The sequence below is a fragment of the Carassius auratus genome, chromosome 40, assembly GCF_003368295.1.
Source record: "Carassius auratus strain Wakin chromosome 40, ASM336829v1, whole genome shotgun sequence".
NCBI classification, from domain to species: Eukaryota; Metazoa; Chordata; class Actinopteri; order Cypriniformes; family Cyprinidae; genus Carassius; species Carassius auratus.
Genome location: NC_039282.1, coordinates 14,712,624 through 14,765,740, shown reverse-complemented (window position 1 = coordinate 14,765,740; position 53,117 = coordinate 14,712,624). Strand labels below are relative to the sequence as shown.

The 53,117-nt window shown below is 36.4% G+C and overlaps 2 protein-coding genes across 3 annotated transcripts; one reads left to right on the top strand and one right to left on the bottom strand.

Annotated features, from left to right (window-relative positions):
• Positions 1 to 4,163: 4,163 nt before the first annotated feature.
• On the bottom strand, positions 4,164 to 6,362 carry LOC113058937 (tumor necrosis factor-like). Its single transcript, XM_026227186.1, has 4 exons — positions 5,938 to 6,362; positions 5,773 to 5,827; positions 5,333 to 5,392; positions 4,164 to 4,873 (listed from the first exon to the last, which is right to left on the bottom strand). The coding sequence occupies exons 1-4, from the start codon at positions 6,115 to 6,117 to the stop codon at positions 4,440 to 4,442; spliced, it is 729 nt and encodes a 242-aa protein (XP_026082971.1). The 5' UTR covers positions 6,118 to 6,362; the 3' UTR covers positions 4,164 to 4,439.
• Positions 6,363 to 29,841: 23,479 nt separating this feature from the next.
• LOC113058670 (large proline-rich protein BAG6-like) lies at positions 29,842 to 51,972 on the top strand. Of its 2 annotated transcripts, none has more exons than XM_026226792.1 (25): positions 29,842 to 30,079; positions 30,572 to 30,670; positions 30,850 to 30,967; positions 31,204 to 31,448; positions 31,531 to 31,602; positions 35,158 to 35,280; positions 35,396 to 35,577; positions 38,391 to 38,520; positions 39,109 to 39,312; positions 39,531 to 39,750; positions 39,833 to 39,892; positions 40,223 to 40,542; positions 40,997 to 41,081; positions 41,353 to 41,663; positions 41,850 to 42,129; positions 42,224 to 42,393; positions 43,176 to 43,229; positions 43,860 to 43,962; positions 44,127 to 44,251; positions 44,643 to 44,777; positions 46,444 to 46,497; positions 47,993 to 48,157; positions 48,326 to 48,433; positions 49,668 to 49,814; positions 51,168 to 51,972. In XM_026226792.1, exons 2-25 carry the CDS (start codon positions 30,587 to 30,589, stop codon positions 51,261 to 51,263), a joined length of 3,591 nt encoding a protein of 1,196 aa, XP_026082577.1. In that variant the 5' UTR covers positions 29,842 to 30,079; positions 30,572 to 30,586; the 3' UTR covers positions 51,264 to 51,972. The 2 variants fall into 2 exon arrangements, with proteins under 2 accessions (XP_026082577.1, XP_026082578.1); XM_026226793.1 differs by having other exon boundaries at positions 29,845 to 30,079; positions 40,997 to 41,072.
• The last annotated feature ends 1,145 nt before the right edge of the window (positions 51,973 to 53,117 follow it).

Here is a 53,117-nt window from a genome sequence, read left to right as displayed (position 1 = left end):
TTTACAGTCATTTTAGGGTTTATGGTGTTTCTTTGTCATGGCCACAGTTGTAAAATTCAATATAATTATACACCGAAAAGGTCAGTTAGCAATTTAAGACACTAAATCATGTAAACATGCATACTGTTTATATCATATGACTTGACTTTTGAAAAAGTGAGTATTTAAGGTCAACATAAAATAAAAATTTGCCTTATCTGTGTTCTAAAATGCATGTTATTGCGAACAATTCATCGGTTTACATTGTGACCTCATTATGTTAAGTCAAAATGTAGAAAACTAGACCTTCTATTGAAAACGTCAGACTTTTCTGTGATCGCATATGCTGGACTTAGTCTAATCGATCAGAAACCACTACATAGAACTGTGTACCACCCTGCATTTCTTCCGTTTCGCTAATACATTGCTCTCGGATGTAATTGACAATACGGAGGAAAAAAGATCAGTTGCTACATCTGTTTTATTGCAACTTGAAACAGTTTGGCCTCAAGCACTTCCATTTGTAAATGTCTCATTGTAAGCTTTTTATATATACAAGCAAAAGAGGGACAAATGGGAATCAGGTTAGCTGATGAACATTGTCAGTTGAGCTTAACTTGTACTGAATCTGTAATATTCCTTTAAGAGCAAGGTCTAACTGCTGACTGAATGTTAGAGATTCTGGTTGAAGCAGGAGTGAAGACGAGCTGAGTTTCTTAAATCAGGTTTGTTCACTGCTATTATTGTGCCCATGCCCTTGACTTAAATTGGAGTTCTTCAAGGGGAACTTTTGCAATTGGACCTCTGTAAATCCCTTCAGATAAAGCGTCTTTTAAACACTGGGACAGGAGTGTTAAGGAAGGATTGTGTGGGTGCTGGAGCCAGACGCGGTCAAACATTTCTTTGAATTATTTTGTTGAGTGACAGCGAGGGAAGAAGAGCGCGTCTCCGTGCTTCGCTTAGCATTTGATGAGACTGTCACTTTAATGAGACAGACCTTGCTTTGCGCCAGCAGACGGTATCAGATGAATCGCTCTCTCTCTCTCATCCAGTTCACAAAGGAAATGAGACAAGGTTTTAGTTGCACCTGTGATTTACTTACTCCTAAAGGTGTTTGACCCGAGTCTGGTCGATACTCTATTTTCCTCGTATGCTTTCTCTCCTTTAATCCCTGCGGCCGTGTGCCAGGGTGCTTTAATGGCTGTTCTGTCCTTGTCTCACCCTCTCTGACTCCCTCTCTGACTGTTTTTACGACCGTAGTATTAGAAGTGAAGTGGAGTGCAATGGAAAAGAATGAAAGAAGAGTCTGTTTTAGTTTGGACCGTATTTGCATTCCTCTTATTAGCATACAGTCGCGATGCCAGATACTTTTGATTAGATCATAGCTAATGGCTTATTTGTTTGTCAAATCATCTGCGATGTTTGTGATTTGTGTGTTACGTCACAGTTTGAGTAAAAAAAAAAAAAGACAAGCACAGGCCTATAAACAGCTTCTGTAGCTTTTGCACTTTTGGGCCAAATCAAACAAACACTTCTCACATCATACATCACATCTATCTCGAAATTTATTAACATTTTTTACCATATATTGATATTGAGTAATGTTATGCCTTTAATGAATAACAGTAGACAAATGAGTGCTCTTTACACTTGTTTTCCTCCAGATTATACATTTCTTCCCCCAAATTCAAGACCATTACTTGGTCTGTGCAATATTTCTATTAATATATTTATTGTTTTTTCAAGCTAAAGTGTTCAATTTTTTTTTTATGGTTAAAAAACTATAATTTTGTGCCTCTTTCAAGGAACAGTAAACAAATAGTCTTCACAGTAGTTTATATGTGTTGTAAGGATGATACCACTCTTTTTGTAAAATTTTTAAATTATATTTATTACCATTCTGTAACATTTAAAATGAAATGTTATGCTTGGAGACTTTCTTAATTATATATCACCTCATAAACACTGTCATAGTGGCAGAAAATCTTAGAAACTATAAGCATATCTACATCTATAAAAAATTTTATTGACTCTCTCCTCTTGCATTTTTACAAAAAATTATTATCAAGTGTAGTCAATGCTTAAACTTTTGTACCAGTGGACAATATCTATGTATATTTAGAATTATTGCAATATTACAGTGGTTTAATATTTATTTAAATGAATTAAATTCAATTCAATTCAATTATATCCTATGGTAAGACAATCAAGTAATACTTGTTTACACAATAAAACAATATTTGGGGATTTTAACTTAAGTTGTGCATTGTTGCATGTTTCATTCTTGTATGAAAAGTACTCAAGTATAAACTAACTAACAAGTAGTGATTCTCAGTTGGATACTGGACAGCTAGGCATGGTACAGAACATCATTTCCTTCTATATATCAGCATTCTAGTAATGTAGCTCAGGGTGTGTGACTATCACTTGACACACGGTAGAGGTACAATCTGTGATTACTGAAACAGTGCCTTTTGAATGGATGGGAGAGGTTCTTTGTAAACATCTGAGTGGAGTCACTACTGACGTACACGGGAGGGTGGTTCTTATTCTGAGGCATTTATTTCTCTACTTACTCTGTGGTTGTAGCAGTAATGGATTTTCCTTCAATTTGTTTAACTGTCAGGTGTGTGCACTATACCACAAGGATTTTTTTTTGATACTTCACAGCATATAAAAGTAATGTAATTAATTCCCATGTAATTTTTCAACTGAAAAAAAACTGTACGTGTGTTAAGTTTTAGAAAGTTTCTCTAATTATGCAAACTTTGTGGATGTCAACATTCAATAAACTCATTACTTTGCACTGAGAATGCAGCCGGGATTGTTCATGATGCAGTTTAAGTCTCAAGATCTCATGAAAAAACAATAAAACAGTCTCAAGACAAAATAATGAAAATGCAAAAATATTCGATGAAGATGTTTCGTACTTATATTCGTAATTTTAAGTACTATACATTTCATATGCAAATATATATGTGTGCGTGTTTGATTATATTTATATATATATATATATATTTTTTTTTTTAAATAGATGTTGTATTTATGATAAACTGTATTTTACAAAATATTTTGTAAATATGTATTGTATTTGTATTTATTTTTATTCTTTTTATTTTTGTTTCTATATATATATATATATATATAAATATAAATATATAATATATACTGAATCTTACAAAAAATATGTGAATATATATGGTTCTTATATGTATTTTTATTAATTTTATTTATGTAAAGGTACAAAATAGAAGTACAAAATAATAATACAAAACATAATGTTTTGTATTTTATACATTCTTAAAAAAAATAATTTTAACTCTGCTTGTCTGTATGTTAAAAGATTTAGAAATGCATGCAATTTGTTCATAGAAGCTCATAAACACGGGACACCTCATTTAAATGCTTTATCGTGCTGTTGGGTTTTTAGAATTTGCTATTCACTGGAAAAGTGTGATTATGTCGATCCCTTTAGTCTACTAAACCCTCAATCTGGTGAAATTTCACGCAAGACTACACATTTTAGCTGTTAGCGCATCTAACCTGTTTAATTTTTGTTTTTAAAAAAATAGTTTCTGGTGATTCTGACCAAAATGTTGGAGTCTGTCCAGTTAGGGTTCTTTTAGATCAAAGCGCCCCTGGAATTCACAGTTACATTGTTGCACTAAATTGTGAGATCACCACCCTTCACAAATGTAACCAATGGAGTGATGCAATCCTGTTAATTCAGCACTCTATTTTTGTTTCGAATCACACCTGGGAGAAAGCAGTGTATGTTCACGAGAGAAACAAGCAGTGACCTCATTTCTGACAAATAAGAGGAAGTTAGACTTTAGGAAGATAAAGAACCACAGGTCATGTACAGCAATGCAGAAATCCCCCATTGTGTTCATATGACCTGTCACAAGCTGCTTCTTCTTTTTAATTTGGTGTTAGGAATGAGACTAGTACATTACATTGAGACTTCGTGTTTATTCACCGTCAAATGTCAGAATCACAGGATGAGTGTAAAACTCTTTCAGTACAATCATTTTCTAAATAATAGCATATACAATCATTAATAAATAGATAAATAAGACATATAAAATAAAATACATTAAATACGCTCAAAAGTCATAAATAAATATATACCACAAAAAACATTGTTATTTTTAAAACATCTACATTCCTTATTATTTCTTCAACGAAATACGTAAGATGATAAACATCATATTAGCTTAAAATAAATATCCGAGTTGTAGTGCCCTTGGTATAGCGCTCATGCCTAAGTACATAGTATTCAGCGCATAGCTCTCACTGCATCTGGTGTGTTTTAGAACTAAAATATAAGGTCACCATGCAATAAGGACTCAGCATTAGACAAACTACTGTAAAGCAAACGCCCTGAGAACATACTTTGGAAGTTTTAACATAAAACACTTGTCTTCATACTGTGCCACACAACTCATGTGGCTAATAAATCACAAAGCAAACACTCCAAAGAATGTTTTGGCATACTCTTCCTCGACGTTGGCCACGTAGGTGGTTTTGGTCGACAGCTTATCTCCCTCCATGAGCTTAAAGACGGCGCCGAGATAGATGGTGCTGTACGTGGTCCTGTCGTGCTCAAGTGATTGGCATATGGAGTGGGCCGAGTTCTGCAGAGGCTTCCACTGTTCCACCGCATCTGTATAACGCCAGATGCTGTGGCTAAGGAACTTCTGAGAGCCATCATTTTCATTCTTTTCATTGCACAGTATGGCATAGGACACTTGGCTGTACACAAAGTAAAGGCCGTCGGCGGGAATGTGAATCTTGTTGTCGACCAGCTTGAGGCCGCCCTGTTCGAACGACTGATCCACGCCGCTGACCCACTTCAGAGAATCAGGCTCTAGGCTGCTGTCATGCTCACCTGCTAACAGAGAAGAGAAATGTGTGAGAATGTGACCACAAACTCATTCTAACTGTGTTTACTAAAACTGTAGGTCATAAACTTGTAGAAATGGGCCTGTTTCCAATTTGGGTTCTTGGGTTAATGATCCCAGTGTTTATCATCGGTAGAACATGCGATTAAGTAATCAGGAAGTTTTCTGGAGTCTCCCCACATCTTGCCACCCACCGAAAGCCAAATATATCACTGTATTTGAATGACGGTTTATTACACTAGGAAATCTACATTAGCTAATGTTTAATGAACCATTCAGGCTTGTTACAAGTGGCAGGCCATTGAGCAGCTCTGCGCCAATAAATGCTTTTTTGAGAATCTGATAAGATGAACTTGGCTGAGAATACTAAACTCAGTCTTTTGAAATGACCTGCAATGAATATGAGCCTGGTGCACAGAGAAAAGTCAAAGGGACAGATTGAGACTCACCACGTAAATGAATGGCAGCTATTGTTCTCTCAGCGATCTGCTTTAGTATTTTTCCGTGCTCTGTGGAAAAGAGGATTGGAGTCAGTTTCAGATACCCATTTATGTGTAAAATAATTTTTTAAGCATGTATTTTACTTAAGGAAAAAAAAAACCACTCATGGCAATTCATAACTGTTTTACAATGTGGTGAATTGGTGGCTAATTTGTAATACATTTCAATTGCATTTTTTTAAAACGCATCTGCTTACTATCTACCCCTAGGTTTTGGGGTTAGGAGTAGACCTGCATGCTTATTTTTTTTTCCAAAAAAAAAAAAAAATGTATATTTTTTACAGTCTACAAAATAACCACCTCGTAAAACAGTTGCGTTTTCTCGTGCAGTTCAGAATCAGCTTTGAAAAGGGCTAACAGAGACTTGAAAGCTGGGAATGTTTTTTTACCTGGTGGTGTGTTGATCTCTTTTTCTGGTAAGAAGTTCCCTCTTTGGTTCTGTTTCTATAAAAAAGACATTGAAAATGTTGTTTATCAAAGGCTCATTTCAAATGAATTCACACTGTTATGTACTTGAATAATATTATCATCCCACACTAAAGTTTCAGTCTTACCGTCACATGCCAGGCGAAGAAAACAGCTGCCACGGCACAGAGGGTGACAAAAGCGATAGCAGCGACCGTCTTCCATATCCAGCTGCGGGAGGACTTCACTGGTGAAGGTGCCACCATTGTCTTATAAACTCCCCCTGCGCCGGCTTCCATATCTAATAACGTTGTTTCGTATTTCACCATGCTGTTAGTTCTCCGAGATGTGTTCCTTTTTGTGAGAGCTTTTGAACTGAAGTTGTCTACTCTCCATACAGTGTGCTTGGATATATATAATAAGATAGGGGAAACTCCGGTGATGTCAGTATGCAACCAGCTTGAGGAACAGAGGTAGGTTTGAAAAGGGAAAAACACCCTCAGCTCTCAAACACCGACTTTCCACCCACTAAGCTCCACACACAGCACTCACACATTCACACCCTCACACTCTGCAAGCCAAATAGTAGTATTACACATCCTCTTTACGCTTTACACTAAAATAATTATTACGCCTATAAAAATGAAGCTTTTGTTTTTTGTCTGTTTCACTTTATCGGATTTTTATTCATTTGATATTGCATTTATATTATACTCAACAGATCATTAGTTAACTCAGTGTACTTTTAAATTAGATTTGTATGTGTGTGTGTGTGTTCATAATTGAATTCTCATTATATTTTAAGCAAAATATGACTTTCATCAATGGCTTTTTTTAGTTAAGCATTCCTAAGTGTTTTAAAAAAAATTATTTAGGCTAAGTAAATGATTTGATGAGTATATTAGGATTTTCATAATCTCCTCTCTGATTTTGCAATAAAACCTGATAAACCAGCTCTGTGTGGTAATGTTAATATGCCACTGGCACTTTCAGTTTCAGGTTGGTGATGTAATACCAGCCCATCCGACTCACCTAACACACAGCTGGCTGACTTCCTGTTGGGAGACTCCACACCCTGAAATTCTTTTGGCCTTTTTAGACTTGTTTTTGTTTTCTCTCTCCTTTTCACTCTGTCTCTCTTTCTAACGTGATCTCACACTAACCTTCTAGGTGAAAAGCTACTTCATGTTTGTTATTGAGGATTATTTACGAATTTCTTTTTTATTTATTTAGCGGTCATAAAATCTTTCTGGTGCAAAATAAATGTCTGAAACGGGCTACTTTAACACTGTTGCCGGTGGTTGTTTTTCATGTCCGTAAGTTGAAGCGATTCCAATAGCATGATATTTATGCCCTGGAATGCTAATTTTAGTAGTGGAATCTCGCCAAAAAAAACAATTTTACCCCCACGGAATGCTATTTTTAAACGGGATTGGGTGTGGTTTTCTTGTGAAAACCTGGCAACCCTGTCTGAAACACAATCATTTTGCAATACAGAATTCTACGAATTCACATTAATTGTGGTGGTTTCTTAAAAACCCCATTAAATATGATGTGGGATTGTTTTGATTCTTTTTTAGCATGCCAAAACATTCCCTACAAAATCAAAATCAAAAGGGGAACAGAGTACAAAAGCAAAAAAAAAAATAAAAAAATGTTGGTTTGACAGACGTTATTGGAAGAGACCTGAACTGGATGATAACATCACTGAATCATCAGTAAAAATAACTTTGTTATTGTCATTCTTGCATTATCGTCACTTTTTCTGTCTGCACTGCAGCTGTTTTGACACAAACTGTGTTGTATAAAGTGGTTTACAAGTAAAGGTGACTTGACTTGTTGGAAGCCGTGTGTCAATTTGAAACAATAATCTATAATTTAGGCAATATAATATCTTATATCTATAATAAGAGGTCAGTATGGCTGAAAGCAAGTCGGTGTAAAGTTAATCACTAAACTTTTACGGTTACTTTTAGGCCTTTATAACATAAAAATTTTTTTTATGATCATTTATAAATAAGTGATGGAAACTAATATTGAATTCAGATTTAATTATTTGGGTTGTTCACAATATAATAAGCCTATTGTTCAGACTTATTCTGTGTTATGTAGCCTATTGCCTTTTTGTAAAGCCTACCCGTCTTGAGTTCCCCAAGTATATTTAGTGTTTTGAATTGACAACCACATTTTATATGTGACCCCTAAACTGAGATATTTTATAGACTATGAGAGAAAATCTAAAACATGGTTTGTGTTTTTTATCATATTTGAAAAATCATGCTTTTATGGGCAACATATGATATTGTGTGAATATGGTGCTCACATAGCCTACTTGAGAAGGAAATAAATAGCCTACATCAGTTTTATTCAGAGCACCCCCCCCCCCCCCCCCCCAAAAAAAAAAATTATGTAAATCAATTACTTTTCTTATTATTATAAAACACTACATAAAATGCACAAAAAATTAGTCCTTCTGTTGTTACTTTACATTTCACAATAATATTAGAATTAAACATAAAATGCTTTTCAAAACGCATACAATGCTAAAAAAAATTTTTTTTAAAAGGAGTGGTAATCAGAGGGCAGAAGTTATTCAGAAGATTGTGTTCAAGAGGTCAAGTTTGGACCGTATTTTTAATTTAGAGGCGTTAGCAACTCATGCATCAAATCTGATATGAGGGTTATACTACACAAAATATTCTGTGTGAATGAGTGCAATATTTGGAAATAAATCATTTGAAAATATGACCTCTTTACCAAAAATGTATTTGCATTATATAACATTTTCTTAATCCGCATTTTATTATTATTATTATTATCATTATTATTAATGATGTGTTAAACCAAAAACTATTTCAGTGCTGGTTCCATCTCTGTATACCTATGTATATTTTTATTATAGATCAGTGGTTCTAATGAATTACGTATATAGGGTGTTAATGCAGTTTATGTTGTTCATGTGGTTCTAAAATCGTCATCATCTGTGCATTATGTGCAGCAATACCATATAGGCCTATCTCATTTCCTTCTCTAGAATGGCTGTGAAAGGAAATGAAGTATGAGGCCACAGTAGTCTGGTATCGCTCCACCTCTTTTTTCCACTTCTGCACAAACTTCTGCCAAACCCTAAAGACAGTGTATTAACTCATTCCTCTCTTACTCACAGTATCGTATTTATTTGATCAGAGTGAGTCATCCCATTCATGCTGCTTTTTGTCATGTTTTGAAACGATTTCTACAATAATAGCAGGTATATGTGCAACATTGGAGGATTGCACCATGGTGCTCACCCACTCTTTCATGCAGTAATTCCTCATTCTGATGTTGCCTAATTAAGGAGATGCAATGGAAACTCTTTGCTCATCGTGTCTTCCACGATTTCGCTGAGGATTTGATTCCTTCTCTGGCCTTGTTTATGGTTTCTGTTGTGATGCATCGTGTCAAACGTGAAGTGATATTTACCAGGTCCTGTTTTAGGTGACATGACATTTACGTGTGATGATTTGGGTCTATATGTAGGCGCTGAAAGGTTGTTTCTGCATAAACGTAAAATACCTCTGACATTAATATTAGCATATGTGTTCACTGATAGCAGCAAATATCATTTCTGGAGTTTTCTGCTATGAAGAAGGTGTTGTAATCATGTAAATGACATCAGGGATTGGAGAAATGACCACTAGAAAATATTAGATAATAGTGTACTTGAAAAAGCAAATCTGTCATACATTCTTTCTTTCAGTGTAGGATGAATCTTGATACTTCTTCGAATGGTGACAGCACTAGAAATATGAATAAAACACCATAAAAGGTATTATAAAAATAGTCCATACAACTTGTGTGCTATATTTTAAGTCTTGTGAAGCTGTAATGTAACTAAAAAGGAGAAATGATAATATTTACCCACACTCGTGTCATTCCAAACCCACAAGTCTTTTGTTCATCTTCAAAACACAAATAAAAATTACGTTCATTATCCATGTCTTATGAAGAGACCATATAGTGTTTTTTTTTTTTTTACGAAAATCTTTCCTTATGAACCTCAAATCTTATTTTTTTACTAATTCAAACTTGAATTGTCACAACTGAAAATGAGATCCAATGGAGTGTGGCATTACTGACATAAAAACTTAAAATTATAATTCATATTATAATATAAGCGTAAGAGAATGAGATTAGAAGGCTGTGGCAATGATATGATCAAATAATTAATATGTCAGTCTGTTTCTCACACAAGCTACACCAGATAACTTAAGAAGTCTTACAATATTGCATACAAGTCACACTTTTACAATATTTTATGTAGCTTTTTTTTTTGTCATTTTGGAGCTTACCCACTTACCTCTTTCACTTTCATTATATTCTGGCAAGAAAAGTTGGAAAACACGACGGAAATTAAGGATTGTCCATTGAAATTTTTAGGTTAACTGTTATTTCAATAAACTTGACTGAAAAAAAAACTTTATTGTCTAAGCAGAGTAGCCACTAAATTGATCAACATTTACGTTTTTGTTTCACCATGAGTTGTTTTAGATTCGCTTACCAACATTTTGTGTTTCATGTTTGTTTACCAAAAAAAAAAGAAAAAAAGAAAGTCGTCTGAATTTTTAAATTGTCATAGTCATCAAACGGTTGTAGATTTTCATGCATTGCAAATCTGTGACTATAGCAGGTGCTCTCTGTAGAGAGTGCTATGTTCAAAGAGCACCTGTGATGCTACATCAAAGGCCAGGTCTTTGAGAGGGGGAAGTGTGGGAAAGCCCCATATTTTAGGTCACATTAATGTGGTGATTCAGTGGTATGGCTGTGTTGATAATTCTGTAAGGATTCCCTCCATGCTTTCCACAAATATTACCCTTCTCTCCATTTTCCTTTACCTTGTGTCCCACTAATGCTCCACGTCGGAAGGGATATGTGACGTAGAGCAGCCAGTTTCACAGCTCCTCTCTGCATCTAGGTTAACACTTTTACCACAAAGAAGAAGAAAAAAAGCACCTTTTCAGAGGAGGATGCACAGAAGAGCAGGAGTTTCTAAACAATAACTCTCCATGCCGCCTCATGCAGTTATCCCCTGGCACCTTGTTTGTGTTGCCATGTAACGCATAAGCTTGAAGAACATGCTTATTTAGCGAACATTAGCGTATTTGTCGATGTGTGTTATGAGTCCACCAGCTCAATAACTGTATCTCGGGAACAGTGAGGTTTTGAGTCAAAAGTCCAATTACACAAATGTGTTTTCTACAAGTGGTTTTGCGTGTTGTTTTTCAAATATCTAGTGTAAAGCCCTCAGTTCTGTGAAATGCATAAAATTCCAAAAGTATCTTTATAGGACAAGCTGTCATGTTTTTTTAAGGTGAGACACTGCAGGCAAAAACACTGTTTTTTTCAAGCACCTGTCACTTTTGAGATTTTGGGCTTTTTGGTTTTTCATAAAGTGCTTTTTCAAACTAGTGGAAGGAAAACATCCAAAAGACACTGTTAAGTGTTTCTTTTATAGCACTTTATCTGTTTGTATCAATAGATTTCAATTACATTACATATTTTTAAAGGCCGTTTTCTCAAAATGAGTTTTTTCTTCAACACTGAGCCATAAATCTCCACTTCAGTAGCACTTACACACACCAAACTTGACATTTTTATTCCTGTCTATATTCTGAAGGTTTTTACATAGGGATTTGTTCATATATATTTTCCTTGGTTATATTAAACATTTTATTCACCCCAAAATTGTGAAAATATATTGTTTTCTGGCTGTTCAAAGTATTTTCTGAATTATGGAGTGACAAAAAAAGATAACCAGAATTCCCTCTGTAAAAACATTTGACTCTAATATGTCAAAAAAAGTAAAAAATTTTTTGAAACTGACTTCATCTAGTGTTCAGATTTTTGTACTAGACATTTATGCAAATTAGCACATATTTCATTAAATAATGCCTCATTTGCATATTTAAACATAACATTTTTGAAAACTTGTAATACAAAAAATGTTTGCAATAATCAATGTAATCAATCAACTGGGTAAGTAAGGTGATAACTATTAGTTTTTATTTTTGCCCTATTCACCTGCAGTGTCTCGCCTTAAATGCTAGAAATGACCCCCCAATTTTTAATATTTTTAAGTTAACCCCAAAGTGAAAATTTGCTAAGAATACACTTACCATATATTAAGGTATATAATATTATATGGATATAATTAAATACATATTATTATATGGATACTCTTCAACGAATGGGTGCCGTCAAAATGAGAGTCAGATTAAAACATAACAAAAATCGTCAAAAAATGCACTCGAGTATGTCAGTTAACATCTTGTGCAGTGAAAAGCCTCATGTTTGTAAGAAACAAATCCATCATTAAGGCATTTTAGCTCATGTGTCACCTTTGGCCACCTTTGACATCACTTCCTCCAGTGCCCATCCCCCATTGTCCTCTCACATCAGAATCCACCAAATTATTTGCTTTGGACAAGGCATTAATTGATTGACTGGACTGGTGATGTGGATTATTTTGATGTTTTTTTCAGCTGTTTGAACTCTTATTTTGACGGCACCCATTAACTGCAGAGGATCCACTTGTGGTGAGCGAATGGTGCTAAATTGTGGCATATTTAATTATCACAAAATGTCAACGTGCATTTGATGCACTGTATATCTTTTTATTAGGCAATGTTGTTTTTTGAATTTTAGACTTTGTGTCTATACTGAAATTGACTTTCAAAAAGGAACCCACTCTGAAATATTCACTAGAGGGAAATGTGACAATGTATGTAGACACCTTTAAATAGCTAAATGCATGAGTTTATGCATCAGTGCAAAAACCCACAAGCTAACAGGAAATGGTTGACGGTGCACAAACAGACATTCACAAATAAAGGTTAAGTTCAATTGCTTTGCATATCACCAAAGAAATGTGCTGACCCACTTCTTCTAGTTCTACATGCCAACGTAAGTTTTTACTTAAAGGTAAAGTTTGCATTTTTATTTTCTGTTTATTTTTAAGTCAGACTAATCTGGTTTTAAGAACACAAAGAGGTTAATTTGTCCTATGTCATAAACATGCAGTTGTTTGGAAGGCGCTGGTTCATATCAGGACACAAGGAAAGTGTTGATTATGAAAGCAAGGATATGAAAAAAAAATCACATTATGCTTTAAATGATACTGATGAAACTGTGGATGACAGTCTCATGAAAGAAGAACAGAAAAAGCTACCCAAAAATATCATGTTTGTTTGAAAAAAGCACGATTTGCTTCCTCAAGTGATTTTCCACACTGTTAGACAACTAATACAAGAGAGAGGAAGTAAATGAACTAAGCCTCAAATTGTCAGACACTACACTGTAGTTAACATGACTAGAATTAAGATGAGATAAATATAAACCAAATCTCTCTCAAATGGTGCAATTGCTTTATTAATAGCAAAAAATTAGCATGAATCTGTGCAGTTTGCTTTATTCCATTACTATTATCCCATGTGGAGCACTGTTGTCATATGCTCTTTGTACATTATGCAACTCATGCCTACCTCACTGCAGTTTGTCAACCACAATACGGCATGATTTAAGATGCGAAGGTGAGGTGACATTTCAGCGTAGGCAGAGGAATAAACTAAAACATAGGATTTATAAATGTGGGGATTTCAAATTTGTGACTCATAGGACATGAAATTAGCTGTCTGCGTTACATGCGGTTACAGTTGGTTGATGAGGGCAAATTTTTGGAAATAAATTCAACTTCGTACAGTATACCCCATCGAGACTCAATACTTCAAATGTCAACATTGTTTCGATAGACAAACCAAAACTAGACTGTGTACTATATATTGACCTTGACATATTGTTCACTGTCTCTCTTGGGTAGTTTTGCAATGAGAGGAAGCTTCCTCCTGCCTTTGGACTTCTAGATTTGATGCGTTTGTACGCAATCGAAACAATGCTTGTATTTGTGGCTAAAGTGGGTTTAAGTTTCAGTGGTTTGCTTTCCGAAGGCCAACAGGAAGGCCACGTTTAGCTGGGGCTCTTATGATGACTGGCTCCCTCATGTGGCTGCCTGAAGTAAATGGGAACGGGCTACATGCTGAGTTGAGTTAAAGGTGCAATAGGAGATCTTGGAAAACGCTAATATTAGCCTTATAGCACTGAAAGCGAACATCTGGGAAGTGAGAGACGATAGGAGAGCTGACGAGTGTCAACAAAAAAAGTATGACAAGTAAACAAACAAAAACACATCTTGAGAGTCCAGAAGCATTCACTGCATGATGAAACAAATTGGAATGCAGTCAGAATGGCCTTATAGTTCAAGCAATGGAGAATAGGTTTTTATGTTTTTATATTCATTTCACAAGCAATGTACTTTTCTGAATATCAGCACATAAATATGTTGTTAATTTTATACAACAGTGTACAGTAACGCGGTGTTTCATTCTTTGAATGAATCTGTTTTTGAACGAATCATGTGAGCCAGTGATTCAGTCATTTGATTTGAATGATTCAATAAATCTTTTATTAAGATTAAAACAGGGATTTGCTGCCACCTACTGGCGGTTTTATTGTCATCTTTATTTATCCATGACGGACCAAAACCAGCCAAGGTGCCCAGCACAAAAAAAAAAAAAAAAAAAAAAACACACATTCAGCAAAATAATGTTTAATAAGCCGTATTGAACCAAATCCAGCCATTTCAGGCCTCAGAAGTAAAATAAAGCTTAAAAATAATAGTTAATTTTTCATTAAAAAAAATAAATAATAAACTTTTTTAGACACATTTTTTAAATCATTGTGTAAAATTAGCTCTGGGACATCACTGCAATACAATAAAACTAAATTTATTGGTCCTATGCCTTCCACAGAATGTATAAATACAGATAAATACATTTAAACCACTTAACTTAATGATAGCTATAGGGATGTGAAGAGACTTTCAGCTAGCATAACAAAACATTTTCTGAAGACAATCACCTATTGCACCTTTAAAATGAAGAATAGACTGTGAAATGCAGTGAACTGACTTTTATTTTGATATAGCTTACAGAAAGAATAACTGTAGTTCACAAATAAATTATTTTTTTTAAAATGTATTCATTTCAAAATGTTTGTGTCGACAACTGTTCATCATAATTTTTGCATTAAATTAAGAAATTCCAGAACAGTTTATAGAACATTAACAGCCCTTAAAAAAGAAATTAAATAAAAATAAAATATTATACACAAATAAGCAATAAACAATTTCGATTGGAATGTCTTCAAAAATATTTTAATATAATAAATCTTAAAACATTTCTCTAAAATGTCATATAAACTCTTTAAATTTTTAAACATAAAAAAATATCAAAATATTCTTTTTGAAACCCATAATGGGCTTGAGAACTAACCATACAAACATCTTTTACCAGTTACTTTGGTAAATATAAATACAGACAGTTTTAATCCTTTGGGAGAATCACTTGACATAAAACGAGGTGACAGACACTCAGAAATTGAAATGTGAGTCTTGTAATTCTATAAGGAGAAACAATCTGTTCATTTAAACCCTGATTGCACTTTGCACAAAAGTCAGACTTATTATTTGTTATTAAACAAGATAATTTCCCAGTAAGTATCACAATCATTTCCTGATATGCCGCTGATATGATTTATATTCAGGCTGATACTTTCTCCCTTGCTCAGCTTGACCAGATGGATCATTGTCAACGATCCTGGTCCATTGCCCTTGACCTCACTTAATCTTCTAGATTCTGTCACATTGCTTCTGTTTTTGATCAAAGTAACAGTCGGCACATCAACTGTTTGAGGAATCTGTTGGAAGTAGACCTGGACGTGGAAATAGTACAGCCCGCTGTCTCTAACTATGACAGTGCTGTTCTCCAGGGAGACTAAGTTGCTCTCACACGGTTTAGGGCATATCCAGTGCTTTTGATTGTCTGCAGGAAGAGAATAGAAATATTAGTGTGCATTCTAGAATGCATCTCCCAACATTCCCCAAATTTGAACACTTTACTCTGTGCTTTTAGAAGCAACAGAGTGCTTAAATTCATAAAAAGATCACATTTCATATTTCCTGTTGAAGAATAGGGTCATTTCAGAGGGATCAGCTGAATATGAAATCCCAAACCACTCTTACCAAATAGTATGCTATTCCAAATTCAGCATTAATTTATGTTACTATCAGATTTTGTCAGATTTTATTAGCTTTAAATAGCATTTGCTTTTTATTATGCAAGTAAGATAAAATTGATTTAATATATATATACGTGTGTGTGTGTGTGTGTGTGTGTATACTTGTTTTTCTATTCTGGTGGGGACTTAAACCTGAAAACACACGGACTCATGGGGACTCGTGTCAAGGTGGGGACCTAAATTGAGGTCCCCACGGGTAAACAAGCTAATAAATTACACAGAATGAAGTTCTAATCTAAAAATGCAGAAAGTTTCCTGTGAGGGTTAGGTTTAGGGTTAGGGTTGGTGTAGGGCGATAGAAAATACGGTCTGTACAGTATAAAAACCATTACGCCTATGGAGACTCCCCACAAGGATAGCTGACCAGACATGTGTGTGTGTGTGTGTGAGTAAAACCTTTAAAGTTTGGGGTCTGTAAGAAATATTATTACAATTGAAAATATCTGTTTTCTGTTTTAATATATTTTAAATGTTGTTTGTTTCTGTGATGGCAAAGCTGAATTTGATTAAGTGCCCCAAAAAATGTCATAAAATTTTACATTCGAATTGTAATTAATTTCCTAATATTATCAATGTTGAAAACTGTCTCCTGGCGGCTTTAAAGAATACAAAGTTCGAAAGAACAGTATTTTTATTTCTATTTTTTGTAATAAGTCTTGCACTCATTTTTGATAAATTTAATGTGAATATATATATTTTGAACGGTAGTGTATATACATGTGCAAATGTTCTCCTGCTATCTTGTTACATAATCAGTAAGAAATTCAAACATACCTGCAATTAAAATGTCAAATACAAGAGTATCAATAGCATTCATTCAGTTCACACCTTTAAGAAGTACTGTATAGTTCTTCTATCCACCTTTAATCACTCTTTTCATTTTCTTTCATAATTGTTCCATGTGTGGGGGTCAGAGCTGGCACTCATCCCACATATTATGAAACACACTTCACACAGGACGTGAAGCGAGGTCAGGGAACGAGGGACTTTTAAAGGAACGTTTCCACCTCCTTCCTCATACACGAGTCGTGCACATTTAGACTAGTTATATTTCCACTGATTCACAACGCCTCTGCAATAAACATTCAGTGTCACTTCAGAAGTATCTTTGTGGTCACTGAATCTGGTTCATCCTGCGAGTGAGCGCAGGCAACATTTACACGAATGAGACGAAAGAAGTACGACCTCCTACTTGATTGGAATGAAGGTGATCGGGCAGATAACATGAGCTAGCCTCACAGAAAACGACCAGGCTGAGCTTATTTACAGATGTGATGTACATATTTCAATGTGGTATACAAACTCAAGAGACTTTTAGATCACAAAAGATTCTTTAAAAGCAGAAAAACCGCATGCCAAACTTCCTCAGTGCAGCAAAGAAACCGAGTGACACAATGACACAACCAAAATTCCCGCTGTCTCTTGTTTTCATGATATTCAGAGAAGTGAGATACAGAAAAAGTGTGAAAGGGAAAGTTGTACAAAAGAGGATGAAGGGGGAAACAGCAAAGAGGAAACATGCAAGACTTCCACAGGGAGGAACATTTTGCTCACCTCTAATCAGACGGATATAGTCAATGACGGATGGACCATGCACGAAATCTGAAAGTGCAACCAAATCAGTTTGGTTACTTTTTTTAAAATAAAAACTTTTTTTTTTTTTTAAAGATACAAAATTCCCAGAATATAAATATTTCCAAACTGAAATATGATACATAAAAAAAAAATAGCTCAACATTTCTCACCTATTCGTTGTTCAGTTTTGCCATCGTTTTCTGCAAAAGAGTATTTAATTTTTACTTTCAGGACAAAAGTACACAATTTTCCATTAAATTGAAATTAAAATATGTGTGTGGGGGGGAAAAAGATTTGTAAAAGTTTAAAAATCAAACCTGTTGTATTTGACTCTTTGTTTCCAGTCACGTCTGACTAAATAATAATAAGAAAAAAAACATATTCATATGAAAATAAACAACTTTGAAATATCAGGTGAAGTATGCAATGTTAAAAATTCTTCTATCCCAACTTAATATGCAGAGGCAAATGTAAGTGAGCCATTAGTAGATTGGTTTCCTCCTGAAAGTGTGACTTTCAAAACATTGCTATATTTATTTGAGCAGCAAATCCACCAACATTTGACAAACCAAAACAAAACCTGTAAAAATGACACAATCTTGGAACTGTATACAATGTGTGCCATTACAAATAGTCCACGTCTATCCTAGTTTACAGCCTCGTTTTCATGTGTTAAATTAAAAATGGCATCCAAACTGATTAATGTCTATAGCATAGGGTTGGGTTGGGACCATCAGTTTGTCATAACATTGGCAGACGGGTTGAGAATATGCTTGAAAGCAGGCTACATTAAAGTGTTTCTATATGATATACTATGCTATCTCAAAGCAATGTGGAGGTCACCCTACCTTTTTGTGTAGATTTGCAAGATATACCGTCACTATCAAAAGAGCTGAACTCAACAGGCAGCACCAGCCAATCAGGAGGCGGAACCAGGGGTGACTTGAGCTGGTCATCTCCGTGACTAACTGAGACGGAGAAAAGGGAAACAAATCCATTGTGAAACCACAGATATATGTTTGCATTGAATCATGTGGATGAAACCAAAATAATAGCCTACTGACTTAAATGCATGGACTTGAAAGGAATGCAGAACTATCTATTTTCACAAACAGTATATTTTTATACAATATAATCACAAACCATAAATGAAGAAAAATAAAAACTAGTGAGGTGAGCAAATCAATTTTATTTATTTTACTTACAGGCCCCAGACCCATCTACTCTCTCTCCACATCGGTTGTGTGTGTATGGCTAAAAAAAGCAGCTTTATATTTGCCTCTCACTAAAGTGAGGTAAATTCCCATGTTGACCGCAAAGATACCCTGACCTCAAACCCAGGTGGGTAGAATTGAACATACTGACTGTTCAGTACTTTGAAGCTGGACATTTTTCTGCCAACTGAAAACACATTATCTTCTAAAGGAAGTATTTTTGTTCATTTAATTTACCACTGATCTGACCATTTTTTGTGAAGATATCGATTCGTTTTTCTAAAGAGATTCGCTGTGTGTTTGCTGCATGTCAGTAGAAAAGCATGTGTGCCAATTTCTAAAGAGTCTTCCAAAGAGTTCCCATTATTATTCCCATCATCTCTCTGAGAAACAAACAGCAATACAAAATGGCCCTACACTTACCGGATTACCAATGAACTCATCTAATCTAATGAAATACTATATAAAGAATCTAACCTGAATAAGAGACTCCTTGAAGCCTAGATGGCAAATGTGTTAAATTATATTAGCAAATATTTATGATTGGGGGATCTAAAGTGTCAAAACTCCTTATTGAAAACTGCATATTGATCAACATTTAATCTGAATAATCAGGAGTGCCACATCCCCCCATGTTGGTTATTGTCCTGAAAGTGTATATTACAGTACACTTGTCATAGATCCATGACTAAATGCAAATCCCTAATAGAATTATGCAATGAATTGTTCAATTAACATCTTCTATAAGGAATATAAAGAGTGAGAATTAAATGACAATATAATATGACCAGATCTCATCAATATTGAGAACTAGATTATGAGAGAGGTTGCTTTACTCACCTTAGTGTGTGCTGTAGTGTGAAATGTGACTATGGGACTGAATGAGCATCTAGACATGGTCTCTCCCTCAGGGTTTCCCCTTTTCAAGCTCTCATTTTCTAGCCCTGGACCTTCTCTCTCTCTCTCTCTCTCTCTCTCTCTCTCTCTCTCTCTCTCTCTCTCTCTCTCTGTGTGTGTGTGTGTGTGTGTTTGCTTTTTTCTCTCTTCCTCAGTTTCTTTCGCTGGTAGTGGCTGTGGTTGGAAACAAGAGAAGGTAGATTGCCTGAACATCACTGTACTAGAAATTAATTGGGTCTGAAGTTGCTGAAAGTGATTGGACTTAGGCTTTGGCTTCACTGAGTAAATATATAAACTACCCTTCTGCCTCTTTATTGTTACAGATACAGGGATTTCAGCTACAACACAACAAAGATGAAATTAAGATAAAAGGTCATAGAGATGTGGCTTCTGTTTAAACACATAAGTCAATCCTAAAAGCTGCCAATTTCTCTTCAGCTCAACCAAAAAGAGGAAAAGGTGGTTTGCCCAAGGGGAATACTAGGGGTCATGCTGTGTTTGTATAATGCGGTGATTCATCCAGGAGAGGAGGTAGTATTAATGTGTTTATACTGATAAGCAGGCAGTTATTGTTTTTTTTTTTTTCACTCTGATCCACAGCATTTCTTCTTTCCTTCTCTTGGATGTGTTAAACCCTGTGGGACATCCCCCATTCAGCTTGTACTTTCCTATGAAGACATGCATACCACATACTCCTACACAAGGGCACACACAAAGACAAACTCTTGTACTGTCTCTTGGGTTATCGTGACTGCAGTGAATAGCCATGGTGTTATCAATATATTAACAAAACACATTCCTTAAAATATATAAGGAGGAATCCTTCAGATGAAACCAAAACAATCAGTTTACAAAAACAACACTGCTACTAATAGGATTTTGAATGGGATGTTTGAAGCTGTTAATGGTCATTCACACCGAGGAAGATAAGTATAACTATACAAATTTAATAATCAATTTTAAATCCAATTTCAAGTTTATTTGTAAAGTGCATTTTACTATACAAATCATTGCAAAGCAACTTTACAGAAAATTAAGTTTCTACAATATTTAGTAGTAGCTTATCAGTGGACACTGTCAGTTTATGTGCATATGAAAGGAATTTTCTGAAAAGTTAAATGAATCATTCTAATTCAATTCAAGTTTATTTGTATAGCACTTTTCACATGCATATCGTTTGCAAAGCAGCTTTACAGAAAATGTACGTTTCTACATTATATTTAGCGTGAGTTCTGTGAATACAGTAAAGTCCACACCACAGCTATAACAATGATGACATAGTGGAATAATATCGTTTACAGGACTTCACCATTCCTGTATAATTTGAATTATTAAAACTTTATGATTATCATTATCAGGCATTGTGTACAACAATTGCTGGCTCTTTGATCAATCGCTTTGTTCCTCTTTTGCAAGCGTCTGCTAAACGCATAGATGTAAATGTAAATCAATATTATTATATTTCCCATCTGGTAACACTTTTCAATAACAGCACATTAATAAGCTAAGACCTCAGTTCAGGTTTAATAATAACTAATTTAAATATTACATTAGTATGATCATGAACAATTAAGGCATGTATTCATCAAGAACTAACCTTAACATGGATCAAATGAAATCATATGTGAAAACTTACCCAAAGTGTTAATTAATATTAACTAACAAATATGTTGTAATGTAGTCAAGGAGATCCTTATTCACAGATGTATTAATATGAACTAATATGAATTAAGGTTAGTTCTTGAGTAGTACGTCTTAACTTATCATTCATTCATATTAAAGTATATTCAATTTAGGTGTTGGTACATGATTATTCATGTACTGTTATTGTAAAGAGTTCCCTATCATCCTTTGTGTGAACGGGCCTTTAACTCTTTATTTATTATTCATCATTTATATACATTGTAGATTTCATATATAAACATACAAAAATCATGACATGTTTTGTTAGTAGCATTTTCATTCACCAGAGGTGTAAAGTATTTGAGGAAAATTTAATTTATTAGGCCTACTGTACTTGACTATCATTTTGGATACTCTGTTTTACTGAGTATCAAAGATATAAGCAACTTTTACTCTCCTTAGCAAGTAGTTGTGAATCGAGGTGTTTTATATATGACTGCAGCTGGGAATGAGACCAAATCCAGCATATCCAGTGCATACTTTTCAAAATGGCATCTAACCTGATTAATGTCTGTAGCATAGGGTTGGGTTGGGACCAATATTTTGGCATAACAATGGCAGACGGGTGAGAATTTGCTTGAAAACAGGCTACAGTACATCAAAGTGTTTCTATATGATATACTATGCTATCCATACTTTTTAATTCTACTAAACATTATTTTATTTATCCATTATACTGAAGAAACCTTTTTGAAGTTTTTCCTCTCTCTCTCTCTCTCTCTCTCTCTCTCTCTTTCTCAATTTTGAGGTGTTTTGAAGTGTTTTATTTTGGTTTTAGAAAAAAACGTGATTGCTCTCCTCTCTGTGCCTTGTCTTGGACTTTTATGTCACTTCCTCTCATTGTATTTGTAGTAAGTTTGTAGTCTGTTTGTTCATTGGTTCCCAGGAGTAGCTTGTTATCTTGTTATGCTTGTTAGCCCCCTGTATATAGCCCTAGTGCTTCTTTAGTTCCTTGTGAGTTGTAGAATTAAATGGTTGTCTGTTTGCCTGTCATTCTGTTATTTTTTCATTAAATATTTTTTCCTTGTGGTTTTTGGTGTGTTGTTTGTTCTAGTTTTCCCACACCTGCACACAGATTTTTGCCTCTACCTGTTTACCCAGCTTTTCCACAAGTAGACTATTGTTCAAAGAGACATGTCAGACAAATGTTCCACAAATGCCAACAGATATTCATGTGGCTCAGTGGTAGAGCATTGTGTTAGCAGTGCAAAAGGCTGTAGGTTCAATTCCCAAGGAAAACACACACACACACACACAAAACACTGTTAGTTGCTTTGGATTGAGACAACTGCTAAATTTAAATAGTGTATAGTGTATTAAAAATCTTTGAGTGTATAGTTAGTATAAGTAAAATGCTTAAGGCTTTTACTCAAGTTGTTTTGTAATTGGTGACTTGTAAATTGAAGTGTAGTAAATTTCACTGTAAGGTATCTGTACTTTTTAGTATTATTGTAAGGTACTCTTTACACCTCTGTCATTTACTGAACTGAAAGCGTAGCAAAATACTGACTATACATAGAACCACGTGTCATGTACTGTATTTAGGACAGATACAAAAGAGAAGAGTTTTGTGTAACCAGGATTCCTTTTCTAATTAAAGAAGGTGGGGACACTCTCCTTAATGAGAGGGAAACTCAAGCAGATGTTTTCTGCAGATAAGATCAGATGCTGAGATAAGAATAGAAGGTCAATAAACAATTGTAGGTGGAGACTCTTCGGTGGGAAACTCTCATGCTTGATTTTTTTTCACAGCAGTCTTTCTAGCATGATTCGCGAGAATCTTTCTGTTTTCATTTGTTGGGGAGGGGGGAAAGACCGATTTATATTAAGAGGCGTGTGTTTACAACAGATGAAGGAATCAGAAAGAAAGAGGGAAAGAGACATGAAGAAGAAAAGATTAAGATCAGACTTTGGGAACATCATATTCTCTTTAGTATTCCATCTGTGGAAGAAAAACCAGTGGGGTGACATTCTGTATGAGGTTAGCCATAGTGATTATGAAATGGCCTGTGCTTTCCCCAGCGCTGCGTTGTGCGCCTGGTATAAAAAGATCACTATAGATCCAAACCAAGATAAAACTGTGGGTATGAAAGTAAAACTGTCCAACTTACATTAGTAGACTGCTGTTACTTACTTCATCTGCAGCTACCTGTTTACATGGAACCCCATAAATTTACTGATTTGTTGCACGACCTTTTAAATATAAAAGTTCCTTATTAGCAAGTATGGTTCCATGAAGAACCTTTAGCATCCATGGAACCTTTACATTGCATAAGAAGTTCTTTATAGTGGAACACATTCTTTAGATGATGTAAATATGTTCTACACACTAAGAAAAACTATATTTTAAAAACTGTTCATTGAAAGGAACCAAGAATGGTTCTTCTATGGCATCACTGTGAAATCCCCATTTGAAATCTTTATTTTTAAGAGTGTGGAACTGCAATGAGGAATGTCACATTATAAAGACCCTTTTGGGACAGGGTCCTTTTGATGCCTTAATATTAGCAAGCATAACTCATCAGGTTTTCAAGCAAAGCATGTGAAAAGATCAGACTCCTTTTTAGCATGAACTTTTCTAAAAATATGCATTACATGGAATAAAAAGTCATGGAAAACCTATAAATATCAAGGAATTTTAATTATTTTTTATTTAATTCTAATTCTAATGTCCCAAGCCTGAAAAGGCAGGACAAACATCTATAAGTTTGCATATTAAAATAGATTTTTGTAGATTTATTTATTAAGTCTTAATGATAAAAAAATATATATGTGGAAAGGTCATAGAAATGGGATTCAAAATGTGGAGGAACAATTGGAATGACTACTGGAATTATTTGCATACTGTTTACTACAATTTTACCATATTGATATTCAGATTCAAAGGCACCCATGTTTGCTTGTTTGTGGACTACCACATTTACATTTTACAACATTTGTGATGAAGAATAAATTCATAATGTATTTTATTCTATTTTATTCTTTTACATTAAATTTCAAATATTTTTAAAATGCAGTCTGTTTGTGAATTCTCATTTATCACACTGCAGCACAATTGATATATATAGATCTGGACTCTGGAGATTTCTGCATCTGCCGGTGACCTGTGGGAGTGAGAAATTACTTCATAACTGTCAACTCACATTGTAATCTCTGTTAGAAAATGAAAGCCGCAATGTTTACACATGCAGTATCTTTGCATTTAGGCAGTTTATATTGTTTATACATTTTCATTTACCTTTATATTTACAACAAAAAAAATGTTTGTTTTACACACTAAGAAAAAAAATGGTCCTTTTAAGAACTGTTTACTGGAAAGTTCTTTGAGAAACCAACAAATTGTTCTTTTAAGAACAGTTTACTGGAAGATTCTTTGGGAAACCAAAAAATTGTTCTTTTGAGAACTGTTTACTGGAGGGTTCTTTGAGAAACCGAAAAATGGTTCTTCTATGACATCACTGAGAAAGCAAGAAACTTTCACTAAGCAGTGCCTTATCAGATGCAAATGGCGGATGGCATTAACTGTACTATGCATGGTCTTTTTTTCTTTTTTTTTATGCACCATACATATATATCGTGCTTGAATTTTTTTTTTGTAATCAGTTGACGCCTCTGCACTGTTCCACAGGGCCACTTCCCCTTCTCATGCTTCCAATTTGGCCCACCTTGGTTAATCTTTTTCCATTTTCCATTGCCCCCTCAGTGTACATATGTCAATAATTAATAAGATGCATCAATGTTTTTTGTTTTTATTTAAACGTTTTAATTTTTTAGATTGCTATTTCATTTTAAGACCACAAAAATAAAAACATTTTTGTTGCCTTTGCTATGTCAGCTGTGTTCATCTCAGTGTTGTCATTACAATGCTAAGTGTCCAAACTATGACCACATATTTCGTTCAAACGCAGCAGATTGTGTTATATGCGTATAAGAGAACTATTGACAATTGAGAGCAGAAATATTATGCATAACTGTCTCTTTCCAACCATCTAATAGATACATCAAATAAATGGAAATTGTGGTCTTTAACTGTTCCACAGACCACTGCTGGAAGGGAAATCAAGTGTACCCATGTCACGCTAATATAGATTATCTATATGCATAGTAGTATATGAATGTTAATTAAAACTGAAAGTGAATTACAAACCCGATTACAAAAAAGTTGGGACACTATACAAATTGTGAATAAAAACAGAATGCAATGTGGAAGTTTCAAATTTCAATATTTTATTCAGAATACAACATAGAAAATTTATAATTTTAAGTGAAAAATAATTTTATTTTACATTTCATGGCATCAACACATCTCAAAAAAGGGTCAAGGCCATGTTTACCACTGTGTGGCATCCCTCTTCTTTTTATAAAGGTCTGCAAACGTCTGGGGACTGATGAGACAAGTTGCTCAAGTTTAGGAATAGGAATGTTGTCCCATTCTTGTCTATACAGGCTTCTAGTTGCTCAACTGTCTTAAGTCTTCTTTGTCACATCTTCCTCTTTATGGTGCGCCAAATGTTTTCTATGGGTGAAAGATCTGGACTGCAGGCTGGCCATTTCAGTACCCAGATCCTTCTACGCAGCCATGATGTTGTAATTGATGCAGTATGTGGTCTGGCATTGTCATGTTGGAAAATGCAAGGTCTTCCCTGAAAGAGACAATGTCTGGATGGGAGCATATGTTGTTCTAGAACTTGGATATACCTTTCAGCATTGATAGTGCCTAGGGCTGTAGTACTCGAGTCCGGTCTTGGACTCGAGTCCGGACTCGAGACATTTTTTTGTCGTCTCGGACTTGTCTCAGACTCGTTGCATTTGCACTCGGACTTGTCTCGGACTTGGCCATTGGACTCGCCAAGTCTTCTAGTTGGTCTCGACCGAGTCCGGCAAAAAAATAAAATAAAAAATGTATCCTTAAAAACAAAACCACATTTGCATGATGTCGCGACTGAAAAGTTATGGAAAACGCTAGGCGCGCTGCTCTCCTTATTTCCAAATGAGTCTGTGGCCTGCGCTTGCCTCCAGTGGCGTCTGCTGTTGCTGGGCAACCATGACCCGCTCTCTGTGAAGACGCAGAAGTTTCAGCAAAGAATAAATGGATTTCCAGCGCTAAACATCCCTTGCAGTAGCTCTGCTAATATATTCGTTTAAAAAATGGCTATCCTTGTACAGCTATAATCATCTGTTTCTCCATCTTAGCTTTCAGTATTGTTCCGGGAAAGGATGTGCATGACCAACAGTGGACTTGCTGCGACCTCAAAAGTTTAGATGTTTCTAATTTAATTTTCTACCTGTTAGATTGTGTTTTATTTACGTCTACACCTAGATCGCCTCAAACGTCCCCTTTACAATAATGAAATACTAATTATTGTTGTACAGTATAGGGGTTGCAAGACTACTGATTTCTACTAGTCGATTTTTTAAATAAAAAAAGCTTGAGTTACTCGACTACTCGTGGTTCATGCTATTGTAAATGAAAACACATTAAAGTTTTTTTAATCAATAAACGCGTATTAATGTATAGCCTTATGCAACAATTACATATGTAAATTTTAAAAACTTTATAATTATGACATTACATATTTAAATTTTCATGTAACAGCCAGTATTTGTATCTGTAACAATCACAGAATTTTTCCTATCTGCATTCGGAACATCGTACAGTTACTTGATAAGACCGTTCAGTTATCAATGAACAAGTTTGTCGTGTTAAACTAAAATAATAATTAATTTCTAAAATAATATGTATCATGCAAGCAAAGAGATGTCATGAGTATGACAAACGTTTAGTGATCATTTGAACACGACTGAATCAAATCAAATGCGCACATTTTCATTATGCAGAACACTTTGAGCGAGTCTTAATGTTAATGAACTTCACTAAACAGATGTGTGTGTGCCGCGCAAACCAGCAAAAGGTAAAGACGCAAACGTGTAGGACAACTACACAATGTATCCGTATCTAAGCTGATTATTAGCCTACTCTTGAGAGAACTGATTTGTTTTTTGAGAGACTGAGACGCGCAACGCTGCTGTTTGATTGGTGAGCGCGCTTGGAGAGGCGACAACAATGCGGTGTTTGATTTGCGCTCTTTTCACTCATAAAGTTTACATTCATTCACTTCTGGCGCTGATTCCCTGGCTCACCTGTTATCTAGCAAACACCAGACTGTGTCAGCTTCAGCCGAGTATTCGGACAGAATTATTCCTTGTCAGTTATTCGTTTTTTAAGCCATTATCCGAGCCATTCCGTATTCGGCTTCAGGCACAGCCCTAATTATTACACACGTTTTATTTTTACATGCAGCATAGATAAAGTCATAAAGTAACAGCTCCACGCAGTATTGTAATTCTAAAATTCATGTCGTACTTGCAAACACTTTGTATGCATTATAGTTAATGCATGCTGGAGTACTCGATTGTTTCAGACAGCGCTCCACTAGTCTATGCAAGCACTAGTAAAGTATGACAAAAATTTCACTGTATTTATGTGCGCATGCCCAGTAGAGCCAAACGTATCCCTTCTAGCCTTGCTGAGCGCATTTGTCATATCCCGAGCTTTGCATGTGTGTGTGCACTGTGCCAAGTCATCAGTCATTTTAATTTTTGACCACAGACATAATGTCAGCAAAAGCCGTATTATTAAGTAAAATAAAATGAAAATAAAGTACATCAAAATAATTTGACCTTACAGCTCCAAACTCTGTTCTAGAGGGCCAGTGTCCTTTATAGTTTAGCTCCCAGGGTCGGACTGGGGGTAAAACAAGTTCTCATTACCAGGGCCCCAAAGGAAGAGAGGGCCCTTGAAAAGTATGAATCTGAAATATATTTTAATTTACCTGGATATTTTCATGGGTGGGGGGCATGGGGGCCCATCAGGACAGCCTAGGGCCCGGGATCTTGTGTAACGCCCCTGTTAGCTTTAACCCTAATTATACACACTTGAACCATCTAATCAAGCTCTTACTAGACCTAGAATCTTCCAGATAGGTGTGTTAAGGCCAGTTGGAGCTAAACTATAAAGGACGCTGGCCATCCAGGATCTAGTTTGGAGACCCCTGTCCTACAGAGTTGTTACTTTGCACATGCTTTTTGATCATTACAAATAATAATGTAAAATTATTTTCTTAGAATAGGAGATATGCTGTCTCTCGCATCACATACATTATCAGTAGTTAAGTATGTGTTCTTGAAGAGGACCCTTTTTTCTCTCATTTGGACTCGGACTTGACTTGGACTCGAAACTTTTGGACTTGGACTTGACTTGGACTCGACAAAGCTGGACTTGACTACAGCTCTAATAGTGCCTTTCCAGATGTGTAAGCTGCCAATGCCACACGCACTCATGCAACCCCATACCATCAGAGATGCAGGCTTCTGAACAGAGCGCTGATAACAGCTTGGGTTGTCCTTGTCCTCTTTAGTCCGGATGATATAGCGTCCCAGTTTTCCAAAAAGAACTTCAGATTTTGATTGGTCTGACCACAGAACAGTTTTCCACAGTCCATTTTAAATGAGCCTTGGCTCAGAAAAATGCCTGCGCTTCTGGATCATGTTTAGATATGGCTTCTTTTTTGACCTATAGAGTTTTATCCGGCAACGGCGAATGAAATGGTGGATTTTGTTCACCGACAATGTTTTCTGGAAGTATTCCTTAGCCCATGTTGTGATTTCCATTACAGTAGCATTCCTGTATGTGATGCAGTGCCGTCTAAGGGCCCGGAGATCACAGGCATCCAGTATGGTTTCCAGCCTTGACCCTTACACACAGAGATTGTTCCAGATTCTCTGAATCTTTGGATGATGTTATGCACTGTAGATGATGATAACTTCAAACTCTTTGCAATTTTTCTCAGAGAAACTCCTTTCTGATATTGCTCCACTATTTTTCGCCACAGCATTGGGGGAATTGGTGATCCTCTGCCCATCTTGACTTCTGAGAGACACTGCCACTCTGAGAGGCTCTTTTTATACCCAATCATGTTCCCAATTGACCTAATAAGTTGAAAATTGGTCCTCCAGCTGTTCCTTAAATGTACATTTAACTTTTCCGGCCTCTTAATGCTGCTACCTATCCCAACTTTTTGGAATTTGTAGCTCTAAATAAATCCAAAATGAGCCAATATTTGGCATGACATTTCAAAATGTCTCACTTTCAACATTTCATATGCTATCTATATTCTATTGTGAATAAAATATAAGTTTATGAGATTTGTAAATTATCATATTCCTTTTTTACTCACAATTTGTAAAGTGTCCCAACTTTTTTGCAGTCGAGTTTGTATTTTTGCGTAACCAAACGCAGAAATACAAAAGGTGAAATCCATTAAGAAGTTTGTGTTTTAATAGCTACATCTCACGATAGCATAGTCTAGCTCTAGGCCTTACTGTCTGTTTGTGTCTGTTTGTGTAAACGAGAGTGTAAAAATGCTATTCCACTAAAATTTTGTATAATTAATTTTAATACTGAATTAACTTATACCTCACATGCCAAACTGCTGATTTATTCATTTCAAACATGCACTTCTTTACAGCGGAGTTTATGAAAACCACGTGACGTCATCGCATACTTCCTCGAGCTTGTAGCGCAACACCGGCTAGCATGATAGCGCGAGGCTTTTAGCTTCGCTATATCAGTGAATTAAACGGTCGGTTTTACACAAACAAGCACAAATTACAGCCACACTGTTACTAAACTCAGAAAGTATATCGTATATGCAAAACAGCGAATTTCAACCAGGAATAACCGTGTCTCGAGGTAGGACAAACATAGGCGAGCTCACATGTTCGCACAGCTCGAGCGCACTTTAATTCGTCTCTTTACTACTAATTGTTTAGTTTATCACTGACAGTCAGGCGAAATGCGTGAATACGTAATGCATTTTTAGTAAATAGTCATATGCTATCTTTAAAACGCTACATAAACGCTTGTTTGATGGTTATTTAGCAGCAAATGACCGTTAGCAGGTTGTTTGTATCAGATGTCCTGGACTTGTTCTGTTGTTGTAGTTTAGAGTTAAATATCTTTTACTGTCTGAAAGCATATGTTTTCCTTGAATTTGCTTTAGTAAATCAAGAAACTTCTGGAAAGGTGGGGTGTGCATGACAGCTGGGTCTCAGTTGAGGCCTGTGTATAAGCTGACACAGCCTTACTTCTAGTTGACATGGTTTATTACTGGATTTCATGTGTTCCGTGGCAGGCAGCAGATTATTTATTTGTACTTTCTGCATGGTTATCATTGCTTTCTAGCGTACTACAGACAGTATGGAAGAACAACCAAACAATAACATAGAGGTGACTGTGAAAACCCTAGACTCCCAGAGTAGGAGTTACACAGTTCAGGCGCAGGTAAGCTGGAGTTTTCTTATTGTGCACATTGTCACATGTTCTTTATAATGATGAGTTAGCGTACTGCATTTGACCACAATTTAAGGCAAATGACAGGTCATGTGACCACATGGCAAAGATAGAAGTCTACTGTCTGCCAGTTGTCTTTTGAATTGACAGCTTCTTGTTTCGCTTCGTAGATGACGGTGAAAGAGTTCAAGGAGCACATATCACCTTCTGTTGGAATTCCTGTTGACAAACAAAGACTCATTTACCAGGGCAGAGTACTTCAAGATGAGAAAACCCTAGCAGAGTACAGTGAGTTGATTTGTATAAAATCAGCAGTTTCAAAATCCTTCGAGGGAACTTGTGTATATGATTCCATCGAAATTGTGACATTGTGTATATGATTCCATCGAAAGCAAGTTCAGTTGAATTACAAAGCAAAACGACATATTTATTTATGCATTTCAGCATGTGTTTTTGAATAACATCCCCTTTTTGCAGTCTTGTGACTTTTCTGTACTTGTCCCTGTTCATCCATCTCTGTCTAGATGTGGATGGAAAAGTAATTCACCTGGTAGAGCGGGCTCCACCACAGACCACCCAACAGGGCTCAGACTCGGGTGGCGTACCAGGGTCCTCTGGGGCGACACAGGGAGGAAATCAGAACCCAAACTCAACCAGTAGCTCTCAAGGGATCCCTCTTGGGCCTACGCATGACCGCAATGCCAATAGCTATGTTATGCTTGGTACTTTTAATGTTCCGGTAAACATAATGGATCCTCAGCAAATTCAGGTGGAGATTTTTTTTTTGACTTCGTGTAACTTGTATTGCTTGATTTTGGTACTTTTTTGCGTAATGTATTCGTTTTTCTTAGATGTCCATTCAGCAGATGATGACAGGCCTGGGAGACAGTGCAAGAAATCCACGTGTCAGTACCAGCACGGGGGTGAGGACCATTGTGATCTAAAAAGAGAGCCCTTTTGTAGTGGTGGCATTTGCATGCAAAATAAGCAAATTCATGTTTTTATTCAACAAGGATGCGATAAATTGATCAAATGTGAGGGTAAAAACGTGTAGAGTGTTACAGAGAGTTCTATTTCAGAGAAATGTTGTTCTTTGGAATTTTATGATGCCAGATATTCCTGAAAAAATAAATGCATCAAGATTTCCACAAAAAAATATTAAGTAGCAGAACAGTTTTCAATATTGATAATAATAATAAAAAATTTCTTGAGCAACAACCCAACATATAAGAATGATATCTGAGTGATCATGTGACGCTGAAGACTGGTGTGATGGACCCTTTTAACAAGACTGTGATGTCGCGTTTAATAGTCATCAGCATCGTAAATCATAGGAAGTTTTACATTTTTGTATTTTTATAACACTGTTCTTTTTATTATGTCACCTTTACATCAAATTACCAGAAATGAATTATGTTGAATTACCAACACTAATGCGAGGGTGTTTCTAATGCAGCGTCTTTGGGAGGGAAGGTAAATTTGACATTGTTCTCTCTTCTGACTGCCGTTATCAGTCTCTTTAAAAAAAAAAAAAAATTCCTTTTATTGAATGTCATGAAAACACTATCGTGGAGTTTTTCTTTTTTTATTTGTGCAAATGGGAATTAAAAAATATATTTGGGGTACTCTCCTGCTTCAAGTTAACCCAACTATGATGACTTCCTCTGCTGAGAAACCCAGAAATGTCAAAAAGGTCCATGATGCTGAATGTAGCTTTAGTATCAGAGAAATAAATAACGTGTTAAAATCTATTAAAATAAAATTATTTTAAATTGTAATGTGTCATAATATTGCTGTTTTTTATTTATTAAAAAAAAAAACCAGCCAACCTTGGCTAGCAGTTTTTTTTCTTCTTTTTAATAAAAAAAAAACCAGTATGCATATAAAAAACTGTATGCAAATGCATTAATTAATATATATATTTATATATATAAATATATATGTATTAATTAATTTATGCATTTAGCAGATGCTTTTATCCAAAGCGACTTATAGCACTTATTGAGCGACTTGTAGCTCAAGTGGTAAAGCATTGCATTAGCAAGCGAAAGGTTGGGGGTTTGAATCCCAGGTATCGCATGTTAGGAAAATGCAATGTAAGTGAATGCAATCTAAGTCGTTTTGGATAAAAGCATCTGCTAAATGCTTTAATTTAATCCCCGGGAATCGAACCCACAACCTTGTGCTGCTAATGCGATGCTCTACCACTTAAGCAGTATATATATATTAGGGGTGTAACGGTTCACAAAATTCACGGTTCGGTTCGATACGATTCACTGGTGTCACGGTTCGGTTCGGTACGGTTCGGTACGTTTTAGATACAGCAAAAAGAAAAAAATGGCAGATAAATTTCCTTGATTTTTAAAAAATGTTTTATTTATTAAAACTAACAAAGTAAGTTTTTTTTTTTTTTTACATTGAACAATGATGGAGCTATTCTTTATCCATCTTCTATGGTGTTTTCTTAGCAACATACAGTATAAAACAAAAACAGCTCCTTATAAAAAAATGAAAATGTTATATTGTTGTAGTAGTTATGAACAAATACAAAGATGTAACTTTTTATATGGAACTCTAGAACTCTATATTGAGTGTGTTTTTACTCAATTGGTTCTCTATAGGGCTTATGTTTTTTGGAACAAAGCAGGAATTACGGTCTGGCTGAAATGAGCTCGTGAAGGAATATTGTAACGGGGCTCAATTACGCATGTTCTTAAAACCTGCGTTTTACACTACACTACTGGTCTGTTAAACGCATTGGCCATTTTGCAACGAGCCTTCAGCGCGTACTGAGTGAGCGAGCGCCTGACTGAGTAGCAGCATAAACATAAACATATAAGTTGGTGTTTTTTTTTCTTCTTCGGGGAGTTGCCTGTTATGTCGTTTGGGTTATTGGGCTACCTTGTTGAACGCATATCATTATATTTCAAATTTTTTTTTTTTTCCAAATATAATTAATTAGTCCAACGAACCGTTCGGTACATAATGCGTACCGCGTACCGAACCGAAAGCCTCGTACCGAACGGTTCAATACGAATACGCGTATCGTTACACCCCTAATATATATATATTAGGGGTGTAACGGTTCACAAAATTCACGGTTCGGTTCGATACGATACACTGATGTCACGGTTTGGTTCGGTACGGTTCGGTACGTTTTAGATACAGCAAAATGTAAAAACATCTTAACTTTTCAGAATGCCGCAAGCGCACCGCGGGTCATGTGACAAGAACTAACCAACCAGCTTCATTCTTTCCAGTAACAATGTTGAAAGCTCAGCCAAGATGAAGGAACAGCTGATCATAGTTGTATATGGATTGCAATTTTGAAATAAATTTAGTAGCAGAGCTAGCCTACTGCAAGCGATTCTTAGAGCTGCAAATCCATTTATCCTTTGCTGAAATTTCCGCGTCTTCATGGAGAGAGCAGAACGTCATTGTTGCTTAGCAAAGGCAAATGCCTCAGGGGCGCTTCTGCCCGAGCGCTTTGGAAAGGAGGAGAAAGACGCGCCTAGCGTTTTCCACGACTTTTTAGGCGGGATATGTGAACGGCCCCTAAGGCGCTCGCTTACTCAGCACACACTGAAGGCTCGTTGCAAAATGTCTAATGCATTTAACAGACCAGAAATAGAAGATCCTCCAATAACCAACAGGTCTGGTGTTTGGGTGCACTTTGGATTCCCTGTAAGCTATAATGGTGATGAAAGAATGAATGGTAAATAGTAAGGTCTCATATCCGCGGCTATAATGTAAATGTAACGTAAGCCTACCAATCGCCGCGGTGATGTCTTTTGCACTGTTTGAGTCAGTTGGAAATGTCTGTCTAAATGCTGCGGGGATAGTTTGTTGCGTGTATATTTCTCCTTTTTTTCGTCTTTTCCCAGATACTGACACACTAAGGTGATGTCGGCGTAAATGAGTTTACATGTTTCAAGTATTCCCGCTGGTGTTTTTTTTTTTATTCCTGCTGGTGTACCCTATTGTCATGTAGCAGATGCGACCGTTGTTTTTTTTTATCCACCACTCTCTTGCCATCACCATTATAGCTTACAGGGAATCCAAAGTGCACCCAAACACCAGACCTGTTGGTTATTGGAGGATCTTCTATTTCTGGTCTGTTAAACGCACTGGCCACCGCGTACCGTGTATGAACTGCTCAGACACTCAGCGCGTACTGAGTGAGCGAGCACCTGACTGAGTAGCCTAACATAAACATATAAGTTGGTGTTTTTTTCTTCTTCGGGGGTGTCAGGGGCATTGCCTGTTACGTCGTTTGGGTTATTGGGCTACCTTGTTGAACGCATATCATTATATTTAACTTTTTTTTTTTTCAAATATAATTAATTAGTTCAACGAACGGTTCAATACGATTACGCGTATCGTTAGACAAATGCAGCCTTTTAATTTAAATGTATAGAAATAAATTACATATATGCAGTAATTTCCATTCAGTAATTACATATAATTCTTTCTTCCAGACCAGTGGCTCTGTGAATGTTCAGATTGATTTGGACCAGTCATTGCAAAGTGAGCCCAGACTGCGGCTGCTATTGGCTGAGAACTTGCTGAGAGACACCAATGCTGTGATCCAGAGACTGGAGGTAAACAATATTGCTGAGAATTACTTGGCTTGTTTCTTACAGTGGTATCAGAAAGACATAAATGTGCATATACATTGCTTATTGATTATTCCTTCATTTCTGGCTTCTTTCACAGGGGCAGCTCGAGGATGGCTCAGCATCCCAGGAGGACTCTGCACCTCCACCCACCTCCTCCACTTCCACTCCATCTCCTACTGTACAACCCATGGACACTTCTCCTCCACCGTCAAGTACCCCACCGTCCTCTTCCTCCTCCACCCAGACTGAGGGTGCTCCACCCCCTCCTGCGGGCCTCAGGTAGGAGCGGTTATAATTAGAATTTAATTATTTGCTTTATATAATAAATCTTAATATATCTTTCTATTTTCCAATGAAGTTTCAGGGAATAATTAATCAAAAAAATTAACACAAAATGAGAATTGATTGTTTTATAGTTGAACAGTGTTGTTTTATGTAAAACATCTGCATAATGATTCTTTAAAAAGTCTCTTTTGGTGTTCCATGTTGAAATAAAACATCACATGGGTTTGGAATGGCTTGAGTATGATGACACAATAATTCATTTTTGGATTTATTGTGCCTTAAGTGGCTTTGTTTTGCTAAGCCTTTTTTGCTCTTATCGAACCATGCTTTTAATTAAATTGAAGTAAATGGAAGTTATGAGTCCAGAATATAAATCAAGTTAAAATAAGGACTAACCATCTTGCATAGGGCAGTCATAATGTCTCATAATGTCTGTCATGATTTTAGTCTTTGTTTATTTTTGTTAATAAACCATCTTTTTAAAGATAGTAAAGGTTAAAAAAGGTTATTTAAACACATCGGGGCATTTTATGGGTGTTTTTTTTTTAATAAGTCCATGAATGTCCAGAATGACTGTTTAGTGTTGAATTACTCTAAATCTGATAAAGGTTCGTAGGTAAGCCTTTAGTGTTGTGAATAGAAAATCTGGTGGTTTACAAAGTAAGTTTTTGGAAGACTTACAGCTAGGAAATGATGATACATACAATTTGACAGTGTGACAATATTTTTCTGGTCTCAGCCCTATGATAACAACTAATAAATATACAATTCCATTTTTGGTTATATCTTTAATGTTCCTAAAACTATGACTGTACTAAATGTACTAAATCCATTTAAAGGTACACTCCATTTTTTATTTTCCGTCAGTCTTAGTACATGATGTAACTGCAGAAGAGTTGAGTTTTAAATAGGAAAAATATAAATATATATCTGGATATTTTTGAGTGAGATGCTAACAGTATAATCAGATTCGGTGATCTGTGCTAAGCTAAAAGTGCTACCAGAGATTGGATGAACGGATTAGAAAATGGTATAACTCAACTGTTTAACTCTAGGGGAGTTGGAAAATGAGCCTATTTGCAAAGAGAGTGGAGTGTTCCTTTAAATCACCAGTGAATTGCCACATGAAAGATAGATTCTGTTTCTTTCAGAAGAATGACTAACAAATTGGAACAGAAATGTGAGTTTCTGTCTTTAAGTTTCATAAACACCTGACTACAATGTTCCTTTTGTCTCATTTTTTACCTTTTGGTTTGGCCCAATAATGAAATTTGTGGGAAATGTACAGACACTTTTAAATCAACCGCCTACAATGTGAGGTGAAACAGAGGGAGTTAAATCGGGAGATTGAGTTTCGCTATTGAAGGAGTAGGCATGACTTCAGTTCAGTCTACCTTAGACATTGTTGACATTTGACATCAGGTTAAGAAATGTGGATTTGACACTTTGAGTAACCTCACTGCATTAGGAAACTAGCAACTCACTGTTTATTATGCTCTATAATTCTATTTAGGTATATGTTAAACAATTTACATGATAAATGTATCATATGAAAATGTAGGGTCACTAAGAGTTTTTTTGTTTTTGAAAGAAGTCTCCTTTGTTTGCCAAGGCTGCATTTATTTTAACAGATATACAGTGAAAACATTTATATTGTGAAATTATTACAATTTAAAAATCATTTAAAAATCTGATTTCGTCCTCAATAAACATTTCTTATAAATTTTGCAAACAGTTTTATAATTCATGAAAGGAGTATTCAAAAGAAAAGTGTATATATTTTTTTTATAACAACATGACAATGATGAATACTGACCCCGAACCTTTGAATGGTAAAAAATATATAACATTATAAATTATAAGTTGTTATAAGCTAGCTTGATGGTAGTTTTATATATTAACTGGTTCTCTAATTTTCATGTTTCCTCCCTTGGTAAACAATGGTTTTCTTGTCCAATTGAGACATTTACTCCAAAGCTTGTGATTTTACCAAAAACCAGAGCAGATTATAAAACAGTACATGAAATTCATTTGCTGTGTATCCTAAAAAGGGAAAGTCCTTTGTGGCCAAAACCGTTTGTTGTACTGTAGATTTTAAATGCACTGAGCACTTTACTTTTTGGACTTTGTTACAATAAAAAAATATATTGCTAGCATCTTGGCATGAAATCCTTTTTTGGATACAGAGCAAATTAATAATAATAATTAAAAAAAAAATTGTGCTCTTTTTGGAAGAATTTATGACTTGAAATCATGTCACATGTGGATTGAAAAGAGTGCAGGATCCTCAATTTGTGTTGTTGTTGGTATAATACGATACATACAATAACACTCCATACAGACGATGAGTCACATTTTCTTGGTTTCATGTGCATTTAGTCTGCACGGATGCTTAAATCCATCAGTGGGAGTTTATCTATAATAGGAAGTCTTTGCCTAGCCACTGAAAAGCGAAGCTCCCACTACTATATCCTACTCAGTTTTAAAAGTCAGAGAAACCACCATTCTTACCACTAATGACTTGGTTTTCAAGTGTCAAACTAAAGGTTATTTTTAGTGTAAGCCATCTTGTTTCGTTGACTAAGCAGCGTCTGTTCTGTTTGATTAATTCACATTCATACTTAACCATACTCTACTTCAAATGCTCTTACACAGGAATCTATGAACCGGGTAGCAGTTTATGTATACCTATGTTTTCCTTTCAATATAATGAGTGTATTAAAGTGATGTCCTATCGTTCAGTGTTTGATGCAAGTTGCATTTGGAAACATTGATTTATGATGATCCTGTTGCTGTCTTCCCATCAGCCATCCAAGCCCAGCTGAAATGGTAGAGATGTTAACAGAGCTGAGGAGAGTGGAGGAGAGACTCCAGCCCTTCATTCAGAGAGCTCACCTCATTCTAGAGGCAGCCACAACTGCAGACTACAACAACAATGTAAGAAGCCCACTCGCCATAAATGTTTTTTTCTCACCATAAATGTAGAGTTCAGGCGCCATAATTACTTTGATGTGAATGCAAATTCATTTTGCAAGTGAGGCTATGATAAGTCATTCAGCCAATATATTTTCAGTAGGCCGAACATGAAAAATGAGTTGAAATAATAAGATAAGCGATGCTATCATATATCAGTATTGTAGTGATACATTGTTTCAAGTGATACTGCCTAAACAGTTCAGATCCTATAGCTTAGAATTGATTCTTCTATTCAGCAAGGGATGCTATATTGATCGAAGGTGACAGTAAAGATGTTTTAAAATTTAAACAAATATTTAAATTTCCATTTATTAAAGAATCCCGAAAAAAGTATCATAGTTTCCAAAACAATATTAAGCAGCACAGCTGTTTTTAAAAAAACAGGAAAATCTTACCGACCCCAAACTGTATGGTATTGTATATGGCAAAAATATGGCATAATAATAACTTTAAAAGTTTCTTAATTTTATAGTTGTTATAATTGGCATTTGTGCATAATTTCATTAGATGTTAAATATTTATATCTGCTTTTTTCTTTGTGAACAACAGACCCAAGAGAGGGATGAGGACCAACGCATTCTCAACCTCGTGGGGGAGGCCCTCCGTCTCTTGGGAAATGCCCTGGTTGCCCTGAGCGACTTACGGTGTAACCTCCTGAGCAACCCTCCTCGACACCTTCACGTTATCCGCCCCATGTCCCACTACACCTCCTCTGTGCTTACTCCAGGGGGCGTGCATCACCTTCCAGCGCAGGTAAGGATGTGGTCAGAGGCTCGTGCAGTGGGAAGCATGCACTGCATAACCCTGAAAGTGAAAGTTTGTAAAGCTCTTCAAAAATAAGTACTGAGGTGTTTTTGGTAGAGGTATATTTTCCAGAGATGTTAGAAATACTGAGAGAACAGGGACTTTAATGGTAGTTTGTTGAAGTAGGCCTAATTAAAACAATTCAATTAACTTTTAACATTCTGCAGTTGAATCTTGGAACTACTGTGACCATGTCAGCCAATGGCAGACAAGCAGCTGATGGTCAGCCTCCGTCTACTGGCCAATCAGATCAGCAAGGCCAGGGACCAACACCTGCCAGTCAGACTGGTCCAGCCAATCAGCAGAGTGGACCGCCAGGGCCTAGAGTCATCCGGATCAGTCATCAGACCATGGAGCCTGTAGTGATGATGCAAATGAACATTGATGGTGGGTTTCTTTTGTATTTGTGTGCAAGGGGTGTAACTATTTTTCCTATTTGAATTTAAATCACTTGTTTAATATGTTACAGACTCTGGCAATGCTGCACAGACAAATGGTCAACAGAATGCTGCTGGTACTGGACAGCCTGGTTAGTCTTTTTTCTGAAATACATCCCCATAGAGGCAATTAAAATATTCACTTTATATTATGAATAGACTTTTAAGTTATAAGGAGGAAAATGATCATAACATATTGGATGTGAGTATTTACATTAGTTAGTGTATTTCGCATATATGAATTGTAAAAAAATATAGACAACATACACATTTTAAATATATATATATATATATATATATATATAAAAAGTAAAATAATTAAAAGCAATATATTTATAAAAATGATAATAGCATGTTAATATATTGTGTGATCTTCACCAAGATGAGCATGTGTTTATATGATACACATTTGCGTGTTGCAGGTGCCCCCCCTACTGTTCAGATTCCAGGTCTACCTCCAGAATTCATGCAAGCCATTGTGCATCAAGTCACTCAGCAAGCCATGGCAATGGCAAACGCTGCCTCTACTGGCCAGCAGGGGCAACAGACCACCCCTCCTGCAGCAAATGTTGGCACTGGCTCCACTCCACCCCCCATGCCCCCTTACCCACCTCAGGCCAGAGTGGTTTTCACCAGACCCTCCTTTACTCACAGGATGACCAGCCCCACTTTCACCCCGCGGGGAGCTACTATCAACCTCAGATCAGCTGTTCCACCGATGATGGGGCAACAGCCGGGACAGGTGAATGAAATTCCCATGATTTTTCTGGAATGTAGAGGTGTAAATGCCAGACAGGAATACATGTGTTTCACCTTATTAATGTATGTATTGTGAAATGAATTTTGAAGTGATTTTAATATTTTTTTTTTTTGAAGAACTCTATATATGCCAAGCCTACATTTCCTGTAAAATCTCTGTTAAAATGGTTATATGATGCGATTTCAAGTTTTTCTTTCTCTTTGGAGAGTTACAGACTTGATTTTGCATAGATAAACTCTCTGAAGTTGCAAAGAGTAAAGTCTCAAAACCAAAGATATTCTTCATCAAAGTTAAGGCAATGCGCTGCACTGGAAGTTGTGGTTTGCTGAATTCAGAAGCAGTCATGCATTATGATCAGTTTTTACAGAAGTCCTCAGTGCTCAGACTTGTTCATTGGGTGTTGGTTTCATACAGATATGTGTGTTTTTCTCCGCAGGCTGGACAGTTCCCTCCTGCTGCTTTGAATCAGATGATTGGTGGACTGGTCGGCCAGCTTCTGTCAGGGGCTGCAGGTCAGATAGGTACAGTTGCATAAAACTTGAATTTGTAGTAATATATGTACTGATTTTTTTTTAATTGATAACATATGAGTTCTGAGATATTTTAGTTGATAACTGACATGTGGATCAGCTCAAATAAGATCACTGACGTGCTTGATATTCTCTTAAAATTTTATGCAATACATTTTACTATATAAATGCATCATTCATTCATTCATTCATTCAATACTGATGTAAAATGCTTCTGATTAGGGTATAGTATAATATATTTTACTGTTCTCTGCATCCACAGCCAGCCAAACCACCACATCATCCTCTCAAACATTCACCTTCTCCACATCTACTTCCACAAGCACTCCATCTACCACCACGACCACCACAAGTGGTTCTGGGTCCACACAGTCTAATAGTACCAGTACCAGCACTCCCCAACCTGGATCTTCACCGCCACCTCCTCAGGAGAATCCTTTAGGGGGAAACCTGGAGCAGTTGTTGGGGTCTCTACTGGGTGGAGCTGTTGCCACAGGAGGCCAGGGTCCTTCTATAACAGTCACCATGCCTGGGGTCCCTACCTTTATCCAGGGGGTCACAGACTTCATGCAGGTGAATAGCCTACTTTGGCTTTATAGACTTTTTTTCCAGATTTTATTATTACAATAATATCATTTTTCAAACATAGAATTACAGAGCATTTATTTTGGTGGTTGTTCAGTTAATAAATATACACACTGTATGCTGTAGAGTAAAGCAAGCAAAAATAAATTTGTTTTTTTGCATCTCTGTCATCAGGCTTCCCAACCACTTTTCTCTCAGCCTCCTGGGGGACAGCCTCAAACCTCGACCCCTACCGCTCCCACTGCCCCACCAAACGCAGCCACCACTCCTGGGGCCGCCACAGCCAATGAAGGTCTGAACCCTGAGCTCTTCACTGGGATAGTGCAGGGCGTCCTGTCCACCATGATGGGTTCTCTGGGTACCCCTCAAAACGAAACCGAGAGCATCGCTCAGTTCATCCAGAGGCTCTCCCAAACTAGTAACATCTTCACCCCTGGTACTGGAGACGCTATGGGTGAGATCTTTTGGGTTAATAAGTTTCTTTTAGTTCTTTTCTTTTTTTTGTTTCAGTAAAATGAGGAAACTAAAAAACCTTTATACATGTTTAGGTTTCTTCGGTGATCTTTTGGCTTTGGTTTGTCAGAACTTCTCCATGGTGGACATGGTGTTGTTGCTCCATGGGCAGCACCACCCACTAGGTCGTATCCAGCCCCATCTCGCTCAGTTCTTCACTGAGCATTTCCTGCAAGGCCGTGAGCCTACAGAGGCCAACATCACCGTAAGTTGTTCTTAAGCAGTGCCAGAGGGCTCTGATTCCCAATGCTGGTCCCATCTTGTATGCCTTCCTGATCAAACACATGATGTTTTTCTTCCACTGGCCTTAACCCATCCTTTGCTCTCTTATTGGCTGTAGCTCATTGTAACACCGGACACCATGTGATGTTGTGTGGGCCGACCGTTACGGATATTTGCATGATATTTGTTTGGCATCAGCGAGGCATCTGTTGAGGCCACAGCGATCCTCTGATTTGTCCTTGAGCACTACACACATAGATTGCAGAGCATTGATCACCCAATGATTTTCTCCGATCACAGCCCAACCTCTCTGCATTAAATCGAGCTTAAAATCCTGTAGTGTGAACTTGGCTCTACTAACCCTGACAAGAATATACAACTTCAACATTAACACTAACTATACTGCAATAAAGCGCAAAGCATGATATGTACACAGAGCAGAATGTACACAGAGCATTGTGCATTATCTTTCAGCTTGCACGCAGTCCACAGAATTATTGTAGGAAAGAAATTAACACAAATAGCCAGATGTAACTTTTTCTGGTAGTTTGCGATCTCTGCATTAAAGACATATCAGAACTATATGTAACTGTCTCTGGAAGTCCTGTCACATCCCATTTCTTAATTTTCACTTAAGTTTCTGAGGTGTTTATGCAGTTGCATTGTCCTCCCCCGGTACAGTCCCTTGTCTGATTCTTCACTTTCTCCCCTCTTTCTGTTTCTATTTTCATCTCTTCATCTTATTTTTTCTTTCTGTTTTTATAGGCAGCTGCTGATGACTTAATTGCAGAACTCGAGGAATACATCACAGAAAGTTTTGTAAGAATCCCTGAATCCTTTCTTGACTCCTTAAAAACTATGAAAAGTGTCTGTGACTGATCATTCAGTTAGTAACAAGCACTGTAAAATTTTAAGTGGAAGTCTGCACACTACCATACACCATCCACTACCATTCAAAAGTTTTGGGTCATTAAGTAAAATAGATTCCGTTTTGAATATATTACAATGGAAAGATGTTAAATATTTGTATATTGTAATAATTCACAATATTTCAATTTTTTATATATTTTAATCAAATAAATTCAGACTTTGAGAGAATAAGAGACTTGTTTGTAAATTTGTTATAAAAAATCTTACTGACCCTAAACCTTTGACCTGTAGTGTAGATTTTACATCGGTACCACATATCCTGAATAACTTAGATAACACATTTGTATGGTGTAATTAATATAATCACTAATGCAAGCTGAATTTTAAACACTCTGGAATGTTTTGTGCCTAGACTTCCAGTGTGAGTGAATTACTGCAAACATAATATGATTTTATATGATATGAAGTCAAAGCATGCCAAAGATGATGTTGCTTTGCTTAAAGTAAATAAAAGCACTTTTTTCACACAGTGGAACTGATGCAAATTTGATATTTATGCTTCCTGTCCATCCCATCTAGTCATCCATCGCAGTCCGTGATGGGGTGGATATCACCCAGACGAACCGGGCTTTTCTCAGACAGCAACTTGCAGGCATCGCCACCCACATTCTGCACTGCACCGGTATGTCTAGACGATGTGATGAGTCTCTATTTAAATTCATAAATTATTGTAAAATATTAGCTTGCAGTTTTGCTTCTTATATCATGTTGAGGGCTCCATAAGAATGCAGTAGTTACTCACACATAAAAACATGAAATAATTTAAATGTGCATTTATTTCATCAGATCAAACGTTTGGACCTCGGCTCCTGCAGCTGTGTAACCGTGCACTCTTTGAGTGTCTGGCCCTCAACCTTTACTGTCTAAACGGAGAACAAAGTGCCCTTACTGCCGTCATCAATCACCGAATTGTTAGTATCCAAAACATCTGACGTCTGACTCCTACACCCTATTTCGTCTTGGTTATTCCTTTATTCATCATCCTACAACTGCTCACAGTAAATAAAATTGCGGAGGAGACATTTCCATGTTGGCGGGTGCTTGCGTTGATGCAGGAAACTTAGCAATTAATGATAAAGGTGTTAGGGGTAAGATGGGGTTTCGCAGTCATGGAAAACCTAAAAATATTAGGGGATATTAAAATAGTTATTAAAATGTAAAGGAAAATTAGAAATGAATGTGTATATTAAAAAAAAAATTATTAGCTCATATCTTTTCAGTGAGGAAAGTGTGTGTATGTATGTATATATGTATGTATATATCTATGAATTAACATGAATTTACATGTCTCCTCTCTATTAGAGGACAATGTCAGCTGAGGTTAACCCTAGTCTGGTGAACTGGTTAACCAGTATGATGACCATGAGGCTGCAAGTGATACTGGAGCACATCCCCATCACAGAGGAACAGATCACTCATTACATCATCCGCACACAGGTTTGTCTCCACACATTTTGCATAGAATTATTATATATTTTTTTCAGATTCCACCAGTTATGAAAGTTGGTTAGTGTGAAGTGCTGGTGGTTTGCATCGTCAAGATGGTCTTAGTTAACATACTGTGACCAGTCTTTAGATTGAATATGGCCTGTTCATTCTATTTAGCCAATAAAAGGATCATTCACCCAAAAATGAGAATTAGCCCATGATTAGATTAGACATTACTGAAGGTCTGACATCTATGGCAGCTTTCATTGTCCAAGATCCGCACATGATGCCGTTTGACCGTCATGTCAAAAAACGGATTTGCATGGACAAACTACAGATGAAACCTTTTATGATTACCCTACTTTAAAGCATAAATCAGATTTAAATAATATAGGTCTATATAATATTCACATAGGGGACATAGTTGTATTAGCCCTACAGTTAAAGCATAAAAATACTATTTAAACCTAAAACTTTTTTTTTCTTGTACATGCAAATTTATTTCCTAGTTGAAACTTTATAACTTAATTCAACTCAACAATTGCGAGTTTGTCAAATCTGAGGGGAAAAAAGCCAGAAGTGTGGGAAGATTATAAACTCATGATCCTGAGCCAAGGGAAAAAGAGAGAATGACAAGTTGATTTTTCTTTACCAGAATTATCAGGAATTTCAGAATTTAAAGAAAATCTGAATTTTTAAAGGGTAACTAAACCCTGAAGATCTAAATAACTATATAATTGATATGCTAAATAGATGCTATAATACTCTATCCTGATCGTTTTCAATACTCGCAATTCAACTCCTGACTCACTACAGTGATTTTGACGGAACAAAATGGTTTTATACTGCCAAGGGCGTGGTAGCTCGTACCAAGGGGCGTGTTGAGCTGGAAACTGCTTACGTCACCTGCCACCGCTTACGTCACTTGCCACCGCAACATCCAATAGGAAAAATCAACTGCAGTAGCCACCGTTCAACCTGAAGAGGGCAGCACTCAGACGTTTTTACACCATATATTGTAGAATTAAAACACTTTATACTCAAATGTCAAAAAAGTTACTCGAAACAATGAACAGCACTAATAAAGCCCCATTCTTACAGACTAACTAAAAAAAGTTGGTTTAGGGTTTAGTTACTCTTTAAATATAAGCTCAAAATTAGATTTTAATTTCATGGCTTACATAGACTGCTATGTTAAAACTGCCATTTTCTGCCACCAGATATGTCAAAACAAAATACACATACACAACAAAATGTCATAACTGTTTGCAAACACTGAAATTGGTCTATACAGTTTGGAAGAGCCTGGACAATTTTTAATATAACTCCTAAAAGAGAAATGGCAAATACACCTAGGATGCCGTGAGGGTGAGTAAATCCCTATGGGCAACCTCTGTAAAAAAATAAAATAAAAATAAAATAGTAGTAAAATATAGTTAATGTACCTGAATATTTATTGGGTTGTAATAATTCATGCATCTGGAATAAATCGAACCCATGACCTTGGTTTTGCTAGAACTAATTTCTAGCATTCATCTACAGGAACATGCAGTGGGGGGAAAAAATCAAGTGCTAGCATAGCTTTTATATTCTATTTAAATGCTAAGTTTCACACTTACATGGCTCTCAAATGATATTTTGCATTGCCTTAAAATGCATATGTATGTGTTCTCAGAGTGAAGAATCAGTAGAGAGGCCCATACAAGATCCTGAGCCTCAGAATGTGGAGGTAAATAAACATAAAAGCATTTGATGCTGATTTATGGATTTACAATGAAATGCAGTTGCTTTGGTCATTGAAGACTGGACATGTACGTAATTTGTTTTAATTCAATTCAATTCAAGTTTATTTGTATAGCGCCTTTTACAATACAAATCGTTATAAAGCAACTTTACAGAAAATTATGTTTCTACAATATTTAGTAGTAGCTTATGATGGTGACTGTCAGTTTGTGCACGTTTGACAGGATTTTTAGAAAAGATTAATACAAGACGTAGTCAGCTAGACGATGAACATTATTAATATTATTAATTAATAATTATTATATGATGCAGTCACACATGTAGCAATAATTGTTAGTTCTGTTTGTTGATTCCCGTGGCAAAACATAGAAACAAAATAGAGACATCATTAGCATAGCTGCTGATCCAACAAAGTAAAATTAGTTTAACCCAAGCTAATGAATAAAAATGCACATTTGATCAGATGCAACTACACTCACAATTTAAGAGATACATTATTCGAATGCTTGGCGAAAGAGATGAGTTTTTAATCTAGATTTAAACAGAGAGAGTGTGTCTGAACCCCGAACATTATCAGGAAGGCTATTCCAGAGTTTAGGAGCCAAATGTGAGAAAGCTCTACCTCCTTTAGTGGACTTTGCTATCCTAGGAACTACCAAAAGTCAAGCGTTTTGTGCCCTTAGGGTGCGTGATGGGTTGTAGCGTGGTAGAAGGCTAGTTAGGTACGCAGGAGCTAAACCATTAAGGGCCTTATAGGTAAGTAATGATAATTTGTAAATGATACAGAACTTAATAGGTAGCCAGTGCAGAGACTGTAAAATTGGGGTAATATTATCATATTTTCTTGACCTCGTAAGGACTCTAGCTGCTGCATTTTGGACTACCTGTAGCTTGTTTATTGACGAAGCAGGACAACCACCTAGGAGTGCGTTACAATAGTCCAGTCTAGAGGTCATGAATGCATGAACTAGCTTTTCTGCATCAGAAACAGATAACATGTTTCGTAGCTTGGCAATGTTTCTAAGATGGAAGAATGCAGTTTTTGTAACATGGGAAATATGATTTTCAAAAGACAAATTGCTGTCTAATATAACACCCAGATTTCTGACTGTAGAGGAAGTAACAGTACATCCGTCTAGTTGCAGATTGTAATCTACAAGATTCTGTGTAGTGTTTTTTGGTCCAATAATTAATATCTCTGTCTTATCCGAATATAATTGGATATTTGTCATCCAATCTTTTACATTTTTAACACACTCTGTTAGCTTAGATAATTGAGAAGTTTCATCTGGTCTCGTTGAGATATATAGCTGAGTATCATCAGCATAACAGTGGAAGCTAATTCCGTATTTTCTAATAATATTACCAAGGGGCAACATGTATATTGAAAATAGAATGGGACCTAGGACGGCTTTAGATGTTTAACAGTGTTCTCATGTACTGTATGGTCTCATATATAACATCTCCCATACATGGTTCAGATGGGGGACAGTCTCTCTCCAACACCTGCTACTACAGCAGAAGAAGCTCTTGCCTCCTCCCAAGAAGCAGGAGCAGTGGGAGGTCCAGCTAGGGAAGGAGAGGGAGCTATTGGAGGAGAGGAAACCGGAAGTGACGCTGAAGCATGGGCAGCTGTGTTGCCTCCCGTCAGTATTTTTTTTTCCTACACTGCATAAACAATGTTTCCACCAAAACATTTTGGATAATATGACGTGCTCGAGGCATCTGTTGTTATCACGTTTTGGTGGTCAGATCATGGAATGCGAGATTCAATGTTCTTCTGAGTGTTGTTTGATGCGCTTTGTTGTTTGTAGGAGTGGGTTCCTATTATCAGACAAGATCAGATCAGTCAGAGGAAGATCAAGGCCCAGCCTCCTCTCTCTGATGCATATCTGCTTGGAATGCCTGCAAAGCGCAGGAAGGTAAATATTCAGTTTCATGCAGTTACATGTTAACATTTAGACCTCTTTAGCCCGATCCGGATGTTAATTGTTTCTCATGTGGACGTCTGTAAAAATAAGTTTACATATCACCTCAGTGATAAAATTTATGGATTCAGATGGCGATCTATTCACAGAGGAGGGAGTCAGTTATGTGATCCTACCAACCTGAGAACGTGCTAGTCACATGACCAGTCACATAATTGTCTGCTCTAAATAAAATAAATTTTATTTACAAAATGTATTCTTTTTATTGTTTAAAATGGAAAAAAAACATATAAGTCGCACTGGACTATAAGTCGCATTTATTTAGAACCAAGAACCAAGAGAAACATTACCGTCTACAGCCGCGAGAGGGCGCTCTATGTTTCCAGTGTAGACTACAGGAGCACAGAGCAGCATAGAGCGCCCTCTGGTGGCTGTAGACGCTAATGCTTTCTCTTGGTTCATTTCTCCTGGTTCGTCAAATAAATTTTTATAAATAAGTCGCACCTGACTATAAGTCGCAGGACCAGCCAAACTATAAAAAAAACGCGACTTATAGTCAGGAAAATACGGTATGTAAAATGTATTCTTATTGTTGCAAGCATATTTTATAATATATAATCCTATTGATTATTTTTATTATTTAAATCTCCTGTTTAAAAAGATGCACTAGTTGTATATAATTATATGCAATAGAATTATGTATCCTGTATATCATTTTATAATACACATTTTAAAGCTGTACTGCATACCCGCTGCTTCCATAATAAAGAACGCTTCGAATTTTTGCTTGCTTTTCTTCTCTTTCTGCTCCCAGTCGCTGTGAGCAGTTATGAAGTATTGTTCTTTTAAATACTTTTCAGCATTTCAGAAATAAATATGTATGCAAATTACACCGAAGTACAACAGTTAACGTACCTTACAGTGTTTTGGAGTGCTCAAAAAGGGTTTAAGCGCTGAATTTTGAATCAATTTATTCTTGTAAACGCAGAGATGTGTATTCGGACGGCAATTAAATTACCACACGAACTAGGTGTTTGTCAAAAAACAGTAGGTAATTTGGCCGGGGACGGCAATTATATCACGGCTACCCCTTGTAAATGGTGAAAATTACTTACATCCCCCTGAGAAACATTTATCGTCCGAATAGGGCTTTTGTATCCATTCAGATTGGTTTGCCTTTCCTGAAGCATTACAGTAAACATTTTTTTTTTTATTGTGTCTCCCCTAGATGGTAAAGAGTGATGGGCCCAAACTTTCACTCTCTGAGGCAGTAAGTCAAGCCGCCAAGTCAGCTGGTGTTATGCCCATCTCAGTTCCCAACGCCCTACAAGGAGATTTAGAAAAACCAGAACTTCAAGAAGCATACAGTGAACAGGTAGTTAGTGTGAAAACGTGTTTTCATATTATGCCTTTGAATATTTATTTTTTTATATTCTATTTTAGTAACCATTTTTTTAAATATATTTTTAGTTAACTATAATAAGCTTGATTTGTAGTGTGTTCTTAATATAATTTTTTTTCAGTATTAGGGTGTATTCACACCTGTTTTATTTGGTTTTGTTCGATTCAATTTAACTGAAGTTTGTTTCACCCCTTGGTGCGGATCTTTTCGGCAGGTGTGAATGTTAAGTTACGTTTTTTTGGTTGTTCAGTTCAGTCTTGTATGAGGAGCTGCTGTGGTTGAACGTGTTTGAGCAGTAAGGAGTGTTATTGCTAAGAACAGTTGTGGTTATTGAGTCAACATGAATACAGTAATCACACTCGGGTGCGGACCAAACAACCGCACCGAGATCCAGCTGAAGAGGTGGTCTCGGTCTAGCCTGACTACGTCAGACTTCCTACTTCCGCTCAATTTCATTTCGCTTCTGTACTCAGTCTGATACAGCGTCAGAGCTTTCTGTTTGCCACCGGTCTGAAAACAGCCGGGCGGGCTGAGAGCCGTGACGTAGATGCTAAGCACCGAGTTTTAAATTGTAGGTTAGAGAAATCGAAAACCGACCGCGGAAATGGGAAACGAGACACGGGATGCAATTCGCTCTGTTATGGAGAACATTCAACTCTTTTTCAAACTGAAGCCAGAACAAGAGTGTTTAACAACAGGTTTACAGTGGAAATTCAATCATAGATTTGAGTTCGATGCATGATGTCTGTGCTTCGATGCGGCTGTATAGGCGCATAACATACGTCATAACTAAACGTATCTGATTGGCTTACGGGTAACCAATGATTTTAAACTTCAGACAAGCGCCCCCTAGCGAGAGAGAAAACACTTCTCTATTATGCCATTCCAGACTCTGTCTACGAAGCAAAGTGAAGTAGCAGAGTCTGGTATTACCAGGCTAGTCTCGGTCCAGTTCCAAACGAACTCTGGTACGCTTGAGAATTACTGTCCAACAAACGAGGACCTTTAGCACACGTGTGGTTTTGTTTACAAATTTTGGTTCACTTGCAAAAAGGGCAGTGTGATAGCGAACCACACCAAACAAAAAAGAAATTAACATTGCATTTGGTCTGGACCAAAGCAGGTGAACTAGCGGACTATCCTGGTGTGAATACACCCTTAGTTACCCATAAACTTTTAATACACACAAAACATGGAGCATTTCCAGAAACATACATTCCACCTGTAGAAATTTGTATTTTGTTATTATATATTGCTTTTTTTTTAATTGCATTTAAAAAATATATATATGTATTATCTAACAAGTGTTATGTTGTTTTTTATCAGCTGAAAAGCGACATCAAGAAACGAGTAAAGGAGGACCCAGATTACAATTCCAGACGGTTTCCTAACACACATCAAGTATTTCCTCCAGACTCATAACTTTTGTACCTGCCAGCTTACATGTTCACCTCAGCCCTGTTCCTTTTGTGGGGCATGTGTTTTATTTGCACAGTTATGTGTTGTCAGATGACTTCACACCCCACATTTCTGTCTATACTTTTTAATTGACTGATTATCTGCTTGCTGATCCCAAACAGCAGATGTGCTGTTGTACGTGTTGGTCATGTGAGGCTGGAGGTTCTGAGTGTGATCTGCATACTGAACATCTGATAAGTGTCTTTTCCTGGTCAATATAGGCACCTGTGTGTTAAGTGTCTGTCTTTGATCATGTGTGGCTGGTTGGTGCAGTTTGCTGTCTGCACACTGAACATCTGATAAGTGTCTTTTCCTGGAGTCAGGCACATGTGTGTTAAGAGTTTGTCTTTAAGCCACCTGCCAGCATGCTGTATTGGAACTGTTGTGTTTTTATGATTCAGTCTGATTAATAACAGTATTGTAAGTTGTAACTGAATCCAGAGGAAAGTCATGATGAGAACAGAAGAGATAATGTAGAAAGTTACATTATTGCAATTATTGCAGATTCTGTTGTTTAAAGCTTTATTGCATATTTAATATTTTGGTTTGCCTTTCACCTCTACCATGGTTCTGCTATGGCTTTATCTATGATAAATTGCTAAAAAATAATAAAAACGATGTCATTTGGAACCATGAATGTAAAATGCCTGAAATTAAACAATTTTGCACCGGTTATTGAATATAGTTTTTTTTGTTGTTGTTGTCAAATCAACAATGCATTTTGCATGAGATAAAAATCCAATACAAATTAAATCATCCAGATTTTAACCTTATCACAGAATAAAATGTACCAAAACAAAACTTTGTAGAATGATTTATAAATGTCTGAATCTCCACACCTCTGAAATGTTTATGAAAACTTAAAAGGAATAGTTCAGCAAAAAAGTTAACATTTTCTGAAAATGTACTCACCCTCAAGTCTTCCAAAATGTATTGTTGATCATAAGAGATTTGAAGGGACTTTGCATTCCATTACTTGTTTAACAATGGATCCTCTTATTTAAAGTATTACATTATGGATATTGCAGTTTATTGCTGTGGCCACATCTGCTTTTCTTATGCCTCCTGCGGCGGGATTACGACATGTTCACGCAAGTGAACAGAAACCTTTGGCATCTTTCTCCTGTTTTTCAGTCAGTAGAAAGGTCTCTTTACTGTCCTAAGTTATTGTAACTGACCATAAATATCTTAAGAAGGGTTTCTTCTTAGGTGCATGTGCAAGTATTATATATGTATATTGTTTAAAGGGGTCATATGATGTGCAAAAAAATCTTAAAACCTTTAAAATCTTCCTGGTCTACTGACATGCATGACATCTGCTTTATCATTTGATGTGCTCCTTCGGGTGATGATGCTGTGTCCTGATTGGTACAGAGACTGTTAGAGACTATTGCTTGTTTGAGTTGAAAATAGTTTGTGTCTGAGGAGCCTTGCTGGTTTATTTGTCCCCTTTGTCTGTTTTATGACACTGATTTTGGATTGCCCTTTGTTTGCTTGGGCTGCTCGCAGTGTTGGTCCTCCCTATTTTTTAAGAATGAAAAATATGGTATTTAGCTGTGAAAAGGGTGTGCTTTGGGTGTGCACTTAAACGGACACATTGCTACACTGCACAAATAAAAACAATCAGTTATATTACATAAATATTATGTAATCATGTCATCTTTGTCATGGGGATTCTCTCTTTAGTGAAACACAGAAGATATTTGTCCTAAGCGATAGTGTTCAAAGGGGGTGAGACGTCATCTGACTAGTCAAGGTGTCACCAGATAGCCATCAGGTAAGTATATTGTATTTTCTTTCCTTTTAATAGGGTAAGAC

Coding starts and splice junctions, on each gene's coding strand:
- LOC113058670 (XM_026226792.1), top strand. CDS start 30,587: ATGGAAGAACAACCAAACAATAACATAGAGGTGACTGTGAAAACCCTA. Junction 42,394..43,175: donor CTACAGAGGCCAACATCACC/GTAAGTTGTTCT, acceptor CTGTTTTTATAG/GCAGCTGCTGATGACTTAAT. Junction 44,252..44,642: donor CCGTCATCAATCACCGAATT/GTTAGTATCCAA, acceptor CCTCTCTATTAG/AGGACAATGTCAGCTGAGGT.
- LOC113058937 (XM_026227186.1), bottom strand. CDS start 6,117: ATGGTGAAATACGAAACAACGTTATTAGATATGGAAGCCGGCGCAGGG. Junction 5,828..5,937: donor TCTTCGCCTGGCATGTGACG/GTAAGACTGAAA, acceptor TCTTTTTTATAG/AAACAGAACCAAAGAGGGAA. Junction 5,393..5,772: donor AGAGATCAACACACCACCAG/GTAAAAAAACAT, acceptor TCTTTTCCACAG/AGCACGGAAAAATACTAAAG.